Here is a 72,089-nt window from a genome sequence, read left to right as displayed (position 1 = left end):
TGGTTGCGTCAACACAAGTCAATGGATTTCATAAAATGATCAACAAAACCCTACAGGATTCATACTTTGCAGCGAATTTGATGTCAGAACACCAACGGACACCAATTACCCCCTCGGTGAGCTTCTTGTCTTTGAAATCGAGAGTTTAACATGTTTTTGAATGATTTTTCAAGGTGCCCACCCACATCCATTGTATGACCTAAACGGTGGTAGAGCAATTATCACCTTTCCAAAAGTGCTAGTTTTGTCACCGTTTCGATCGGAAACATTGTATATGATCATAAGTAACCTTAAAACAGGGCTAAACATGATTTTTCCCTTTACTACTCCTTTAACCTTTACTGGGGTATATCATGACCATATATCAACTTTTACTGACTGTGTATGACAGTATTGTATTAACCTTTACTGAAGTGTCTGACGTTATCATGACCATATATCAACCTTTACTGACCATGTATGACAGTATCATATTAACCTTTACTGAGGTGTCTGACAGTATAATGACCATATATCAACCTTTACTGACCGTGTATGACAGTATCATATTAACCTTTACTGAGGTGTCTGACAGTATCATGACCATATATCAACCTTTACTGGATGTGTCTGACAGTATCATGACCATACATCAACCTTTACTGGATGTGTCTGACAGTATCATGACCATACATCAACCTTTACTGGATGTGTCTGACAGTATCAGATCAACCTTTACTGAGGTGTCTAATAGTATCATCATGACCATATATCAACCTTTACTGACCATGTGTGGTGCACGACCATGTCTATAGGATGAACAGAGAAGCTGTTAAGCCCCTCTGCTGTCCCAGACCAGAGAGTCATGGAGCGGTCGACGTCTGGTGATGCTGTATGAGGGTGGTCTCTATTTCTCTCTCTCTCTCTCACTCGATGTCTCTTTATTTCTCCGGTGTGAAGGAATAGCTCCAGAGTGGGCCTGGGGGCTGGATTGATCTAGATGAAAAAGCTGGCAAAGGAGAGAGAGAGAAACATTAAGATGAAGAGAACAGAAGATGCATCAAATGTTCTGGACACCCGGATCTGCACACACACACACACCCACACCAAGCACACACACCCACACCATGCACACACACACACCATGCACACACACACACACACACACACACACACCATGCATGCACACACCCACACACACACACACACCATGCACACACACACCATGCACACACACACACACACAGACACACACACACACCATGCACACACACACCATGCACACACACACCATGCACACACACACACACACACACACACACACACACCATGCACATACTCCACACCATGCACACACAGACACACACCATGCACACACTCATACACCATGCACACACACCACACCATGCGCGCACACACCATGCTCACACACCACACCATGCACACACACCACACCATGCACACACACACCATGCACACACACCACACCATACACACACACACACCATGCACACACACCACACCATGCACACACACACCATGCACACACACACCATGCACACACACACACACCATGCACACACACCACATCATGCACACACACCACACCATGCACACACACACACCAGACCATGCACACACATCAGACCATGCACACACACCACACCATGCACACACACACACCATGCACACACACCATGCACACACCCCATGCACACACACAATGCACACACACCACACCATGCACACATACACACACCATGCACACACACACACACACACACACCATGCACCCACACCATGCACACACACCACACCATGCACACACACCACACCATGCACACACACACCATGCACACACACCACACCATACACACACACACCATGCACACACACCACACCATGCACACACACACACACACCATGCACACACACACACCATGCACACACACCACATCATGCACACACACCACACCATGCACACACACACACCAGACCATGCACACACATCAGATCATGCACACACACCACACCATGCACACACACACACCATGCACACACACCATGCACACACACAATGCACACACACCACACCATGCACACATACACACACCATGCACACACACACACACACACACACACACACACACCATGCACCCACACCATGCACATACACACACTATGCACACACACACACACCATGCACACACACTATGCACACACACCACACCATGCACACACACACCATGCACACACCACACCATGCACACACACACACGCATGCACACATTCTGTATACTAATGAACGCACACAAATTAAATGTAAATGAACACTTGAGCACGTGCCTCTAAAGGAGCATTAAAAAGGCACGGTAGCGCTCTGAATGTGGGTCGTGGGTCAACATTGTGGGTGGGCCTTTTCATATGTGATTCAGCTCAGAAGAAAAATACCAGTTTGAGATTTTTTAAGATTATCATGACTCACATCCATGTGAGCGGAAAGAGAAGAACACGGCCTTAGCAGAGCTGATAATCAACTTAACACTGCTGTTTAAAAAGTAATAGATAGTTGATCTCATTTAAGTTCAGTATGTCTTATTCTCAGACAGGCTATGCAGAGATAATGATAAAGAGATAAGAGATAAAGTACTTGGAATGTATTTTTTTGTTCACTGAGACTTCAGTGAAGCGACACCGCCAGTCCAGAGTTTCACTCTTGTAGACAGAAGAGTTCTCTAATAGTGCATATATAATATAAGAACATATTTCTAGTGTCATTGTCATGCCCTTATTACAGTAACATCGTCGTTCACTAGAAATGGTGCTCATGGAGCACAGACCTCCGTCCATGAATGCATGCCCTGTCTCTGTGCATGTGCACATGCATGCGCGCAGGACATGTTTGGTACTGCTGCATTAATTAGGTCGAGAGCTTTATGCGAATTCAAACCCTGTGTCTCTGTGACCTTCCCACACTGAGATATGGCCATTTAAAGCCCCCTATTGACAATGAAATTATTCTTTTTTTAGCTCCTGAGTCCAAATGAATAGAGGACAACGAGCAGCTTGTTGACCCTGGAATCAGCCGTAGTTTTCACGTAATCTTAGTCCAAAATATGAATGGAGGTGAATGGTCGGCTGTGTTTTGGCGGCTCATGGACCCAAACCATCAATCAATCAATCAATCAATCAATCAAAGCTTTATTTGTATAGCGCATTTCATACCCAGAGGCAACACAATGCGCTTTACAGAGAACAAGGGAGGTGGGCATACGACCCACCCCTACATATTCCAAAGGGAAGCAAAAAATCACAAAATTCTTCCCAGACCCCTCTCAACAAGGCGATCCTGGAGTATGTTTGTCTACCGGCTAAGAACATTTATAGAGCAATAAATTACATTAAATTACATTTTCAGAGTAAGAGAGGCTAAAAACATCATAGGAGAGACATGGAAAACACTGGTGTATGTCTGTGTGTGCGTGAGTGTGCCTGGGCCCAGATAGAGGCAGGGGTTGGGGTAGGGTGGGGGTAGGAAAAGGATACGGACCCGGGTTAGGGTGAGGGGATCCGAGCCCAGGACTGGTGTATGTCTGTGTGTGTGTGAGCGTGAGTGTGCCTGGGTCCAGGTAGAGGCAGCGGTCGGGGGTAGGGTGGGGGTGGGAAAAGGATACGGACCCGGGTTAGGGTGAGGGGAAGGGGGACTGAGCCCAGGTCCAGGCCTAAGCCGAATGTGGACTGATGTGTGTCTGTGTGTACGTGTGTGTGTGTTAAATAAATACTACGACATCCACAGCTGACACAGGGGTATCTATCGGATTCAGGGTGGTCTGCGGAAGACAGTGGGGCATCCACTGGACCTGGTTAGAAGGTAGGAGGGAGAGAGAGAGGCACTAGGGGAGGCAGAAAATGGTTAGTAGCATGCTGAGCCATTGAAGCAACACAGATATCAGAACAGAACAAGCCTGTTTCAGGGCAACCAGCTTCTGTACACAACTTGATATACATACAGTGCATAGCAGGATAAACACAGATGTATACAGAGAATTCAGAAAATCCGCGACTCATGCATGGGTGATATTGTTATTCCTCTACTGTCAGGCGATTGCTGCAGATCAAGAGGCCATGGGTGCGGATTGACGTGCACAGCCCGAATGCTCTCGGACTTACGGTGCGGCCTGGCCCGCTGATGACAGCGCCCACTCCACGCGCTGGGCCGGCTGCCTCTGGGTGGTGTAGCCGAACAACAGGACCGCTGTCCGGGCAGGTGAGAGCCTGTGTTGATGGGGTTGTCCCCAAGAACCTGCGCCCAGTAAGATGGGCTGCGACCAGTCTGACTCCGAACTTGATCTTTTCCATGGCTTTGATTAATGCCAGGTCATTGGCGAATAAGACGTTCCAACTAAATGACTTTTTCACTTCCCGTGGGCTTGATTTTATGTTCCTGACCGAGACTTGGTTACACATTGGTGAGTCTATACCATTCTCCGAACTCCTCCCTCCCGACTGTACGTATCTCAGCACCCCTCGGACCACTGGGAAAGGTGGTGGACTTGCGTGTGTTTTCAAGTCCAGCTTTCATTGTCGGCAGATTCCATCTGTCATTTACTCAAGCTTTGAGCTGCAACTCTTTGAACTAAACGCGTCTCCCCTTCTGCTGTGTGCGGTTGTATATCGCCCACCTAAATACAACAAGGATTTTATCCAGGAGTTTGAGAGTTTTCTGTCTGGAACCATGGTGGATTATGATCACGTTATGATTTCGGGTGATATGAACATCCATGTCTGCTGTGAATCCAGTCCTCTGGCCAAAGACTTCCTGGCTCTGACTGATTCCTTCAGCCTCATTCAGTGGGTCTCTGGACCGACGCATAATAAAGGCCACACGCTGGACCTGGTGTTATCGCATGGCCTTACTGTCTGTGTAAATTAAATTTGCGATAACGCCTGTATTTCTGACCACATGCCTGTTCTATTAACTGCTGTTGTCCCATGCGCTGTTGCCCCCTCACGTGCTCCTGTGCGCCGTTTTCGAGTGATAAACTCGGACATCTCAGCGCTTTTCTCGGCAGCTGTCGATGGCTCTACCCCATGGATGTATTAATAGAACTGGATACAGCCACTCCATTCACTGACCGCTATCAACAATGAAGCCCTATTGAACCGCGCCATCTTGGCAAATTTGTAGTCATTTGACCATTTCCGGTGACGTTTGTACTTGCGCAGTTGTGCTTTTCTGGCCTTCCGGTGACTTTTGTACTTGCGCAGTTGTGCTTTTCTGTCCTATGCGCGTCCACGTCCACGGTCAACATTGGTGTTGACCGCTTCTAGCTATCGAATGGCCGACTGGTGTAAGATGGATAGCCTAACGTTAGAGAGATAAATGTAGGCTATGGTTATGTTAATAAAGCTAACAATGATGTTGTAACGTGCATGCAGCACTGCCGATCTGAACGATTGATTCATTATTACCATGGATCGGTATTGGGATTGATCAAGGGCGAATGTGAAATAGCAGCCACGAACTCAGCGGGTTATCCGAGATGCGGTAGCAGCGGCCAAAGCTCCTGCTGGCGGGGAGTGAAGCTTTTCAACTCGCTTGTCACTGGCTCCCTGGAGGAATTTAGCCTGGCTGCAATAACGTTATCGCGAACGGAATGAATACCATCTACTAGCAAGCAAAACATCTTCAGCTATAATTAACCTGTTGAAACTAAGATGCCTGGATGAAAAAATAATTTCTCCAATGGATATATTTTACAAAAACAGGTTCATATGCAAGCCGGTTTTCATTGCTAAATCAAAGCGGAGAGAGCCGGGAACGTGCGTGGACGCGCGTAGGACAGAAAAGCACAACTGCGCAAGTACAAAAGTCACCGGAAATAGCAAAATGACTACAAATCTAGCCAAGATGGCGCGGTTCAATAGGCCTTCACTTTAGATTTCGAATCCTGGGGGCTTGCTCTACCCTCTCGAATGTGGATGGCCTTGGTGCGCTCAGTGTGGATGAGCTCGTGGCGCTGTTTAATTCCACTTGCACCTCTATACTGGACTCTGTCGCCCCCTTGAGGATCAGAAGTCCCAAGACACGTTCTGAACCGTGGATTACTGACTATCCGTGCGCTCAGACGCTCTTGTAGGCGTGCTGAGAGAAAGTGGAAAAAGGATCTCGTTCGGGATTCTGCAGGACTGTGTAATGGAGTTTCAGAGAGCTGTGAAGGCAGCCAAAACCGGATACATTTCCAACCTTGTCTCCAATAACATTGGGAGACCCAAGGTTCTCTTTGACACTCTGGACTCTCTCGTCAACCCTCGGGATATTGCCCCGGTTACCGTCATCTGCTCTCTGTAATGATTTTCTTAATTACTTTGTTGAGAAAATCGTGTATATTCGGTCCGCACCCCCCATTGCTGCCCCTGATCCCTCTGTCTCATCCTCGTGCCCAGCTAGTCTCAATGAATTTAAACTCATATTCCTGACATCACTGTCTGACGTTGTCCACGAGCTGCGGCCTACAAACTGCCCCTCCGACAGTGTTCCCTCTCGCCTTTTAAAAGATGCGTTTGATTCAGTGGGCTCTTTTATTCTTACTCTGGTCCATGCATGTTTTCGTTTTGGAGTCTTTCCAGCCTCCTTTAAACATGATATAGTGCAGCCACTAATCAAAAAGCCTAGTCTTGACCCAACTGTTCTCTCTAATTTTAGGCCCATCTCTAAACTTACTTTTTTGTCCAAAGTACTGGAAAAGATTGTTTCCATTCAGTTGCACTCTTTTTTAGCGATGAATGATGTGTATGAGAAGTTCCAGTCTGGTTTTAGAATTGCTCATAGCACTGAAACGGCTCTCTTAAGGATTTTTAATGATATTATTCTTACTGTCGACTTTGGGTGTGCTGCTATCCTGGTTACACTAGATCTGACCGCGGCCTTTGACACTGTGGACCACAAGACCCTTCTTACCCGCCTTGAACAGTGTGCTGGCATTAAAGGTGCTGCTCTCATGTTCCTACAGTCTTACCTGACTGATAGGAGCTTCTCTGTCCAGCTGGGTGAGTTCTCCTCTAGTGTGGCCCCCCTAACCTGCGGTGTCCCCCAAGGATCCATCTTAGGCCCTTTATTATTTTCTTTATATATGCTGCCCCTGGGTTCCATTCTACGGAAACACAATGTGTCTTTCCACTGCTATGCTGACGATGTCCAACTGTACCTCCCCCTGAAATTGAACTGTAAGAATTCCTTTAAGCCTGTAACATCTGCGCTAAATGACATCAAGACCTGGATGGACTTAAACTTCCTTAGTCTGAATGATGGGAAGACCGAGGTTATTTTGTTTGGTCATAAAGACAGCCATGTTAGCAACCTAGGGCCCCTCGCTGCCAAGAATCGCCCTTTTATTAAAAAGTTGTTTCGGCCCTTCGTAGGCACTCCAGCAGGGTGTTCCAGAGGTTGGGGGCATAGAAACTAAAAGCTGCCTCTCCGTGTTTCTTGGTCCTGGCTTTTGGAACTGTTAAGAGTTCAGTAGCTGAGGATCTGAGTGGTCTGTTGGGCATGTACCTGACAAGCATGTCAGAAATGTATTCTGGTGTGTGACTGTGGAGAGATTTATAGACTAGTAATAGTATTTTAAAGTCTATTCTAGAGTTGACAGGTAACCAGTGTAGTGATTTTAAGGCTGGTGTGATGTGTGCCCTTCGTCTAGTCTTAGTGAGGACTCGTGCTGCAGCATTCTGTATCATTTGTAGCTTAGAGATTGCTTTCTTTGGTAGGCCTGATAGCAGAGCATTGCAGTTACTGCTACTACTGTAGTCCAGCCTGCTTGTGATGAAAGCATGCATTAGTCTTTCGGTGTCAGCCTGAGAGAGAGGGTTGCACCTTGGCAATGTTCCTTAAGTGGTGAAAAGATGTCTTTGTAATATTCTTGATGTGGTTTTCGAAATTAAGATCTGAGTCAAGTATGACACCTAGGTTTTTAGCCTGGCATTTGGTGTCAATTTTCAGAGTTTTTAAATGTGCAGATAGTTTCTCTCTTTCAGCTTTTTCTCCAATGATCAGTACTTCTGTTTTGTCCTGGTTTAGTTGGAGGAAATTATGTGACATCCATACATGTATATCCGTAATACACTTGACAAGGCAGTAAATCAATATGTAGTTACTGGGTGTTACAGAAATATAGAGTTGGGTATCATCTGCCTAGCTATGGTAGCTAATGTTGTGCCTCCTGATGACACTGCCAAAGGGCAGCATGTATAGGCTGAAGAGTATAGGTCCTAGGATCGATCCTTGGGGCACCCCACAGGTCATAGGGATCTTTCCTGAGCTATGGTCACCGAGGGCAATGAAGAAATCACGACCGGTTAGATAGGTCCTAAGCCAATTAAGGACTGGACCGGAGAGGCCAACCCACTTCTCCAGTCTTTTGATGAGGATTGCATGATCTATAGTATCAAAGGCTTCACTCAGGTCCAGGAGGACGAGAACAGAGAGCTCTTTGGAGTCAGCATTAATTCTGAGGTCATTTACAACTTTGACTAATGCCGTCTCTGTGCTATGATGGGCGCGAAAGCCGGACTGGAAAAGGTCAAGGGTAGAACTTGTAGCTAGGAAATCATTAATCTGTTTGAAAACAATCTTTTCCAGAATTTTACTCAAAAAGGGAAGGTTGGAGATTGGTCTAAAATTGCAAAGAACTGAAGTGTCTAAGTTGTTTTTCTGCAGCACGGGTCTCACCAAAGCAGTTTTAAGTATTGGTGGGAAGACACCTGTAGATAGGGAGTCATTAACAATGGCTAAAATGTCATAGGATACAGAGTCAAAAATAGTTTTGAAAAAATCGGTGGGGATGGGACCCAGCAGGCATGTGGAGGATTTGAGTTTGGATACTACTTTTCTCAACATTTCTGTGTCCACCAGTGTAAACAAGCTCATATGTCCATTACATGGAGGAAGAGGATCTGTGAACGGGATGCATGGCCTTTCCTGGGTGATATTCCTCCTAATATTCATAATCTTATCTCTGAAGTAAGCTGCAAATTCCTCACATTTGGAGGTAGAGAGCAGGTTATCTGGTGTTTTTACGGCAGGGTTTATTAGGCTATCAATTGTTGAGAAGAGCACTCTTGAATTATTTCGGTTGATGGAAATAGAGAGATGTTCTTTGAGAATATCGTGGTGGACCTGTAGCTTGGTTTTTCGCCATATACGCTCAGATCTTCTGCAGGTTCTCTTTAGTTGATTTGTTTCCTCATTTCGCCATGGAGCTTTATGATTGGCTGTGATCCTTTTCAGTTTAATAGGTGCTACAGAATCCAAGGCTGCCCTTACTCTGGTGTTAAAGTTGGTTGCTAAGTCTTCAATAGTGCCTGACGGCCCCACTTCTGGAGTTGATAAATTGTTTGTGATCATTATTTCTCTAAAACTATCGGCTACTGCGGAGGTAAGATAACGTTTCTTGATGAAGCGCTCAGTACTACTTTTGACTTTAGGAACCAATGCAGTGAAGAAGATACAGAAATGGTCGGAGAGAGCGAGGTCACTAATAGAGGAGACAGTGATAGTCAGGCCCTTAGTAATCACTAGGTCAAGGGTGTGGCTGCGGTTGTGGGTTGGCTCAGTGATATTTTGGGTAAAATCAATGGAGTTTAGGAGGTTGATAAAGTCCCTGGCTTTTGAGTCCGCCTCAGTATCCACGTGTATGTTGAAATCTCCAATGATGATAATCTTATCATAATTTGTATGGATGATGGACAGGAGTTCTGAAAATTCTGTAGAGAAGGCAGGGCATTGTTTGGGAGGCCTATACACGGTTACTGCCAGAACTGGGGGCTGGCATTTTAAGACAATAGCGTGGTATTCAAAAGAGGTAAAATCATCAAAGGAGATGGTCCTGCAGCTGAGGGCATCTGTAGCTATGGTGGCTGTTCCTCCACCTTTTTTCCCGCTTCTGATAGATTGAAAAAAGCTGTAGTTTGGAGGAGAGGCTTCGATGAGGGCTGCTGGTCCATTTATATTTAGCTAGGTTTCAGTTAGGAACATACAGTCTAATTTACGTTCACATATAAGATCATTAATGAGAAAAGTTTTGCTTGGTAGGGACCTGACATTCAGGATCGCCGTTGAAATAGCTTCCGGAGAAAAGGGCTGGCTCGCCTGACTAGTAGGCCTGGATGGTATATTCACTGGAACGGATATCAGGTTTTTCATATTAGATCCACCTGACTGTTGGTAATAGGGGTGCGGTGGGAGATAATTCGCTGAATGGCATATTCAGGTGGGCAAAATTCGTTTATAGAAATATACCGCTGTACCAGGTCTCAGTGAGGGGCAGGGAATCCAGGTCTATGGTGATGGAGCGCCGGTGAGATGGAGCTGGTCTAGCAGTATCCCTTTAGCCAGATGTGGAGGCTGCGCATCCGGCTGTACTTAACATCACCATATCGAGGAGAGGAAAAGGGTCCTGAGATGACACAGGTCTTTCCAGTCACTGATACAGTGCCGTCACATGGCAGGTAGCTCAAGAGTTCAAGCCTAGGGGGATGCAGAATAAACATTCTAATGCATACTCAGGCTTTGTCTTTTGTTTTCCACTTGTTGAGTGTGTACCTTAATTCTGTTAAGTTTTTGGTTTAGTTTTTTTTTTACCCATTGTGGTGCCCTTAACAAACATTTTGTGGAAACTGATGAAACCTCCACATAGACCTGTGACATTTACTTGCAGCCCTTGTTTGCTTGTCAGTGTGAAACCATCCATGGCTTCTCACATGGCAGGTAGCTCAAGAGTTTAAGCACAGGTGTTTTTTTTTTATTAAAGGCTTAAATTATGGTCTGGGCAAATGCATGAGCACACCCTCATGTATGTGTCATTGTCTCCTCGTCTACTTACTCCTATTATACCTCATGCACACTTCCTCATAGTTTTGTATTGTGGCAACCCAGAGGACAGGGAAGACCACACATGCCAAAATAACATTGGCACACAGACGAGGGAAGCAAGTTCCAGAAAATAGCCAGAGGTTGTCCCTTTAATAAACTTAGTGTTACAAATGAAAGGTCTCACACAAAATCCACACATGACGATGAGCAGTGCTGTCTGCCTCACCCCTCTTCTCCCAGGCTGCTTCTGGCCTGGGTTTTCCAGTTTTTGCTGAAGGGACGTGGCTGATTGCTGAGGCAGGTGTGGACCAGCCCAGGTAGTCATTAAGCTCTCTAACCCACAACCTATGGGGTTCTGGGAACTGTAGTCACACAGCTAGTGGCCACTTTGGGTTGTGAGGGCCCCAGGTTTCCACAGTATTCTATCAAAATCCGATCATGTAAAACAAAATTTGTGCTTACGTACAGTACTTGGACTGAACCAATTATATGACATCCACCCTCAATCTTCAACTTTCAGCAACACACAGCTAAGATTCATTATTTGGCTAGTTAGCAACCGCATTGCATGTCTTGGCTGTTCATATTACATTAGTCATTTAGCTGAAACTTTCATCCAAAGTGACATAATTGCATTTAACATAGGAAGTTAGTGTTATTCACCAGAACTCACAAGTGCATCTCCTTTCTAAACAAGTGACTAAGAGTATAATCTAGTTCTTAAGGTAATGTGCAAAAGTAAATAACTAAAAAAAACAATAGGTGCTTAAGAGAGAAAATCCTGGTAGTACTTCTTGAAGAGGTGAGTTTTGAGCCTATGGCGAAATATGAGCAGCCCTGATGTCGGTGGGCAGTTCACTGTGTGGCCAGGACAGAATAGAGCTGTGACCATGTCACAACCTCAAACCTTGTTCCATCTCCTAACTGTAGCAGTTAACAGGAAAACATATGCCTGCACCAGTTTGTGTATATATGTGTCCACCTAGACCCTCATATATTTGCCATTTGTCTGCTTCCTCCTCTTACTCCACCCAGCCCTGACCCAGTGCATAGTTTCTCATGTATTTGGGAAGGTGGTCAAAAGTGGGCCTTAAGTCACTAAAGGTTGAGAACGCCTTGTGTAGTGTATGAGTCGGGGTGCTTAAGGGTGGGTGACGTGCAGGTTTGCCAGGAGTAGCAGGTAATGGGGAGTCCTGCCCCAGAGATGGAGATCCAGGTCGGGAGGGGGAGGTACGGCCCGGTCCTCCGTCCATTTTGGTTCTCTGTGTGGGCCCCAGAGGTGGACATCTAGGGAAGGTCCTGCCCTGGAGGTGTACCTCCAGATTTCAAGCCTGCCTGGTCCTCCATCCAAGTAACCAGACTTCCAGCCTGCCTGGTCCTCAATCCAGTCTGGTTCCAGAGATCCGGAGGTGGACTCATCCCTGGAGCTCTGGTTGTGTGGATCTCCCCAGAGTCGAGGCCAACCATGCAGTTCACTAGCAGCCTGTGGAGGCTATGTTCAGATCAATTCATTAAAAGTCAAAACAGCATGTGAGCTCTAGATCAGGATGGTCTAACCAGGCTAAGACTGTACATCGCTGCTCAATTTTTTATGAAACATTTGGGGTCGGGGATAAATAGTAGGGGATGAATAAATAGTAAATAGTAGGGGAGAGTGGGGTAGGTTGTCACACTTTTTACTCTAAGTTGAATTTCTCACCAAGTATGAGCCCAAAAGATTTCCTTTCAACATGTGATGGTAGCCTGGGATGTTAGGTAGAAATGGAACTAATTTGCTCTACCATAGCTTATTCTGATGAAAAGATATGAACTGTCTACGACCGTTGTAATTGTCAGAACAGCCGTTTACAGCCTGCGCTCTAGCCCAAAAAGTTCAACTTTTTTCAACTGCAAAAAAAAAGCCTAGAGCTCACGGCGCTACAGCGCTAAAACACAGCTCTCGTCTCTATAGCACCCTAGAGCTCATTACCCATTATAAGCAATGAGAAAACAGCGCCAGCTCTAAAATACAGCTCCCTGGTGGACACGCACCCTAGACTCTAAGATCACTTGGTTCTAAGTTCACTAAAAGTGAAAATATAGGGACTTCCTTATTTAGCATAAATTATGCAAATTATCTAGAAGCGAAATTATAGTCACTTCCAGTTTTTAGTGATTCATTAGCATATTATGGTAGCCTAATTATTCAAATTGCTCAACATGCAACTCTTAGCAACCAAGCTTAATCTGATAATCGTAGATTACATTTTAATAGGAAACAACAGTGTTTAATATAGGCTATATAGGAGTTTCCAGTAGATGAACGGCCCACACGTGACATCCTCAGCAGAGCCCTCTGCTCTCGCGCCCCTCCTCTCGTCTACTGGACTGATCACATGACAGTCTGCGGAGGGTCATGTGACCGAGGGAAAACTTCCGTTCAGATTGTGCAACGCGGCAGAGCGGAGGACGCACAGATCAGTACACCGCAGGTGCAAGCGAGGAAACGCACGTCTGCCACTTACAAGACTCGTAAATTTACCTTAGCTGAGCAAACGCGCCCTGCGCCATGAAGGTTTGCGGTGTGCTGGTGTGCGTGTTCCTGCTGTGGGTCGAAGGCACGGCGGGCGACACACCTGCCAACTGCACCTACGAAGACCTGCTCGGGACCTGGCTGTTCCAGGTGTCAAAGGGAGGCCGCGACCGGACCGTCAACTGCTCTCAGATGGGTAAGAGAGACGAGAGAAGCCGGTTAACCGAGCGTGGGCTGTTCGCGAGATCTGAAACACGGAAGAAGCAGCCTACAACAACTAAAGTCAATCGACAAATAGGCGTTATGTTAAGTCTGTATATTTGTCTTAATTTTAGGCAGCTTTTTAAGAGGAATGAATTGATAACTCTTAATTGCAGTAGGCCTACACCGTGGCATTCCTTCACTGCGAGTGTCGTGTTTGTGTTGTCGGAAAACAGACGCGTCTGTGAAGACGGTGACGGTGACTCTGGAGAAGCTCACGGTGGCCTCGGATGACCTGGGAAACACCGGCTTCTTCACCCTCATCTACAACCAGGGCTTCGAGGTGGTCCTCAACAACTACAAGTGGTTCGGCTTCTTCAAGGTACACAAACGCATCTTTAAGTTAATATAGTGCCAATGCATGTGCGTACGCACACACACACCCCTATTAAAGTAGGCTATACATGGGATTTCTTACACTACATTTAAGTCCAAAGCAATTTAAAATAATTGTATTTAACCAGGTAGTCAGTGTACTATACTTGCCAGAACTCACAAGTGCATCTCCTTTCTAAACACGTGACTAAGAGCATGATCTAGTGCTACAGTTAAAGTGCAAGAGTGGTTTCCTGTTTCCTGCTCGTCTAGTTGATCAGCTGTTATTTTTTGGTAGTAGTCAGTTCTTGCTGTTACATTCAAGGCTGTATTTCTATATTTATTTTCTCTTTCTGATTCCCCACCAGTCTCACATGACGGCCATGTGATGTTATTTGAGGAAGTGTCCAGTCTTGTCCTGCCTACATAATGTGACTCATTGACGCGTGCACACACACACACACTCACACTCACACACAGATAGCAGATACAGATGTGAGAACATAAGAATGTAACTTGACCCGCGGTATTCTAACAGGCGCTTTACGGCATTCCGCACCACCGCTCGCATGCCCATAGGGGCGCAGTAATACTACTCATTGACCCATTGCTGTAGCTCATCTCGCACATTAGATGAGCCTACCTTGTTCTCAAACTCCTTGTTCTGTCTGGTTGTAATTTAATTATTACGAACAAAGCCTATCTATCTATAGTTTCTATCTCTGTAACTGTCGCTAGGTCTATATCTGTTAACTCATGTGTCGGGACAAGTCGAAGTTTAATACAGTAGGCTAACTGAGTGTTCTCATATGGAACATGGCATCAAGACGAGTATGATGGCTAACGGAGCTGACCAGAGATGTGTTTGAAATGGTTCACTCACTCCCTATTCCCTATGTAGTGCTACTCATAGTGAACTACATAGGGAATGATTTAACAGTTTTGGGACACTACATGGAATGTCATTGCGTAGGATATTCATGACGCAAAGAATCAGACGCGCCGATCACTGATGGCAGCAGGTTGAAATATCAGGTAGTATTCAAGTTCCATGTTTAGTTGAATGATAAATCCCATATAAATGGTTGGAATTCTAATGATGTGCAAGTGTGATTTTGTCAACTTTAGTGCTGTCTGCTAATAGCAGGCTGTGAAGCTGCACGATAAGACCGTGATAGCAAGTTAGCTCACGACTGCAGCTTCCATAATATTAACGGTAGCTGTCAGTGGCTAAAAAGCAGATGGCTAACTTTACAACAATGATTCCTGTAGCTATTTTGATGCTAAACTTCTGTTTCTCGGGCAGGAACGGAGACAAACTCGCATTAGCAGCAAAGCAGCTACAGGAGTGATCTTAACATTAGCTAACTGCTTTAGCCACTGATAGCTACCGTCTTCTTCACTTACCCTTCGGTAAAACATGACACCGTTGTATTGTGGTATTGTGGAGTGCTTAGGCAGAAGTAGGAAGAGAAAACCGTCATGGGACCTTAAATCGGAAAAATATGGAATGGTAGTGAACGGCGTGAGAAGCTATTGTAAGCTAGACTGCAACGTAAACAAACAATTCACGTGACACAGGGGTCAGACGTCAGCTAGCTAGCTAACTACTGTACCAGTTAGCTAACAACTATGAACTCAAACTCCTTGTTCTCTGTCTGGTTGTAATTTAATTATTACGAACAAAGCCTATCCATCTATATTATCTATCTCTGTAACTGTCGTCAGGTCTATATCTGTTAACTCATATGGAACAAGGTATCGGGACAATTAGAGGTTTAATACAGTAGGCTAACTAGCTAGCTAGCTGTCTAGCAGTGTTCGCATATGGAACATAGCCATCAGGACGAGTAAGCTAGCTAACGGAGCGGACAGGACGAGTAAGCTAGCTAACGGAGCGGACAAGAGATGTTTGAAATGGTTCACTTACTCCCTACTCCCTATGCAGTGTTACTCATAGTGAACTACATAGGGAATGATTTAACAGTTTTAGGACACTACATGGAATGTCATTGTGTAGGATATTCATGACGAAAACAAGCAGACGCGCCGATCACTGATGGCAGCAGGTTGAAATATCAGGTAGTATTCGGGTTCCATGTTTAGTTGAATGATAAATCCCATATAAATGGTTGGAATTCTAATGATGTGCAAGTGTGATTTTGTCAACTTTAGTGCTGTCTGCTAATAGCAGGCTGTGAAGCTGCACGATAAGACCGTGATAGCAAGTTAGCTCACGACAGCAGCTTCCATAATATTAACGGTAGCTGTCGGTGGCTAAAAAGCAGATGGCTAATTTTAAAACGATGATTCCTGTAGCTATTTAGATTTTGATGCTATTAGTTCAACTTCTGTTTCTCGGGCAGGAATGGAGATGAACTCGCATTAGCAGCAAAGCAGCTACAGGAATGATCTTAACATTAGCTAACTGCTTTAGCCACTGATAGCTACCGTCTTCTTCACTTCTCCTTCGGTAAAACATGACACCGTGGTATTGTGGAGTGCTTAGGCAGAAGTAGGACGAGAAAACCACCATGGGACCTTAACTCAGAAAAAATGTGTAATGGTAGTGAACAGCGTGAGAAGCTATTGTAAGCTAGACTGCAATGTAAACAAACAATTCACGTGACACAGGGGTCAGACGTCAGCTAGCTAGCTAATTACTGTACCAGTTAGCTAACAACTATGAACTCAAACTCCTTGTTCTCTGTCTGGTTGTAATTTAATTATTACGAACAAAGCTATCTATCTATAGTATCTATCTCTGTAACTGTCATCGGGTCTATATCTGTTAACTCGTATGGAACAAGGTATCGGGACAAGTAGAGGTTTCATACAGTAGGCTAACTAGCTAGCTAGCAGAGTGTTCTCATATGGAACATGGCATCAGGACGAGTAAGCTAGCTAACGGAGCTGACCAGAGATGTGTTTGAAATGGTTCACTCACTCCCTATTCCCTATGTAGTGTTACCCATATAGTGAACTACATAGGGAATAATTGCTTCGGATATTCATGGAATGTACACACCAGTTAGCTAGCAACTACGTGGACACAGGCTGATCTACTATACGGAATTGGACCGAGGAGTGTTCTCATATGGAACTAGGCTAACACAGTTGTTTCAAGATCAGCAGTAACGTTTGTGGTTTAATTTTTGTCCTTCGCTTGGCTATTCTTGTTGGGGTGAACTGACCAGCTGTTTCAAATCGCCGGACGAGATGCCCGCTTCTATGTCTGGATCTACACAGCAAACAAGCATAACCGACGACTTTCTACATTAGGCTACCTCCTGGAATACCCCACTTAAAGGTCTTCCATATTGAAATTCTCTTGATGGTCTGGGGAGTTGCGAGACGTGATAAGGGAGTGCATCAGTCGTGATCCTTGACAGTAGGCTACCAGCCTGCGCTGCGCTCAGCACAAAGTTGGATGAATGGATGGACTTATTGGAACCCTGGAAAATGTTGATTGCGCTCTAAAATCATGAAAGCATAAATGTAAAAATGCAGCAACAGAAGTAGTCTAGGTGAGATGGTGGTTTAAATGAATGGCAACATGTAGCCTAGAGGAAAGCATCAATTGAGACTGGTGATAATGCTGATAATCTACAGTAGGGCCTACCTCTGGCTGAGTTCATGGTTACAACCATTCATCTCTTACACATGGGTCTATACAATACTTGCACAATACTTTGGACGTTAAATCCATCCATAAGTATGCTACACCACACCTGTGGAATGGCCGGTCATGGCAAAGCACCCGCTAACGTAGGCTATACCCCCTCCCCCACGATCCAGTGCTAAGAAACCGGTCCATCCAGTTTTTTTTAATTATAAAATAATTTATAGGGGGTGGGTTACAATAGTCTAGTCCAGGTTCGCTGGCGAGTGGCGAGCTAGTCAGATGGCGCATGCATGTGTGGACATTGTATAGCCTATTCTGTAAAACCTAAAGAATAAAAGTAGGCTACGTTCAACATTCATTGGAGTGGTCCAGTTGGATAGGCTAGTCTAATCTAAATAAATTCGTTTTCGTTTCATTGTTTGTGCTCTATGCACAAGATAGTTAATGTCCGGATATAATTGGCAGTAGGGCGGGAAAAAACCCTATCAAAGGCCAAGATTAGAAGGGATTTTAAGATGTAATTGGTCATTTTAAATGGGCCTACTTTATCTTTTGATGCCTATTTGAACGGACTGCATCGATCAATGCAATGACTCTTTCTATGTTTTTCAGTTTAACCCTTTTCATCAATAAAACAATTTTTACAACCACGTTTCATTGATTGGGAAGGCATGCTGCCGGTCTATAGCCTACTTATTCGGACTCAGAGGATGACATAACTGTTTATTGAGAAACAATTGATAGGCAGGCTGGGCTATATAAAGAAATACCACAATGCATGTAGTCTAGATATTACATTATGGTTAGGCTATACACTTTATGGTAGACTGCCCTCTCGCAGGCTACATTGTGTCTGTTTTGTTCATCGCAGAAGCCTATAGCCTAGGCTACACATTAAAAAAAAATAAAAAAACATATAGAAGGAATCAGAATGTGGAAATTTAATTTTAGCCTATTTTAATACAATTCAAATTGTGTTGAGGGAATTATTTTCAACGGACATTATGACCTGAGCATCTATAGATCATGCCAACACTAGCCTAACTGATGAAGTCGTGGCCTTCAACTTTGCATGATTTGCATTTGCATTGTTTTTAATGTTACTAAAAGCAACATATGATTTGTATGTGTCTGTAGGCCTATGACGCCTTTCTCATATTTTTTTGAATAAAGCCTAGGCCGCACTTTAACAAGAGAGAATATATTCACAAAAGGAGAAGAATCGATGAAACGGCTACAAGAACAGCATTTTGGCCAAAGATACAAATAAAACAGTAGTCTACTGTACAGATGCAGCATAGAACGTAGATACATAATACTTATCTAATTAATAATTATCTTAGTTAATATAGGCCTATGAGAACGCAACGCTTTTTACGGTAGGCTAGGCCTATGCGTCTGTAGGCTACAACTTAAGGCTTAGGCCCTATTGAATTCCTTTTATAGCCTACTAGGCTACTCATTATTATCGAATTATCTAGTTGATATATGAATAAAACAATAAGCCGTTTAAATGGCTATGGGCTACTAGTTGTAGGCTATACACGAGTTGATGCGCTCTGCTCTTACGCACGGTTGAGGCGGCAGCTCAAATACACTTCGCACATATCCTCTGCACCTTGGCAGTGCAACTGCCACAGACAGCTATGGTGCACTTCATGCATTGTTGACAGTTCTGTTCTTGCTGCAGCTTGTCTTCACCATGCAGGTGTTTTTGGGGGGTATTCTTCTGTGGACACTGCGAGGGGCGCCGCCGGTAGCTGTTTGGACGCCAGAGCGCGCAGCTCTTCAGCCAACTGGAGGATGTCGCGTCTGGGGAGGCTCTGTAGCCTGTGTCTACAGGCTCTGTAGACGCATGCGTCTCTCCACCAGTACCCAGCGAGTCCAAGCTCCCCCAATGAATAATACTAATTTATAATAGCCTACATAGCGCGAAACTGTGCATATATTAGGCGGTAGCCAGCGCGAAACTGCGCATTCCGATAGCCATTCATTGAACGTCTGGCGGCCGATATAGGTATAAATAAATAAAAACATACACAATATTTTGTTATTTCAATGATCTTGATTATATATATATATATATATATATATATATTCAAGATCATTCAAATAACAAAATATTGTGGGTTTTTTTATTTATAATTTAACAATAGGGGGTGCAACAGAACACAATTTTAGGGAAAGTCATTGACAGGCGGACTTCAATGTTTTATTAAAATATAGTTATGTGCAAATGAAAACCCACAATCGTCCAATGGACGTCTTTGGCGGTTCTAGTGTTAAGACCTTACCCCGATTTTGGAAATCAGATAAAGGCGTTCACAAGACCATTTCAATAATCGCATTATTACAATTATCGAGTTGTGACCGGCGTATAGTGTTCATGTGAACGCACTCACTGTCAAACCTGCCGCTCTATATGCACAAGATAGTTAATGTCCGGATATCATTGGCAATGAGTGATCTTTACTCGTGGCGGCTATGTCAATTTTGTATGGATCCACACCTCCGATCAAGCTTATTTTTTCTTTGTATCGTGCTGAAGCCATCTGCGCTCAGACTTGGCTACATTCGCTGGTGTCCCGTCTTCAAATGTACTTCCGGGGTTTACGAGTAGCCTACCACGAATGCGTTCCAGAAACAAAATGCAAAATCCTCACGTTCACCACATCTTTACTAACAAATATATTTACAATACTGTTATTTTGCGCATTTGACTTAACAGCCATCACGTCTTGACCAGATGTCAGTTACCGAGATAGATAGGCTACTGTAGGCCTAGATATATGTGTTCGTATCCAGATGGAGAAAACGTGTTTGAGAACAAGGTAATAATAACAATTAAACGTTATTTGTATAGCACCTTTCATACAGATAAATTCAGCTCAAAGTGCTTTACAACAGAGCATTTAAATTAAAGAATGTGAAATTTAATGATGCTTCATTCGTAGACTATAGGAGAAAAACACTGAGCCTAGCCTGCTAAATCTACTCAAAGACGCCACCTGGCGGTGGTGCATCACTAAAACGAAATAACACCCATCTGAAATCCCACAAGATTTCCAACGGGATTTCCCTGCCGAATACCGCAAAGGTGAAATGCTGCAGCGTGACATTTCTAACTTCCCACATCTGTTATTGCCGAACAGATGCTGTCTGATAAATCTTCACTGAGTTTGTTCCTAAACACATGTTAGTGAAAGGACATCAATAATAATACATTTTAATTGTAACACTTTTAATTAAAAATCTCAAAAGTGCTACAGGATTAAAAGCATAGCTTAACAAAACACAACTGAACAAAAAGAACACAATTTTAACAGTCAAGGGCATTTTTAAAAAGGTAGGTTTGGTGAGGGAGGAGGAGCAGCCTGTCTGAGGGTGTGAGGGTGAGGGAGGAGGAGCAGCCTGTGTGAGGGTGAGGGAGGAGGAGCCTGTCTGAGGGTGTGAGTGTGAGGGAGGAGGATTGTGGAGTGATGAGTTCTTGTAGACGGGGAGGTTTTGTAGTTGGTTTTGAGTATGAGACAAGGAGCCAGGGCAGTGAGTGCAGAATGAGGGTTATGTGCTCATATTGACGGACTCTCATCAGGACCCTGGCAGTTCTATTCTGAATGTATTGCAGCTTCTGGTTGCTCTTGCCAGGAATCCCGATGAAGAGCCCGTTGCAATAGTCCAGTCTTGAGGAGATAAAGGCATGGACGAGCTTCTCTGCATCTGGCAGGGTTAGGGAGGGATGGAGTCTGGAGATATTTCAGAGGTGATAGAACGAGGTCTTGCGCAGGTGTTTTATATGGTCGTTGGAGGTCAGGTGGGGGTCAAACCGAGTCCCCAGGTTTGTGACTGAGGGGGAGAGGGATGGCCTTGCCTGGCCGTCAAAGGGGAGTTGGGATATGGGTGAGGACTGAGTCTGGTGCGGGGTGCTGACCAAGTACCTCGGCTTTGCTGCTGTTCAACTGGAGGAAGTCAAGTATCAAGTACGGGCGAGGTCTCCTACCTTGATTACACTGATCTAGCGCTACCGTATCCAATGACAGATTGGGGTTGAAGCCAACACATGCAGTCTGAGGTGAATCATCACTGAGAAGATTCCTTGTACATCAGTGAAAGGACATCGGTTCAGGGGCTCGGCGTGAGTTCACAGGGTCGAGGTCGCCCACTTTGATCACCCTGTGACCACAGTTCTCTATCTTCCTAAGATACTCAACTATCAGGGCGGCCGTGTCATTTTACACTATTTTACTTGATTTCTTATCTTTTATTGTGTTTTATCTTCCACCTTATTTTCCAGCTTTTTGTATATTTTATGTGTATTTTATGTGAAGCTCATTCTCTGCTGTGAAGCACTTTGATCTGCATGTATTTGTATGACCCCACCTGTATGACCCACACCTAACTGTGTTGGTCCGTGTGTCCAGTACTCCCAACAGGGGTCGGAGGTCACCAGCTACTGCGACCAGACTCTCCCAGGCTGGGTCCATGACGTCCTGGGGAACAACTGGGCGTGCTTCGTAGGGAAGAGGGCTGTCCCAGTGCCCGCCCGCTCGGAGCACCCCCCCCAACTCAGCCAGGAGAACCGCCTGTGAGCCACCTCACCTGTTCTCTGTGTGCGTGCGTTGGTAAACTCAATCTCCAGCTCAGTTGTGTATCAGGTTTGACCCGTCACTCCTGATCTCAAGTGTCTTTCCTCAGTAGAGTTTGTTATATTTGTCAGGGACCATACAGAACACAGGGAGGAGAGACCTGGTACCAGATACATAAAACAGGGAGGAGAGACCTGGGACCAGATACAGAACACAGGGACTCCCAGCAGGAGAGGAGAGACATGGTACCAGATACAGAACACAGGGAGTCCCAGCAGTACAGGAGGGGTCTGGTACCAGATACAGAACACAGGGACTCCCAGCAGGAGAGGAGGGACCTGGTACCAGATTTAGTGACCAGCTGGTTTCCAGCTGCCGCCCCTGGGCAGGTCCTCACAACGTAACGTTACGACCACAAAGCACTTCTACTTCCTACATCTGTACTCCGGTCCTTGGATCGTGGGTGTGTGTGTGGTGTGTGAGTGGTGTGTGTGCTTGCGTGCGTGTGTGGTGTGTGTGTGCATGTGTCTGATGTGTTGTCTCTGCCCAGGCTGCTCCAGAGACCGTACCAGCCCGACCAGGGCCTCATCCAGGCCATCAACGCCGCCCAGAGCTCCTGGAGGGCGGCGGCCTACAGGGACCACCAGACCCTCACCCTGCAGGACATGCTCCTCAGAGCCGGGGGGCCCGCCTCGCACATCCCCCGGTACTCTCACACACACACACACACACACACACACACACACACACACACACACACACACACTCACTTACCTAGAGCAAACCATTGTATAAACCTCCAATATAGACAAGAAGGGAAGCCTTTCTTACAATTCTGATGAAGGGTTAGAGTTCTGATGAAGGGTTAGGGTTCTGATGAAGGGTTAGGGTTCTGATGAAGGATTAGGGTTCTAATGGAGGCTCTTGCTGATGTGCATTAGCCAAAAGTAGCTATGGTGTGAGAGAGAGAGAGAAATCTAATGTGAGTGCTGCCATTCCCATGGTTTTCCCCTCCGGTTGCTCTGGGGTCAGGGTCAGAGCACCCAGCCAGAAGGTAGACAGGCTTGTTCTAAACATACAGCATGCTCATCTACCAGACGGCCCCTGGTAAACGCTGTGACTAGTATGCACTTGAAGTAAGCAGTGTATACTAACAGATTTGCACACCTCCTGTGAGTCCCTGCCTTCCTTTAGTGTTCCTGCTGGAGAGAGACCCGGCAGGTCTCTCCTGCTCTTCTCCTGTAACGCTGGCTGATCTCTCTATGCCCCTCCTCCAGGCGTGTTCGCCCCGCCCCCGTCACCGCCGAGGTCGCCAAGCTGGCGGCGGCTCTGCCAGAGAACTGGGACTGGAGGAACGTTGACGGAGTCAACTACCTCAGCCCTGTCCGTAACCAAGGTAACTACCTCAGCCCTGTCCGTAACCAAGGTAACTACCCCATGTTGGTCCTGTCTCCTGGCCTCCGCACCACACCTCCCCCTCCCTGAGCCCCGGCCGGGTCACATGACTGGCCCAGAGCAGGGGGAGCTGTGATTGGTTGTCTCTTCTCTGGCCGGGTCACATGACTGGCCCAGAGCAGGGGGAGCTGTGATTGGTTGTCTCTTCTCTGGCCGGATGACATGACTGGCCCAGAGCAGGGGGAGCTGTGATTGGTTGTCTCTTCTCTGGCAGGGTCACATGACCGGCCCAGGGGGAGCTGTGATTGGTTGTTTCTTCTCTGGCAGGGTTACATGACCAGCCCGGTGCATGGGGAGCTGTGATTGGTTGTCTCTTCTCTGGCAGGGTCACATGACTGGCCCAGGGAGAGCTGTGATTGGTTGTCTCTTCTGTGGCAGGGTCACATGACCGGCCCGGTGCAGAGGGAGCTGTGATTGGTTGTCTCTTCTCTGGCAGGGTCACATGACTGGCCCAGGGGGAGCTGTAATTGGTTGTCTCTTCTCTTCTCTGGCAGGGTCGTGCGGCAGCTGCTACTCCTTTGCCACCATGGGCATGCTGGAGGCTCGCATCAGGATCCAAACCAACAACTCCCAGACCCCCATCTTCAGCCCCCAGCAGGTCGTGTCCTGCTCCCAGTACAGCCAAGGTACACACACACGCACACACACACACACACACACACACACACTAGGGTTGCTGAATTTCCCGGATTTATCTGATTATAAATCCCGTGATTTTTCAGACCATTTCCCGGGTTTCCCGTAGAAATTGGAAGTGCTTTTTAAAATTGGATTTATGCTATGTAGACAATAAATGCAACAGCATAATGATATTGTATAATAATGTATCACATTAAATGTTTTATTTATTAAAATCAACATGTGAAAATTAAATGGAGCTCAAATTCGCAATTTAAAAGTAGATCCCTTGCGCTTACATTGTAGGCTACACTAGGCCTAAGCCTAAACAGTTAAATGAACCAAATTCCTATCCCATCTCGATTAGGCTATTTCACATTCCTCTGTTTGATAAAGTGGGACTTGAGGAAGCAAAGAGCATTGATGGAGCAGTCGCTCAGCCGGTTTCTAAGCTTAGTGACGAACTGTCCGCACACTGAGAAGGCTCGCTTGGCTTCTACAAACGTTGGCTGCATAGTGCCAAGAGCCGCGTAGAACAGCTGCAGATTTTTGGGGCACACTTGTGTTGCCTCGAAGAGCGCAAATTCCTTTGACAGGATATTCTGCAGGTCATTCCCACACTTCTCCTTTGGCTCGGGACTTTTCATGCACGCATCGATTGCTTGCTGCAGTTCAGCCTGCAGGCTCAGGGTGGTCTGACTCTGTTCGGTTGATTCCGTTCCCTGATCTGGTGGTGGTTGGACTTGGGAATGCACAAAAGTCACTTGAACAGCACTGGGTTGTGGAGATACCTAGACAAATAAAGAATAGGCTATATAACGCGCTATCCAGATATTTATTAGCCTGTATTCATAAGCAGGCTATTGGTAGGCTATTATTGTTGTAATTTTAATATTAGATCATGGTTAATATGCTACAGCAATTATAATAGGCTAGCGTACATTATTATTATTATTATTATTATTATTATTATTATTAATAGCCTACGTGAGACAGTGACACACTGCACACTGTGCAGTGCATGTTTGCGGTTTGTTCGATGTAGGCCTCTGATCCATAGTTCATATGCCCACTTATCTAAGAAGAAAATAATACATTTCATACTATATATTGAGTGTTTATTCATTGTTTTAGGCTACTAATGCACAATGTTTAAATTTCCAGCCCAAAAAAACAGCGCCGGGAAGACTGGTCCCGATGTCCTTTCCCGGGATCCCGGTTTCCCAACCAGCAACCCTAACACACACACACACATACACACAAACGCACACACATGCGCAGACACACGCACACACATGCGCAGACACACGCACACACACACACGCATGCAGACACACATTTTCACACACACACACACACACACACATATACACACTCATACAGTACACGCACGCACACATGCAGAGTGGTGTGTGTCCTGTGTCCAGGGTGTGATGGCGGGTTCCCCTACCTGATTGAGTGGTGTGTGTCCTGTGTCCAGGGTGTGATGGCGGGTTCCTCTTCCTGATTGAGTGGTGTCTGTCCTCTGTCCAGGGTGTGATGGCGGGTTCCCCTACCTGATTGGGAAGTTCGTCCAGGACTTCGGCCTGGTGGACGAGGCGTGTTTCCCCTACATCGGGAAGGACTCCCCCTGTGGCGTCCCTCAGAACTGCCGGCACCACTACGCTGCCGACTACGGCTACGTGGGCGGCTTCTACGGCGGCTGCAGCGAGGCGGCCATGATGCTGGAGCTGGTGAAGAACGGGCCCATGGGCGTGGCCTTCGAGGTGGGACATCGCTCCATTATGACGCCGAGCACACACTCCATCAAGGCTGGGGACAGTTACACAGTTACACTTGTCCTAACCCCCCCCCCCCCCCCCCCCCTCGCTCTGCAGGTGTACCCTGACTTCATGCACTACAGCGAGGGCATCTACCACCACACCGGCCTGGGCGCCACTCCCAACCCGTTCGAGCTGACCAACCACGCGGTCCTGCTGGTGGGCTACGGCCGGAGCCAGGCGGGCCAGAAGTTCTGGGTGGTGAAGAACAGCTGGGGCGAGGGCTGGGGCGAGGGCGGCTTCTTCAGGATCCGCAGGGGCGCCGACGAGTGCGCCATCGAGAGCATCGCCGTAGCAGCCAAGCCCATCGCCCTGCTGTAGGGGGGAAGCGGGGGGGGCTGTACCACCGAGGACAACCGTGGGGGGGGGGGGGGAGGATCTGGCTGTGTGTCGCTAGTGTAGAGCTGCGTCCTCTTCATGCCTTTGGCCTGTCATGCTTGTGGAGGGAAGGAGAAGGTGAAGGAAGCTGCTCTGGACTTCTGAGATGCGGCCAGTGTGTGTCTGTCTCTTCCACGCTCCCGCTGTGCTGAGAGAGAGAGAGATTTTTATTTTTATTTCTGTCCCTGGCTGGGTTCCAAACGAGATATTTTGGCTTTGGAACCCAGCAGGGAACCGCATTTCTTCCTAGATTTTCAATGATCTCCAATCTTGGAGCTCTGGAGAGGTGATTGAGTTGCACCTGTCAGAGGCTGCTGCATATCTGTAGTTGTGCAACTCAATCAGTCTTAGTGAGCCAATGAGGTGCTCCATTGGGCCTGAAGGGAATCATCTTCATGTGCCGTTCTAATCTCAATCTATAATTTATATGGTGTGGTATGATCAACGAGTCCTCTGCTTATACTGCGTCACTCAGGGAAGCACCGAGGAGCGCTGCTCTGCCATCTGGTCCTGTCCGGGCACCGGCCTATGTCACAACTCCCTGGTGGCTGCTGGGAGTTGGAGTCCCAAGGGGAGGTATCAAAGGGACTCTTCTGTTTGATTTGTAAAGGGATACAAGTGTCATTCTTAGTGCCTTGACCACACCCCCTTTTAGAAGGGGAAACCTTTTATGTAAAAAATGAATGTGCTTGTTTTCAGAATTGATATCATGCATGCACAAATGATTTGCACTATTTCCAGTTTGTTTTACAATTTTGAGAAAAACAATAAACGTCTTATTTTTAAATGATTTGTTGACATTGCCATTAATACTTACATGTTGCTTATTTAGCAGATCCAAAGTAACAGTTCCAGCAAGTCAGGCGCCACAGTGCACGTGCATGTTCCTTTGTGGTTATGAACAACACGAGGAAACGTGATATTTTTCTTAATGAATATGTTAGAACTTATTAATTTTTTATTATTTATTCATTGTTATTCATATTTAATTCCCGGAGCTCTAAACTCCAGAAGACGGCACACACATGCAGCCCCTGTCCCGACCATTGGCTCGATCTGTCCTAGCGTACAATATTACAAGCATATTTTCGGCCAATGAACGTGGAACTTAAGAGCGTCCAGGACACAGAGCTGGGATTCAACTAATTGGGCGTATTAGATCCATTCATCTATGAATCAATGATCGCAGAACTAGACTCCCTGTTAAATATAACGACTACAATAAGTAGGCCTACTCCCATTCAGTTGGGAACGAGTCACATTCTTTTCAGGGACGTTGACCAAACGTCAAGAGGCATCGTTGGATTCGTATCTGCCCGCAGAATCCAGCAAACCCTACACGAGTTTAGTTGATTTTGTCTCGTTATTTTCAGCTCGGAGAATAACCGCCCCATTCAGTTGGGTATCTGTTCACAACACCAACTTTCACTATATGAAAAAAAAACAAAAAACGTTGTGCTCGCAGCACAATTGTAAGGTCTGCGATGGAGGCCAAAATAGCAACGCAGCCCTGTATTCAGGCGAGGAGAGAGCTGATATGTTCAGGTCAGAAGGAGCGGGCGCTGATGTGTTCAGGTCAGAAGGAGCGGGTGCTGATGTGTTCAGGTCAGAAGGAGACAGCGCTGCTGTGTTCAGGTCAGAAGGAGACAGCGCTGATGTGTTCAGGTCAGAAGGAGATAGCACTATTGTGTTCAGGTCAGAAGGAGACAGCGCTACTGTGTTCAGTTCAGAAGGAGACAGCGCTGATGTGTCCAGGTCAGAAGGAGCGGGCGCTGATGTGTTCAGGTCAGAAGGAGACAGCGCTGATGTGTCCAGGTCAGAAGGAGCGGGCGCTGATGTGTTCAGGTCAGAAGGAGCGGGCGCTGCTGTGTTCAGGTCATAAGGAGTGGGCACTGCTGTGTTCAGGTCAGAAGGAGACGGCGCTGATGTGTTCAGGTCAGAAGGAGACAGCGCTGATGTGTTCAGGTCAGAAGGAGCGGGCGCTGATGTGTTCAGGTCAGAAGGAGCGGGCGCTTATGTGTTCAGGTCAGAAGGCGACAGCGCTGATGTGTTCAGGTCAGAAGGAGACAGCGCTACTGTGTTCAGGTCAGAAGGAGCGGGCGCTGATGTGTTCAGGGCAGAAGGAGCAGGCGCTGATGTGTTCAGTTCAGAAGGAGCGGGCGCTGATGTGTTCAGGTCAGAAGGAGACAGCACTACTGTGTTCAGGTCAGAAGGAGACAGCGCTGCTGTGTTCAGGTCAGAAGGAGCGGGCGCTGATGTGTTCTCAGGATGTTGGAACGCGGCCCTCCTCCGCTGCCCGGTTCCCACGCGCTCCCAAGCCCATCATCTCCTCTGGAGCGCGCGGCGCTAAGTCACAAGGTTCAGTGTTGAGACCTAAGCAGGCAGTTCTCCGGTCCGGGGGTATAGCCTACCGTAAGTTGTCCGCATCTCTGAAGCCCACTGCCCCCTTCATCCCCCTTCCCCTCTCCTCTCCTCTTCTCCGTCTTCAGTCACGGTGTATTAATGCTCAGCCCTCGCCATGCATAACAGCCAGAAGGAGCGCCTGTATAAGATCCTGGTAATAGGAGACCTCGGCGTGGGAAAGACCAGCATCATCAAGCGCTACGTCCACCAGAACTTCAGCTCCAACTACCGGGCCACCATAGGAGTGGACTTCGCCCTCAAAGTGCTGAACTGGGACCAGGAGACGGTTCGGCTACAACTTTGGGACATCGCAGGTAGAGGAGATGCTTCTTATTCGTGACTCGGCTCAGAGCTGGTGATTACGTCGTGTAGTGTTTCGTTTTATTTGATTATATTTATAGGCTATTGTGTGCAGAATCAAAGTGGTTGTTTTACTAAGACCCGGCCGCAGTAGCAGCGGGGTGGTGAGTCGAGTTTCTCGTGAACCCAGTGAACTGATCTGGTGGTCTGTCTAAAACGCGTTATGGACAGGCTGAATGTAAATTCAGAAGCGATGTTTCACTATGGCTCCCGGTGATGCATCATAGCGGCAACATGAACTTTTATCAGTTATAGAGGTAGGATTTGAGCTATTGTGGACTTCACACTAGGGTATTTTATTTATTTATTTAATGATTTCACTTCAGTTATAACATACAACTTGTGAATGGAGGGTAACCCTACTGTTCTCCATGCTGAATGTATCGTTGCAGGGAGATCCTCTCGCGCCCCGCGGGCTCTCCGCGCGCTCGGTCTGGTGAGCGCACGCGGTCATGTGTCTCGCGCTCATGTGAGGGAGATTTGGGGTTCGGGCTCCTCCGGTACTGAAAGGTTTCATTGTGAATTAGAGCCGACAGGGTTCCTCTGGGAGAGTCATGTGGCCTTTACTCTTCTCACCTGCTGTTAGGGGGAATTTGAGTAGGCTGGTGTAACCGAGTAGGCTACCCTACTAACACAGTACGTAAAGCTGACGGGACACATTGGTGGTAGTTTGGTAAATTTGCGACGTTACCAACAGCGGACCTAGCTGACACCTAGCTGACACTTGCCTTTTCAGTCGCAAAATAACCAAAATAACCGACCTCAAGGAGACTGTAAGGGAACGTAGCCGTCACTGCTGCTTAAATCCGTAACTACGATGTAATTAAATGACGTGACAATGCTGTTACATTACAGTCCCACCCTGACTTTATTGGAAATGTGTCACAGTGGGTCAGAACATTTGTAAATTACTTAGGTTTTAAAATACATTTTGAAGTCATACAGTTACAGAATTGTAATAATGAGGAGAAATCCTGCATGTCTGTTTTGTGTGTAATTTCTCATTTACAGTTAATATTAACACTAAAGATTTGCAGTCTAGGCCTAATAAAAATAATGATAAAAAATATGGCAATGAATAAAGTCCTCATTTTGCAACCTAAATGTGAGCAGTGAACGCTGAGCAGTGAACGTAAAACAAAGAATGCAAGGCATTGGGTAGACCTGGTCCAGGGCAATATCCTACGTATAACGCCCTGTTACTCTCAATGCAATTTGCCTATGAAAGCGCTTCATCGGCCCGGCTGCCGAGTCTACAGACAAAACCGTTTCGTTACTCACCAAAGTAAACACATCGTTGGAAAGATGAAAGCCTTTTCTCCTAAGGCGCTACAGTTTGTAGTCCCCCACCTTTCAAATAAAGGGCAAATTTGTACACTTAAATGTTTTATATCCACAGCGCATCGACTGTCTTCTTCTACCGGAGAATCAGCGCTCTCCGCTTTGTTTAGCCTACTCATTGCTGCCGCCCATGTCGGGGATGATGCATTACATCTTAAATGGTGTTGAGAGACTTTAAGATGTAATGCATCATCCCCGACATGGGCGGCAGCAGTGAGTAGGCTAAACAAAGCGGAGAGCGCCGATTCGCCGGTAGAAGAAGACAGTCGATGCGCTGTGGATATAAAACATTTAAGTGTACAAATTTGCCCTTTATTTGAAAGGTGGGGGACTACAAACTGTAGCGCCTTAGGAGAAAAGGCTTTCATCTTTCGAACGATGTGTTTACTTTGGTGAGTAACGAAACGGTTTTGTCTGTAGACTCGGACGACCGGGCCGATGAAGCGCTTTCATAGGCCAATTGCATTGAGAGTAACATGGCGTTATACGTAGGATATCCCCCTGGACCAGGTCTAGGCATTGGGCTACTTTCTTAGGTGACACAATTGAAGAACTAGACAAACAAGTTACACACTCTGGTACAGTAGGTGGCTGTATGCACATTAAAGTTGTTTGCGATCCGCCACTAAACCCAGCGAAGAAGAAGAAGACGAAGACGGCGACGACGGGGTATACTTCCGTTCTGTTTGAAACAGAAACGATTGAGAAAGACCAACACGCCGGTCTTTGTCCCCGCGACAACACAGATCCTGTAAGTATCTCAATTTCAATGTATACATAGCTAGCTATGTATTTTGGTATCGTCCCAGATAAAACACCAACGTTATGTGCAAGCTACCCTTTTGTAATGATTATCTATATGCAGATGCTCTCTTTCCAATGTTAGCTAACTAGCTAGCCAGCTAACGTGATTAGCCTTTTTCTGTACATCATGGCTAGCTAAGTAGCCTACGTAAAATTACTCTGTCGCAATGATTGTTATAACTTTCGCTTTTGTGTAATTGTAGCTTAAATTATAATGTTGGCTTGGCAACTTGAGAATATTTCAGTTGTGTACACTATAACTTTTGTGAAGTGTTGTCGTGGGCCATTGTTTCCTAATTACGGGCAATGGTGGAGTCTTCTCGAGTCTAGCAGACTCGCGCGAGCTCCTGCACGTTCGTACTGTTTCATCGCTTGGAATAAAATGCGATAATAAGCTTACTCATTGATTTTGCATTAACCCACGACACCGTTAGTATGTGTTCGTTTTTAGGCATTCATTTTTCCGAAGTTAACGTTAACTGAATACTAGAAGCCCCAACAACGGAGCTAGGCTAGCTAGCAGGATTTGTTATAGCAGCCATCTTGGCTTTTTTGGTTACAGCAGCCATCTTGGTGGTTTTGGGATGTGATTTCATGTTACTCTTAACTGTTGAAATGGTTGCTCATGCTGTCAAACGGGTAAAGAATTGTGTACTACGTTTTCACTCATACAAATACAAATTTTGCATAATAGGTACTCATGATGTGGACTACTAATATAGTGTCTTGCAAAATCTATTTAATTACTGAGTGTGAAGGGTGGTAGACATGTTGCCCTGTTCCTCTAAACGTGTCAGAAATCACGTGGTCCTGTGGAGTGTGCATGTCAGCCAACGAGAGGGTCACCCACTCTCGCTCTCTCTCCCTCTCTCCCCTCCCATGCTCTCAGTTGCCAACCTCCCAGTTCTTGTTTGAACTGAGCAAGAAGCAGGTGAGCGGGACAGGAAGAGGCGCTAAGACGGGGACAGGCGTGGCCAGGGGTAGTCCTGGGACAGCACCACCGGCTCTGTGAGTCTTGTTCAGTTAAATGCCCTCATGAGTATTAACAGAAGAGCACCATATACATATGCACACATACACTCTAACATGTCGCTCTCTCCTCAGCTCAGCCCAATGGTCTCTGATGGTTCTGTCTGGCCAGCCCTTGGGTGGCGAAACACCTGATCATCCATATAGGCAGGCACACGTAAGTATAAATGCACATACGTTTCCATAGACGGGATAAACAAATGGGAATATTGATATTGAGTTAATGTTAGCGGTAGACATGTGAGATTCATAAGACACATCACTGACGCCAGTGACGCCACAATATCAGGGAAATTGAGCAATTGCTTCCCTGTAGTGCAAACTTGCAAGATTCACTCAGTTATTAACCCTTCTTGCCTTTTTTGTTGTTGGTTTTCTCTCTCCTCCTTCCTCTCTGTGCAGTTCTCCTGTGTGCTGAGCCGCTATCCCATGTATTGCCACTGCTGACAGGGTAGAGCTCAGCCCCATGCAGAAGTGAGTGATGAGGAGAGGGAAGAGGAAGATAATTTTCCCGTTTTTTTTTCCTCCAGTTTTAGGAACCGTCTCAAGAATGTGTTCCCCACTTTTATGCCTTTAAATCAGGGTTAGAGTATTCCAGGTGTGTGGCCATGGCCATGAACACCAGTAGAGGAGGGAACCAAGTGTCTCATTCTCTCTCCACAGTTGTGTGGTTGTTACCCCCCACTAGCTACATATTCATTCAATCTTTATTTAACCTTATGAATCAATTGAGAGTAAGCTCTCATTTACAATGACGTATAATCACTCTATATTTGAACTTGTACTACAGGTGAGAGAATCCTTTTTAATGGTCACTCTCATTCGCTCTCCTAGCTGTGATGTTAGAGTTGTGCAAGACTTGGGTGTTCTCCTGCTCTGAGTGCCCATTCTCCTACACCTCCCAGATCTACCTCCACAAGCACATCAAGAGGAGCCATGACAACCTCTGTCTCTGCTGAGGAACACACAGAGCATTATGAAGTAGCCAGTGCCTTGGCGAAGGTGTTTGAGCAGCAGTCGTCAATGGATTAACTCCCAAGACACAAGGAAGAGACAGCGCAACACGCGCTATGACTCCAGTGACGAAGGTAATATAATAAAGTGCATTCAACAGTCCCAAAAGAGTACTACTTGAGTTGACTAATCTGAACTAATTTACCTCTACTATATGTTCCAGTGCCCAGGCAGCCGGTCGGCAGAACTCAGACCAGACCAGCTATGCCAGGTGCCAGAGCCGGAAGGCCTGCTCTGCCAGTTATCAATGCAGGTATCCATGCATGTTTGTGTTGGTGAAATGTCTATGCATATTTGCACACTGACAGTAAACTCAGGACTTTTTGAAGACTAATTTACTAATCTCACAAATTTACTCCTCACTTTACTCAGCAGTAGATGTTCATCACCCAGGCCCTTCGAGCTAAGGCGCAGTGAGCGATGGCCCTGTGAGCCAGGCCCTTCAGCCCGTCTGAACTCCAGGCACAAGCAGCATCCATCGGAGATTAGCACCCTGGCCAGACCAGGTAAGGGTCTGACATGTCTACCTGTTTCATGACTAGTTGATTCTTCCCCTTATGCCAGACGCCGTACGCCGCCAGCACCTAGTTTCCTGCTAATCCCTTTATCCTTTTTGGTTTTCAGTTAGTCTGTGATGCCATCGCCCGTGAGACCAACAGCTCCAGCAGTATTGCCCTCCACGTCTTTCCGGAGCCCCCCGCTTACCCCTCTGCCATCAAGCTCTGCATGTGCTGGTATGCAGAATTTTGTGAACTACTTCATGTTGTATGCAGGGATATACTGAGTTAAATTTCCATTATGTGACAGTACAATTACTTATAGCCACATCTGTGTTAATATCCAGATTGCCAGAGGATGGTGTATCAGCAGTTGTCCAGCTTGACCAGCATGCTCGGTGAGGTCATGCAGAGTCTGAGGGAGCTAGCGCAGAGACTATCCGGGGAGTCTGATGGGGTTGCACGGGGAGCAGTATTGGATGCACTGGATCCTGCAAAAACGGAGGAGGTCTTGGAGGAGCAGCTGAAGGACAAGGAGCATCAAAGGAAGATGGTGAGTAACTTCAGGGCAGAACTTTGTTCCTTATTTTTGCAGGGAAGTGTTAAGGAAGTGTAAAAGTAAATGATTGTCTTTATGTTTTGCAGACACGATATCTAAGTTCCATTGGCGGCAAAGATCTGCCAGATGTGGTCCGGCGGGTGCTGTCAGCCATTGCCATACACAGTGTGGTGTGTCTACAGCATCCATGGGAAGAGGGGGAAGAAGCCTCTGAAGAATATGACCCTCTACAATGTCATATTACGTAAGGGATTGTTCATATTTTCGCAAAATAATACATTGTCTTTGCTTCATGCCATGTGCATTGAAACCATTCCCTTTTTGGTTAAAAGGTGCAGTTATGGCCTGTAAGCCAAGTACCACTGTGACGGAGGTGTCTGCCCAGCTGCAGGAGACGCTGAAACATGCCTCTGCTCGATGCAAAAAGGTATGTGATGTCAGTCAGTTAATTTTCTCGTATCCAGTGACATGGCATGCTTCCAATGAACGTATGCGACTTGCGTTTACAGCCATTTCTGTCCTTAGGCATCTGCTCCAGCCCAGCTGACCTCCCTAGCCCAGCCCCTGATGAGGATGACCTCTTCTGCCCAGACCCTCGATTCAGATGAGGGTGACCCCCAGCCCGTCTCCCTAGACCTCCCTTTCCAGCCCGCCAGGATGGATGCCTTTTTTGTAAATAGTTTTTTTTAATTTTAACCTTTTTTTTGTGGGATACAACGGTCTGTTCCCGGTCTGCCTGCCACAGAATGCGCACTTTGTTTCATTTTTGTTTTTAGAACTTTTGCAATTGTCAGATAATAGGTTGCTAGCCAGAGCTTGTACACTTTTTTTTTTTTTCTGGCTATGCGTAATGTGACAGACCGTAAACCTCATCCTTGTAAATATGTATACTTTTAATTTGTTTTTTGCAATGTACTTTGCCTAATAAAATGTTCTAAACTGTTAATGGTGTTCAGTCTCATCTTGGTTTGTATCATAATGCTTGCTGCTATATCCCCATATAGCATTAATTCGTTTTTGTACTGCAAATGCTAAATATAGCCAGTGGTACTGCAAATGCTAAATATAGCCAGTGGTCAGGGTTTAGTAAGTAAGTGACCATATCTGCACCGTGCAAAAAAGACGTGCAGACCAAGTCATATAAATACCTGTAAATTTAGTGTCAGCCAAGTCAGTCTACGACGGTACTTGCTGCTCACGTGTAGATCAAGTGTCAGCCAAGTGAGTTTATTACGGAAGTTCCTGCCCACGTGATCACGTGCGTTTTTTGCACGCGGCCGCAACTTATGAACGACGTGACGTTCTTACGTAGCGGCTACTAATCGGCAGATCTCACGTTTCCGTAAATGGCCGCGTAATTTCCGCACGTGGCGCAGATGAATCGTCACCTATAGCGGCCGTATGTAGAACGTTTGCGCAACCTGCGTGTGTTAGTAGGGATAAAACATGAAACTCACTCCTAAAGGAGCGCTGACAGCCTGTCCAAGAGGGACATTCCTTTACAGTTCATCCCTTTAGAGGCGGGGTCAGAGGGGAAGGTTGACCAGTTCATCCCTTTAGAGGCGGGGTCAAAGGGATGGGTTGACCAGTTCATCCCTTTAGAGGCGGGGTCAGAGGGGAGGGTTGACCAGTTCATCCCTTTAGAGGCGGGGTCAAAGGGATGGGTTGACCAGTTCATCCCTTTAGAGGCGGAGTCAGAGGGGAGGGATGACCAGTTCATCCCTTTAGAGGCGGGGTCAAAGGGATGGGTTGACCAGTTCATCCCTTTAGAGGCGGAGTCAGAGGGGAGGGATGACCAGTTCATCCCTTTAGAGGCGGTGTCAGAGGGGAGGGTGGACCAGTTCATCCCTTTAGAGGCGGGGTCAGAGGGGAGGGTTGACCAGTTCATCCTTTAGAGGCGGGGTCAGAGGGGAGGGTTGACCAGTTCATCCTTTAGAGGCGGGGTCAGAGGGGAGGGATGACCAGTTCATCCTTTAGAGGCGGGGTCAGAGGGGAGGGATGAGCCTGGGTTTAGAGGCGGGGTCAGAGGGGAGGGTTGAGCCTGGGTTTAGAGGCGGGTCAGAGGGGAGGGTTGAGCCTGGGTTTAGAGGCGGGGTCAGAGGGGAGGGTTGAACCTGGGTTTAGAGGCAGGGTCAGAGGGGAGGGTTGAACCTGGGTTTAGTGGCGGGGTCAGAGGCGAGGGTTGGACCTGGGTTCCCATGTCTCAGGTCTAGTAAATCACTCATGTTTTGTAACGACCTCCCAGTACGAATGATTGCAGCTGGAGTGCAGCGCGGCCTGTGATGTAGGGCTGTTCCAGGGTCCCTCCCTCCCTCCTCCCTCTCTCAGGGTGATGTAGGGTGAGGGTAGTTTCCCTCACTCAGGGTGATGTAGGGTGAGGGTAGTTTCCCTCTCTCAGGGTGATGTAGGGTGAGGGTAGTTTACCTCTCTCAGGGTGATGTAGGGCAGTTTCCACACCGCCCGGTTTCCGAGCAGCACATTCTGAGTGTGACACCGTCGATAGGTTTGACTCTCCACTCTCCTAACGGTGAGGGGCCCTGAGGTTTGACTCTCCACTCTCCTAACGGTGAGGGGCCCTCAGGTTTGACTCTCCTAACCGTGAGGGGCCCTCAGGTTTGACTCTCCTAACGGTGAGGGGCCCTCAGGTTTGACTCTCCTAACGGTGAGGGGCCCTCAGGTTTGACTCTCCTAACGGTGAGGGGCCCTCAGGTTTGACTCTTCTAACGGTGAGGGGCCCTCAGGTTTGACTCCCCTAACGGTGAGGGGCCCTCAGGTTTGACTCTCCTATCGGTGAGGGGCCCTCAGGTTTGACTCTCCTAACGGTGAGGGGCCCTCAGGTTTGACTCTTCTAACGGTGAGGGGCCCTCAGGTTTGACTCCCCTAACGGTGAGGGGCCCTCAGGTTTGACTCTCCTAACGGTGAGAGGCCCTCAGGTTTTCAGTAGAAGTTTCCCACAACCCGACTTTCAACTGAATGTATATCCCAGGGGCTGGTCGCTATCGTTGACATAAACAAAACCTACAGTAAATGGCAAATAATAAACAGGGCGAGGGGGGATGCCTAGGGGGCAAGGGGCCCACACAAGAACCAGGGTTCTCACAGTTTAATACACACTGGTAGGCTAGGAGAACCAGGGTTATCACAGTTTAGTACACACTGGTAGGCTAGAAGAACCAGGGTTCTCACAGTTTAATACACACTGGTAGGCTAGGAGAACCAGGGCTCTCACAGTTTAATACACACTGATGGGCTGGAGGAACCAGGGTTCTCACAGTTTAATACACACTGGTAGGCTAGGAGAACCAGGGTTCTCAGTTTAGTACACACTGGTAGGCTAGGGAACCAGAGTTCTCACAGTTTAATACACACTGATGGGCTAGGGAACCAGGGTTCTCACAGTTTAGTACACACTGGTAGGCTAGGGAACCAGGGTTCTCACAGTTTAATACACACTGGTAGGCTAGGGAACCAGGGTTCTCACAGTTTAATACACACTGGTAGGCTAGGGAACCAGGGTTCTCACAGTTTAATACACACTGGTTTGCTAGGAGAACCAGGGTTCTCACAGTTGAATACACACTAGTAGGCTAGGGAACCAGGGTTCTCACAGTTTAATACACACTGCTAGGCTAGGGAACCAGGGTTGCGCTGGTAGGTTTGCTTGACTCAGACGGTCAAACCCAAGTCTACAGACTTCCCACTGTGTGACAGCACAGAGCACATGATGACACATCTGACTGGACTCATTCACTCTGACTGAACTCATTCACTCTGACTGGACTTATTCACTCTGACTGGACTCATTCACTCTGACTGGACTTATTCACTCTGACTGGACTCATTCACTCTGACTGGACTCATTCACTCTGACTGGACTCATTCACTCACACCTAGTTGCACAATGTTGAGAGACAACGCCCAGAGTCATAGCTGGATCTGGGACTAACTCCTGCTGAAGAAACGGAGCTGCTACAGCTGAGCAAAGATCACACGCTGAAAATAAGATATGAATGCATGACATCATCTTCATTCTGGATCAGCATCACAGCAAAGTGAAAGAATAGCCAACCACCAACTATTGGTCTGACTGTATATATGATTTAGCTAAGATCGATAGAAGATAAGATTTGTCTGTTCAAAATGCACCAGTCATGGCAGAGTTGTGCTCCCCTTCCATTATAACTGAGATACAGTAGCCTATTGAAACAGCAGACATAGAGAAAGAATAGAAAAATGAATTTTATCAACTGAATGCTTAGAACAACACCAATTCAATTCCAAACGGCGCCAAAGCAGATGGCTACATTCTGCAGGCAAAGGCCGAAGCCAGTGATGTCTACCTCTTCACATGGGGGTGATTTTACTGACCGCTAGATGACGGGAACACCACCAATTTAATGCAACGGCTGTTCATGATGACACACGCGTTCATATCTGTCTGTCCTCTGCTACCATGCTAGAGGAAGCAGATATAGCACAGGGTGGCTGTAGCTCAGTTGGTAGAGCGGGTCGTTCAGTGATCGAAGGGTCAGCGGTTCGAGTCCCAGCTCCGACTGTCCACATGTCGAAGTGTCCTTGAGCAAGACACCTAACCCCAAATTGCTCCCAATGAGCAGGTTAGCACCTTGCATGGCAGCTACCACCATTGGTGTGTGAATGTGTGTGTGAATGGGTGAATGAATGTGTGTGTGAATGGGTGAATGAGAGGCCATTGTAAAGCGCTTTGAGTGCCGCTAAGGTGGAAAAGCGCTATATAAGTGCAGTCCGTTTACCATATAGGGCCTGTCCATGCCGGATATCCAGCATAATGTGTTTGTAAGGTAACTTTATTTTGAACTTCCTTTAGTCCTACAGTAATCTAGAATGCTGATGTCAGGCTGATTCATACGTCGGCCGGTCGGTTGTCCAGATCGTGGGGGACGCCGGCCTGTCTTGGGTGCGCTAGATCTGAATGCCAGAGCAGCGCGTTTGTGGGGCAGCCCACAGCGCCCTCTGGGGGCTAGGCCCGGTTGTGGAGGTTGTCCCGACCCGTACCCGGCCTTGTTTAATATCATTCTTATGTGTGTGTGTGTGTCTATCAATCAATCAATCACTCAAAGCTTTATTTGTATAGCGCATTTCATACATAAAGGCAACACAATGCGCTTTACAGAGAACAAGGGAGGTGGACATACATCCCACCCCTACATATTCCAGAGGGAAGCAAAAAAACAGTTTCACCCGGGGGCCAGAAAAGTGAGCTGTAAAAATGATTCCCTGACCTCTTAACAAGGTGATCCTGGAGTATGTTTGTCTAACGGCTAAGAACATTTACAAAGCAATAAATTACATGAAATTACATTTTCAGAGTAAGAGAGGCTAAAAACATCAATGTATGTGTGTACATGTATGTGTGTGTGTGTATGTGTGTGTCTGTGTGTGTGTGTGTGTGTGTGTGTGTATGTGTGTGTGTGTGTGCGTGTGTGGTGTGTGTGTGTGTGTGTGTGTGCGCGTGCGGGCGGGCGTGTGTGTGTGGTTCCAGGGCAGGAGCGGTTTGGTAACATGACGCGTGTGTACTACCGCGAGGCCATGGGGGCGTTCATCGTGTTCGACATCACGCGACCCTCCTCCTTCGAGGCCGTCACCAAGTGGAAGGAGGACCTGGACTCCAAGATCTCACTAGCCAATGGGAAGCAGGTGGCCACCGTGCTATTGGCCAATAAGTGTGACCAGGGGCAGGAAGCACTGACCAATAACGGGATGGAGATGGAGCAGTTCTGTCAGGACAACGGCTTCGTGGGATGGTACGAGACCTCCGCCAAGGTGAGATCACACACACACACACATACACACACACACACACTCACACACACACACACACACTCACACACACACACACAGGGACGTGCTGGGATGAAAAAAAGGCCCTGGAGTCTGAGCCGGCCGCTTCATATGAAAATGTTTTCATTTTGTTGACGGGGGGGAGGGGGTGCTGAGCGATTTAACAAAACAAAAAAAGACACTAGAGGAGGAGGGGGGGGGGGTATCAGCATAAAAGAGGGATATCAGGGGCTAAATCCATCCAGGTACCACTTTACATTACGGTAATAACATAGTAATACCCTGGTAGTATTTACATTATTACTAGGGAATTAACAACAAATTCCTAGTAGTTACCAGGAGTAGTTACCATTTAGTTACCAACTTATAAACCCTCTAATATCTACATAATTTCTAGGAAATTACCAAATAATTACCATTAGTTATCGGTAATTACTAGTAGTAGTTACCATATAGTTACCCACTAGTAAACCCTGTATTATCTACATTATTACTAGGAAATTACTAAGATATTACGATTAGTTATCGGTAATTACTGGTATTAGCTACCATATAGTTACCCCCCACCCCAAAATCCCTATTTAAGGTGTGATTTGTTACCTGGAAACAGAGATTGTAGTTTCAATGTAATGATGTGGAAACTGAGCTGGAAAATGCAACTCTACCTGTTTATGTCTAGGTCTATGTCACCACATGGTCCAGCTTCAGTGTTATTTGTAGGATATTCTTTGTGTTTGTCTCTCTCTCTCTCTCCCTCTCTCTCTCTCTCTCTCTCCCCAGGATAATATCAACATAGATGAAGCTAACTCTCTTTCTCTCTCCCCCTCTCCCCCCCTCTATGATAATATCAACATAGATGAAACTAACTTTCTCCCTCTCCAGGATAATATCAACATAGATGAAGCTAACTCTCTCTCTCTCTTTCTCCCTCTCCCCAGGATAATATCAACATAGATGAAGCTAACTCTCTCTCTCTCTCTCTCTCCAGGATAATATCAACATAGATGAAGCTAACTCTCTCTCTCTCTCTCTCTCTCTCTCCAGGATAATATCAACATAGATGAAGCAGCTAATTGCCTGGTGAAGCACATCATCGCCAGTGAGAATGATATCCTCCAATCAGAAGTGCCCGACACCGTCTCCCCTCTATCGGACTCCGGGAAGGGCGGGACCTGCTCCTCCTGCTTTAGATCATAGGAACAACAAGCGGCCACATCATCACACGCCTGCTTTGTGTGTGTGTGTGTGTGTGTGTGTGTCTGTGTGTGTGTGTGTGTGTGTGTGAGGGAGAGAGAAAGAGAGAGAGAAAGATCATTCTGCTCGTTTTTTGTTATTGATGTTGGAAGAAATCCAGTGCCCCCCTCCCCTCCATCAGACTGGCTATTTCTGACTTGTTTATTTGATCAGTGCTTTCTCATACTGTACATGAGGATAAGATGTGTGTGTTTACGAGGATATGTGTGTGTGTGTGTGTCTGTCCATTTTCAGTGCTTTTGCGCTTGCTTGCTTGCTTGCTTGCTTGGGTGTGTGTTTCTGTGTTTGGGAGGCAGTCTTGTGTCGGTATGTTGTCAGAGGCAAGGTCATCCTCAAGGCCACCTAGAACCTTTGTGCTGTGTCTCAGTAACCATGGAGACTGACTTAACGAACACACACACACACACACACACACACACACACACACAGAAAGAGAAACTCAGAAAGTTCCCTTCAATGCTCTGCTCAAAGATCAGTCTCCCTGTCTCTCTCTTCTCTTCATCTCTCTCTCTCCTACTATTTTGTCTTTCATCCAGCTCATCGTTCTCTCTCTTCTCTCTCCACACATCCCTGTCTCCTAATTCCTACCTGCTTCCGTGTCTCCTAATTCCTACCTCCCTTCCTTACACTAAGTCCTTACACTTACATCTGGACCAATCCCTGTTCAGACGTCTGTGCTCTAGCCAATCAGAAGGCTGGTGTGTACCAGCCTGGTCGGTGCTGGTGATCAGAACATCACTTCCTGTGACTGTGTTGTTGTGTTGATGGGGCCCAGGGTGTTGAGTTTCCTGTGACTGTGTTGTTGTGTTGATGGGGCCCAGGGTGTTGAGTTTCCTGTGACTGTGTTGTTGTGTTGATGGGGCCCAGGGTGTTGAGTTTCCTGTGACTGTGTTGTTGTGTTGATAGGGCCCAGGGTGTTGAGTTTCCTGTGACTGGGTTGTTGTGTTGATGGGGCCCAGGGTGTTGAGTTTCCTGTGACTGTGTTGTTGTGTTGATGGGGCCCAGGGTGTTGAGTTTCCTGTGACTGTGTTGTTGTGTTGATGGGGCACAGGGGGTTGAGTTTCCTGCTCTAGCAACATGTGCAAGAGTGTCTCCATGTGTGCATGTGTGTGCATTTGTATGTGTGTTCATAATTATGTGTGAGTGTGTGTGTGTGTGAGAGAGAGAGAGAGAGAGAGAGAGAGAGAGAGAGAGATAGGTCTTTCCGTTGGAACATAATATTGTTTGTTTTCTTCAGATTTCAACGACCCGCTCTCGACAGGCTGGAGGCTGCCCTCACAACCAGAGATTAGATCCCTGTCGGCACAGCCCACACTGTGTGTGTGTGTGTGTGTGTGTGTGTGTGTGTGTGTGTGTGTGTGTGTGTGTGTGTGTGTGTGTGCGCGTGTGCGCGTGTGCGTGTGTGTTTTCAATAGGGAATTACAAATGAGCATTGTTGAGCAGCTGGGATCCCTGTTATCGGATCCTCAGAGAAATGGTTCTGTGCTGAAATCCCTTCCCAGCATTTCTCAGCTCCTCTCTCTGCTGCAGAATCAGGACCTCCCACTACCGTACGGCCTCCCCCCACGCTCTCCTTCTACACCTCCTAACCCCTCCTCCTCTCTCTGCTGAGAGTCAGGACCTCCCTCTACCGTACGCCCCCCCCCCCCCCCCACGCTCTCCTTCTACACCTCCTAACCCCTCCTCCTCCTCTCTCTGCTGAGAGTCAGGACCTCCCACTACCGTACGGCCTCCTCCCCACGCTCTCCTTCTGCACCTCATTACCACTCCTCCTCCTCTCTCTCACCTACAGCACACACTTGTCTGAAAAAGAAAGTATGCAGACCCTCCTCTCTCTCTGTCTCTCTCTCTACCTGTAAGGAAGCATGGATACCGTGTTGTACTTGAATTTAATTTGTACTTCAAATTATAACTAAACTAAGTAACAATCTGTCAGATTATTGTTTGTGTTGTGATTATTTCTGTAAAACAAAATATGTCTGTATGACATTTTCATAATATAGTGATACATTGTATTCACCTTTTTTGCAATGGACATATACAATGTTTGTAATGATAATCTAATGATTGCTAATTACTATGTGTGCAGACATGTTTGTTGTCATTGCATCATTCATTCTGGGTACAACTTCCAATCAAAGATGTTAAGATAAAGTGTTTTAACTTGAGCAAACTTTTTTCAGTCTCTAGTTGATTTTTATTGTTTTAATACATATTTTTCCGCTCACTGTCAACAACTGCATGGTCATTTTTAGACAGCTTGTTTGCACCACTGAATGGTAGCTGACGAGAAACAGCTTGTCGTTAGCCAGCTAGCATCCAGTTTTTGCAATGAAAAGTGTATTATGGAAACAGTAACAGTGATATATGTCATCAATGACACTAAATACTGTATATCAGAAAGATATGAAACCCTCAAAAAAGACACCAATATTTTCCAACATAACACATTCCCCAAAGTCTCCGAACCCCATCGTGAGTGAAGCAGCCATCTTGTAATGTCCTAAAATCTTGTTGGTGTTAAAACTAAGATGGTGGCGTGTATAAACAACAGCAACTGTCAGATGATATTCAACTTTTACAAAGTGTCAATTATTCCAACCATTCAGCAATTTACTTGTGATATAAAACATTGTAAATTGTAGTATGTTTTCTGTCATGTGAAAGCTGGACACATCCAGAGGTAGGATGACGTAGCATAGCAACATAGCATAACAACGTAGCATAGCCTATAGGCAGGATTGACTTGGCTGAGATTGAACTGTTATGCTTTTCCTGCAAATGTGAAATGTCTGACCGTTTGCACCTACAATAAACTGCTCATATTGAGGACACAAGAACAGCTGTAAAGACTAATTTGTGCAAAATGTTTGTGGATAAGAGTACTGTGTGCAAATGCTAATTGTTGCGTCATTCGTGAATAGACGTAATCAGTGTTCACACCCGTTCAACGCTACTCTTCAGGGACCACTCTGGCGAAAGCACATCGGTCTGTTCGTCAAAGGGTCCTACATGTATCTAGGCTTTGCTTTTGGGTCTAGATTAATATATTTCATTTGTAACCTTTATTTATACTTGTAAAGCACTGAGCTTTCCCTCATTTACAGTGTTGAGTTCACACAGAGACACACATGTCAACAGAACAAATACAAAATACTGTACAATAATAGTAGTAGTAATAATAATAATAATAATAATAATAATAATAACTAAAAACAGTTACAGGTCAAAGTACAAATGTCTAGAGCCAAGGATTTAAACTCTGTGAAAGGAGGAAGGACCTCAAGCTTTAGAGTCTGTTGTAATGTATTGCAAGTATAAGGAGCATCAGAGAATCAAAAGCAGCCCTCGAGGAACCCTGAAAACAAGCTGATCGTTTGATCAAGTCTGGTAAGTGCCAAGGCTCCAGTCCAATTTATTATTCATATTTATATGATATTGTTTAGTCAGGATCTGATGAGCAGCTGTGGAGAGGAGCAGGACCAGGAATTCCAATACCGGGACTTGTATTTGTTGACAAATCAAATCTCCTGAACTTGAATTTGATCCTGATTGGGTCTTCTCTTTCAATCTGTCATTTCTCTTCCAACCTTTCCCTGGGGATGGAGGGATAGAGGAGTATGTAAGATGGAGGGATGGAGAGAGGAATGCTTGAAGGAGCCTCTACAGTGAGCTAATGGTAAATAAACCACACTTATATAGCACCTTTCTACCTTAGTGGCTTTACAATGGCCTCTCATTCACCCATTCACACATACATTCACACACGAGTGGCTGCTAGCAGGCACCTATCTGGGCTCTATGAGGAGTCTCTGCCTTAGGGAGCTTTTACTGGCGCAGCCCACAGTCATGTGTGTGTGTGTGTTTGTGTTGTAGCAAGGCAGTGCACTGTCGCTTTAAGAAGGCCAGATATTGCAATGCAGAGATTTAAGTCGTATGCCGGTAATCATGAAAAGGTTTCACACTTTGGAGTACTGCATCTTGTGAATACTGCATCCTGGGAGTACTGCATCATGTGAATACTGCATCCTGTGAGTACTGCATCCTGGGAGTACTGCATCCTGGGAATACTGCATCCTGTGAATACTGCATCCTGTGAGTACTGCATCCTGGGAGTACTGCATCCTGGGAATACTGCATCCTGTGAGTACTGCATCCTGTGAGTACTGCATCCTGGGAGTACTGCATCCTGGGAATACTGCATCCTGTGAGTACTGCATCCTGTGAGTACTGCATCCTGGGAATACTGCATCCTGGGAATACTGCATCCTGTGAGTACTGCATCCTGTGAGTACTGCATCCTGTGAGTACTGCATCCTGTGAGTACTGCATCCTGGGAGTACTGCATCCAGGGAGTACTGCATCCTCAGTCTGACACACGATTTGGTTTGGTTTTATTCCTTCATGCTGTAGCTGAACATCCCTCTCTGTAGGAACCAGGATGGTGTTGATGTTATTGCTGGATAGTGATAAACCTCTCTGTAGGAACCAGGGGCCTCATTTATCATTGAGGTACGCCTTCTTTTACACGGTCTTTTTCGCGATTTCAGGCGTACGCCATTTTCCCCCCCCACATTGCGATTTATCAAGCCGAAAGGGCGGAAATTTAGTCGCCTTTCTCCGCGCTTTTGTACGACACCTCTCAAGTTGTCGTACCGATTTACACGGTGTTCTACGCCCTTTTTGAACACAGGGGGAACTGGCGACGCAGGTGGTGCGTCGGTGAATTACTATGTTTGACGGAGAGAATAAGAGCGACAGTTCATGAACGCACAATCATGTAGGCTAATAGCCCAATTCAGCACCAATATATATCGCAATGCAAGATTAGACGTGTCCTCTAACCGGCTCATTAATGGTCCGATATGGATTTGTTCCCCAAACTGAACCTATGCGCTGTCCCAAACCTTTCCGCGCTATATGTCACACACCTAATGCAGGCACTCCATCAAACGGCAATAATTGACCAATTAGATTGTCATTAATATGTGATCATGTGGACCTGTTTGCTCTTTGGTAAGCATATAAATGACAGTCCTCCTGTGCGTAATGCGAGCCTAAATGAATCCGGCGCTACTCGGCCTACTGGCCGAGATAGAACTCCAAAGAGGTGACGGCGATGGCGACTGCACCCACATAAGGGCACCATCAGTGAATGAATACGTCTATGTGAATCGCTAAAATGTGCACACTAGAAATACCCAAATCATATGTGACGCCGACATGCTCATCACAAGTGTAGTGGCACGGTGGCCTGGCTCCACGCATGACTCATTCATCCTGGCGCACAGCAGGGTAGGGGCTAGACTGGAGGCAGGCGCTGCGCGTGACGGCTGGCTTGTTGGTGTGTCCATAGCCAAGATACATATTCTTTGTCTTATTTACTTTAATCTTTATTAGCATTTTCCATCCATACAACGACAATACAATAAAACATAAAAACTTACAATAACAGCTTATGGGTACTTCCATCCATGCAGCTTTTTTTTCTTACTCAAATATGACAATTTTAATATTAGTGGTATCATCACACTTCCTTCTATAATCCATCCATTTTTCCCATCTCCCTTCAAACTTTCCTTCCTGCATCCTCAATGCATAAATAAATCTCATAAATCTCCTCCACAACACCCACCACTGCTCCTTGGTTGAGGGTTCCACCTTATATCAAGCCCTCATTATTGTCTTTTTACTAGCAACCAATAGTACTTTCACTAGGTATCTGTCCCCTCCTTGTACATCATTCTGTTATGTTTGCCAAGATGTATATTCAAAGCTGATAAGAATGAGAACCAGTCAAGACCCCACCACAAAATGAGGACCCAAGCCCTCAGCCCCCTCCCCGTCATGAGGTTTACCAGCGGGGCCAAAGGGCCCACACTGAGGTCATGCGCCAGCTATGAAGACATAAACAAGTAAGGTTCACATTTCTACCATTTTATTGTCTGTTGGTGGGTGACTGTGTGAGGTGTGTGAGTGCGTTTGTGAGTGAATGTGTGAGGTCCGTGAGTGTGGTAGTGAGTGACTGTGTGAGGTCCTTGAGTGTGGTAGTGAGTGACTGTGTGAGGTCCGTGAGTGTGGTAGTGAGTGACTGTGTGAGGTCCGTGAGTGTGGTAGTGAGTGACTGTGTGAGGTCCGTGAGTGTGGTAGTGAGTGACAGTGTGAGGTCCGTGACAGCATGTGTGAGGGAATGAAGTGCAGTGAGGATGTCCTGTTGGCTCTGGTGGTGTAGTGTGGTGACCTCCACCAACTGCTGAACAACTGCCCCAATCCCTTCTGCCATTTCCCTCTGGGCCTCTAGGGTCATGAGCCTCCAGCACAGCGTCTGATAGGAAGCCCAGCCCTCAGGGACCCTTGAGGCAGGGACGCTGGCAGCCGGAGGCGTGGGCGGTGGAGACGGAGGCGCTGGAGATGGCACTGGAGGTGGAGGCCGGTGCGCTGGAGGTGGAGGCACTGGAGGTCGTGGCACTGGATGTAGAGGCTGCAACCGGCGGGGGCACGACCGTCAGGTCAAGGACCACTGCAGACTCCCCCTCCTCTGAGTCCCACCCCACGTCAGAGTCTGGAGAAACAATTTCAGTCATTTTCTTTGAGTTTGTCTGTTAACTTGATTATGCATTAAACATTTTATTGTGTAGCCATATTCAATTGATATGTTTTTCTGTTGGCAGCCAAATAAATGCTTAAGTGTGATTTACCGGGTGATTTAGATGAGTCTTAATAATGTGGTCTAACATTATGAAGTGGTCATCTGTGTTATCGTTCCCTGTTTTTGGTCCTGAATCAATCATAGCCTACCACAGAATGTGTGGAATGTTTGTTTTCCTCACAGCCATATAATACAGCATGTCCGTGTAGCCTACGCCACATACAGGATGCACGAAACGTACAGTAGGCTACTAAACTGTAGGAGCAATCAGACAAATGTAGGCTCGTACAAATAGCTTACCTTCCGAAGATGATTTTCTTTCCTCGCGTGGACCTCACCAACAAGCACATGCACCTCCGTCTCCGAAAAGTTTCTCTTCTTTCCGCGTTTTTCCATAAACGTCTTTGTCTGTCCTAATGCTCCACGCTATATTATGTCGGTTCCTTCCGGGGTATCCACGTTGTGCCCTGTCATAGTTTTGACCATATATGGTTGAATTTGGGCGTGGAGAGGGCGGAACACGAGGCGCGTGCGCGTACGCTCTCTTCTCCGCCAGTCTCGGATTTCGTGGCGTACGACATTTTTGATAGATCCGAAAAGCGTGTAAATATTCTCGTCGTACGCTACATTTCGCATTTTCCGCGTTTTCGTCGTACGCCCTCTTTTACACCAGAATTTACACGCTCTTTGATAAATGAGGCCCCAGGATGGTGTTGATGTTATTGCTGGATATTGATAAACCTCTCTGTAGGAACCAGGATGGTGTTGATGTTATTGCTGGATAGTGATAAACCTCTCTGTAGGAACCAGGATGGTGTTGATGTTATTGCTGGATAGTGATAAACCTCTCTGTAGGAACCAGGGGCCTCATTTATCAAAGAGCGTGTAAATTCAGGTGTAAAAGAGGGCGTACGACGAAAACGCGGAAAATGCACAATGTAGCGTACGACGAGAATATTTACACGCTTTTCGGATCTATCAAAAAAGTCGTATGCCCTTTTCTGCACGAGAAATCCGAGACGGGCGGGGAAGAGAGCGTACGCGCACGCGCCCCGTGTTCCGCCCTCTCCACGCCCAAATCCAACCATATATGGTCAAAACTATGACGGCACAACGGGGATACCCCGGAAGGAACCGACATAATATAGCGTGGAGCATAGGGACAGATAAATACGTTTATGGAAAAACGCGGAAAGAAGAGAAACTTTTCGGAGACGGAGGTGCATGTGCTTGTTGGTGAGGTCCACGCGAGGAAAGAAAATCATCTTCGGAAGGTAAGCTATTTGTACGAGCCTACATTTGTCTGATTGCTCCTAGTTTAGGTAGCCTACTGTATGTTTGGTGCATCCTGTATTTGGCGTAGGCTACACGGACATGCTGTATTATGTGTGAGGAAAGCAAACATTCCACACATTCTGTGGTAGGCTATGAATGATTTAGGACCAAAAACAGGGAACGATAACACAGATGACCACTTCATAATGTTAGACCACATGAAACATTTTCCCCTCTGGGAAATTTAGACTCTCATCTAAATCACCCGGGAAATCACACTTAAGCATTTATTTGGCTGCCAACAGAAAAACATATCAATTGAATATGGCTACACAATAAAATGTTTAATGCATAATCAAGTTAACAGACAAACTCAAAGAAAATGACTGAAATTGTTTCTCCAGACTCTGACGTGGGGTGGGACTCAGAGGAGGGGGAGTCTGCAGTGGTCCTTGACCTGACGGTCGTGCCCCCGCCGGTTGCAGCCTCTACATCCAGCGCACCAGCCTCCACCTCCAGTGCCATCTCCAGCGCCTCCGTCTCCGTCTCCACCGCCCACGCCTCCACCTCCGGCTGCCAGCGTCCCTGCCTCAAGGTTCCCTGAGGGCTGGGCTTCCTATCAGACGCTGTGCTGGAGGCTCATGACCCTAGAGGCCCAGAGGGAAATGGCAGAAGGGATTGGGGCAGTTGTGGGGCAGTTGTGCAGCAGTTGGTGGAGGTCACCACACTACACCACCAGAGCCAACAGGACATCCTCACTGCACTTCATTCCCTCACACATGCTGTCACGGACCTCACACTGTCACTCACTACCACACTCACGGACCTCACACATTCACTCACAAACGCACTCACACACCTCACACAGTCACCCACCAACAGACAATAAAATGGTAGAAATGTGAACCTTACTTGTTTGTGTCTTCATAGCTGGCGCATGACCTCAGTGTGGGCCCTTTGGCCCCGCTGGTAAACCTCATGACGGGGAGGGGGCTGAGGGCTTGGGTCCTCATTTTGTGGTGGGGTCTTGACTGGTTCTCATTCTTATCAGCTTTGAATATACATCTTGGCAAACATAACAGAATGATGTACAAGGAGGGGACAGATACCTAGTGAAATTACTATTGGTTGCTAGTAAAAAGACAATAATGAGGGCTTGGTATAAGGTGGAACCCCCAACCAAGGAGCAGTGGTGGGTGTTGTGGAGGAGATTTATGAGATTTATTTATGCATTGAGGATGCAGGAAGGAAAGTTTGAAGGGAGATGGGAAAAATGGATGGATTATAGAAGGAAGTGTGATGATACCACTAGTATTAACATTGTCATATTTGAGTAAGAAAAAAAAGCTGCATGGATGGAAGTACCCATAAGCTGTTATTGTAAGTTTTTATGTTTTATGGTATTGTCGTTGTATGGATGGAAAATGCTAATAAAGATTAAAGTAAAAAAGACAAAGAATATGTATCTTGGCTATGCACACACCAAGCCAGCCGTCACGCGCAGCGCCTGCCTCCAGTCTAGCCCTACCCTGCTGTGCGCCAGGATGAATGAGTCATGCGTGGACCCTACTAACACAGTGGGTTGCAGCAACGTTGCACATAAGTTGTACTTAGGTAAGTTGCAACGTTACCATCAGGCGATGTTGTGACAACGTCCATCTAAGGTCGAAAATAACTTTACCATCCTAAGTCTAATTAGACTTTTCTGCAACGTTGCAGAAACATTTGCAATATGGGTCCCTGCAACGTCATTAAATAAACGTTGCAGTGACGTTGGATTAAAGTCCTATTAGGCTAGCATTAGGATTGCTATCGGGCTATCCCGTGACGTCACTGCTTGCTGGTTCACAGTTAAAGTAAGCAGGATTCTTTGCCAAACTGCTCCTGTCTTTTTAAATTTTTTTAAATTTTCGCTTATATCCTTCATATTGTACTGTATGTTGAGGTTAATAACGCATCTTAGAAATGTTATTGATTGTATATTTCCCTGTTTGTTATAAATTGAATGCTTTTTCATTAATTAAAAAAAAGTCTAACTTTTCGGTGTCGACCAAGATATCATTTTTCAAAAGACGTGTCGAGAAAACCCATTCATTCTCTCGGCATTATGGAACGCTACCACTAGGGGGCGATGAGATCACTTTCCCTCCCTATAGATGGGTTCGCCGCCTACGTCACAGCAGAGCGAGCACGCAGCCTCGGTAAAAAGGAACGAGCGAACGAGGAACGAACTCGCTAGCCACAGTAGCTCCGTTTCGTGTAGCTAATTATGCCTCAAAGCTGCTGTGCTGTGAACTGTACAAACAGAAAAGAACAAGATGATGGCCTCAGATTCTTCAGCATCCCCTCGAGATGTCCCCCTTTTCAGAGGAACCACCGAAAGCTGTGGTTTAAAGCCATAAAGAGAGCAGATTGGGGACCAACAACACCACAGTGTGGTCCGCACTTCAGATCTGGTAAGTTATACCAGTTACCTCGGGGGTTTTTTCCTCATCAAATTACATTGATTTGACTGTTGGTTTAGCTATTTATTTGTTTACTTACCGGTAATAATTTAAGTAAACAGAAGTAACTCATAACCTGCACGCTAAACTAAGTTCAGGAATTGGAAGCCTAATGATAGCTAGCTAACGTTAGCTAACGCTAGCTAGCACGCTAGCACGCTACCACGCTAGCACGCTACCACGCTAGCACGCTACCACGCTAGCACGCTACCACGCTAGCACGCTAGCACGCTACCACGCTAGCACGCTACCACGCTAGCACGCTAGCACGCTACCACGCAATCTAAAATGGCCGCTGGACTGAGGGAAATGTTTGTTTGCCACATTAGTAGTATCGGTGTGTATTGTTGGAGTTCGAGTCAAAAACAGGCGTTCCTGTTAAAACTGCGAGTAGTAACGCGTGATTCACGGGCCTTATACATTTATTCTGTGCACTGCAGTGGCTAATGCCTAAACTAGCTTCATGTTTCCCACACGATTGATTGATGATTGACCGCCATTGACCGCATCTGTCCTGGGCCGGCAGAGAATCAAAAAAAAAGAATAGAATAGTGGCGTGTCACTAATTACTTATCGGCTGTAATGACTTGTTGAATTGTTGTTTTAGTCGCTTCTTCCCCTCTGCCTACTTTCCCATAGGGTCCTTGTGTGTTTATAAACTTAATATTTTTTTGTTTATTGGGCAGACTATTGCAGTGTGGAGTTTCTGGGGGAGGACACTGTCGGTTGTCCCAGTATCCTGGCTCTCCAAAAATGATGGGGTAAGAACATGTTTGTGTGATTGGTGTGCTACTTTTCAATTGTACAGGGAAGCGGCTACTAATGGTTTCACTCACAGTTGCAGATGTGTTCCTGGCCAATGAATGAGTCAGCCAACGGATAAAGAGCTGTGTGGAACCTAACCCTGGCTGGGCGCTCCACAGAGTCCGGGTTTTCCCAAAGTCCACAACTGGTACTGTTTGCATTTTAAGCTATTAAAAAATACTGATGGGGTGGGGGGAAGATCATGACTCATTATTCTGAGGAAAAAAGGATGGCTGAAATGTATTGATTATGGTACTTTATGCACACAGATCATTACGAAGGTGCCAGGCTCATGGCAAAAGTCTTTGAGCAGCAGTCGTCAATGGACGAGTGCCAAGACGTTCGAAAGAGACGGCGCAACACACGCTATCACTCCAGTGACGAAGGTAATATGCTAAAGTGCATTCAACAGTCCCAAAAGAGTAGTACTTTTGAAATCGAGTAATCTGAGCTAATTTACTGATATTCCACTACATATTCCAAGCCCCGGGCAGCCATTGGTCCCCACTATGCAGGCCAAAGACCAGGTGCCAGGTGCCGGAGTTGAAAGGCATCTGCCAGCGGTCCAGTACAATCCACGTGTGCTGTACAATCCAGGTATGCATGTTTGTGTTGAAATGAAATGTCTATGCCTACTGCACACTGATAGTTGGACTATTTTTTATTTATTTTGAATACCATTTTACTCATCTTGCAGATTTTCCAAGCTTGTCCCATATGGGCGAGCGGAGCCCAGGCCCCATGTATAGCACCCCAGCCAGATCATACAGCACCCCAGCCAGACCAGGTAAGAGTGGCATGTACTGCTGTGGTGTCTACCTGTCTTGTCTTTATTTAGTTTCCCTCCAAATGCCAGAAGCCAAAGCCAACACCATAAAGTTTCCTGCTAATCCCTTTAGGTTTTCAGTTAGCTCTGTGATTGGCTTTTTTAGATTGAATACCATTTACTCATCTTGCAGATTTTCCGAGCTCATCCCCTGTGAGCGAAAACCATGCGAGCCCAGGCTTCATGTATAGCACCCCAGCCAGACTAGGTAAGAGTGGCATGTACTGCTGTGGTGTTTTGATGTCTACCTGTTAATGTCTTAATTTATTTTCCTTCAAATGCCAGAAGCCAAGGCATGCTGCCAACACCATACAGTTTCCTGCTAATCCCTTTCCTTTATCCCTTTTGTTTTTCAGTTAGGTCTGTGAGGCCAGGTTGAAGGACCGGGAACATCAGAGGAAGATGGTGAGTGTCTGCAGGGCAGAACTTTGTCTTATTTTTGCAGTGCAGGGAAGGGTACAGTAAATGACTGTCTTTGTTTTGCAGACACAATACCTAGGTGCCATTGGTGGCAGAGACTTGGCGGACACAGTCCGGCGGGTGCTGTCAGCTGTAGCCACACATGCGGTGTGGAGCGCCTACAGTGTGCACGGGAAGAAGGGGAAGAAGCCACTGAAGAGTATGACACTGTGATAGTATTTTAGACTGGTCTAGTCCAAAGATTTACCAAGATACGTTCAAAAGGTTGAGTCTGGTTTATTGTGGAAAACATTACGTGCGCAAGGACTTCCTGACAAACGCAGCAAAGGTGGTTCAGTCAGAGAAGTGAAGTCAGTCCCTTCTGCCCTGGCTTATATTCAGTCCATGCGTCATCGTGAGGGGACGGATATCACACAGTGAAAGAAAGGAATGTGGGATGAAACTCACTTTGAATATGGCTTTGAATAGAGACAAAGGTCTGAGTCAGGGCAGGAAGGACAAGGTGTGGCCTTTCTGACTTAAACAAAGAGATAAGGAAGAGCTATGCAGAGTGTGTTTACAATTACAAAGGGGGGAGAGTTGGTGTTTTACATTAGACTGAAACTGGGGTTTGCAGGGGACTTGGGGGAAGGTGATGAATTACCAGGACAAAAGGTTTAAGGTGTTTGGATGTAAATTCCTGGACAATCCCTCATTTGTGCCTGAACAGGCACACAAAAATAAAATATAAAATCCAAACACAGTGTAAACAGTCAGCTATGCTATACATGTGGAAAGGAAATAATCTCTCCACTAGGTGGAGCAAAAAAAAAAAAAAAAAAAAAAATTTTTTTATTTTTTATTTTTTATTTTCTTTCCACGTGCAAAATCACGCACCAAAACCCCTTGTTTCAGAAATTTGACAGGAAACAAGATAAAAAAAAAATGACATGATTATATACTATTTATAGTCTAAGAGTGGACAACCATTCACCAAAAAAACTTGATTTTACAAGGCAAAAAAGATAAAATGGTTACCAGTGTAAGAGGGGCAAAAAACCTCTTGGTCAATTTAGAGGAAAAACCCAAACTTATTTATCAACTCATGTTTCAATCATTGCAACTCTTGTAAACAAATATGATATTTTTCAGATTATTTCAAAGTTCATTCACTCTTGTGAGGAGGTGACCGGCAAGGTCAGTCTCCGATTGCTCATCAGAGGAGGGGAGAGTGTGGCGGTGACTGTCAAGGTCACTCTTGTTCACAGTGTATCCCAACAGTCATTTAGGTGGCACTTCTCTTTTGGGCAATAGAATGTCATTGGGGAATGCAAGGCGTCTTCTCTTCTAGTTCGCAACTTCAATGTCGCGTTGTTTGAAATCAGTTATGTTCAATGTTAGTTGCAGTGTGTGCAGGTGTGTGTGCGTGTGTGGTGCATCTTGTGAGGAGGTGACCAGCAAGGTCATTTTTCCTCCGATTCCTCGTCAGAGGAGAGGACAGTGTGATGGCCCATGGTTTTGGCCTCTGAGTCCTCTGGTTCAGCTGCATTCTGATCTCCTGGTGTTTGCGATCCCCTGGTGGACCGTCCTCTGCTGCTTGGACCCGTCGGCAATGGCTTGCATGGATCCACTGCGTGGTGAGTAGAACCTGGTACGGCCCCAGCCACCTCGGCGAGTTCCAGCTCCTTCGTCTGTGGTCGCGGACCAGGACCCAATCCCCAGGAGAGATGTGATGCAGGAACCCCTCCTTAGCCTCAGGAAGGCGGTCCTCACTCTGTTGAAGACATCCCTGGCTTCTCTTCCATGTTTTCTGGCCTGTTCTCAGGCTGCTTATCTGCTCCTGGTAGTCTCTTCTCTCCCCACTGGGCAGGTCCACATAGAGCGGTCAGCCAGCGAGCTCTCGGAAGGTGAGGAGGGAGTCCCTGTCCTGGTTCAGCAGAGTGAAGGTGCGGTGGGACACCACACAGCCAGGGCGCCAGCAGCACGTACAGGCTCTTGAACTGAACCCGGTCCATCCCTGTACTGCTCCACGTAGGGCCGGCCCGGGTCGTGCTGCTGGAGGGCTCATCTCGGCGCTCCCCGCTCCCCCAGCACAGGCTGATGAAGTGCTCCGTCTGTGGATCCACAGATGAGAGAGACAAACAGAGACAAAACAGAAGAGCAAAAGGAGAGTCCTCTGGTCTGGTCTCCCTGTTCCCTTCTTTGGTCAGGAACGGTTATTCAAAATCTGTTGGAGATTCTCAGAAATATGGTTAAGCGCAAGCTCCTGCTTTGGGGAAAAAATGTTGTTATTCTGTCAGGAAAACTTAAACAGGGTGACTGTTCAAGTGTCATTTAGAGCCAGTCTGCAGTAGCCTATAGTGACATCAAGGGCAGTGTTAGAATGACTTCAACACGCCCAGTCCCCAGTCATGATCAAGGCAATTGGATTTGGCTCTAGCAGTTCTCTTGCGATTTTATGAAAATAAAATAACCATATTCTCGTCTCAACAAAACAACACCCCCTAAGGGTGAAAGCAAAAATTTCCTGAAGTCAGGATAAAAATAGAGATGGGGCAAAGAAAATGACACTAAAATGAACTGGCTTCATTTACAATTAACTAATCAAAAAACTCCATCAAAGCTTCATTTGTATAGCTAAAATTTGTATATCTAAAACCTCCCTCTTCTGCATTTGAGGACAGAGTATTTGGGCACTGCTCCTGTTTCATACTTATCTGTCGCTCACAGTGAGTTGGTGACATGGCGTTGGTCTGCATCCCACGAACCCCAGATCGCCCATCTGTAGGGAAACAGGCCAGTAACCTCCGGTGTACGTGCCCGTCTCCTGGTTCGGCATTCACCCATCACTCCCGGAACGACAGTTGTCTGTAAAAAACCACTCAGAAAAAACACTCAGGCCCGATGAATGTGCCTCAAACTATAAACATGAGATATTTAACATAACCATTTAAAAAATATAATTGGGTTATGAGATGCTGCATTCAGATTAAGACACTAGCAACCCTTATCTATTCCCCCCACTATTATGCACAAACCTTATGTCTTAAGCTACATATCAGAAAGAGAGACAAAACAAACAACAGTTAAACAGACCAACAGCAGGTTCCAATGTCCCCAGGAAGGCATGATCCAGGCTCCTCAAAGACCTGCCGCCCAGGGTCCATAGCACCTGAAAATTAAGACTCAAAACACAGACTGGGTTCAATAGCAGAGGAGAAGGCCTAATGCCAACTCCTCAAAAAACACATTATCATTATATGAATGAAAATTCATACAGTAGAAATGCATAAAACGAACAGCTTATGGCCATTCATTGACTATTGAAACAAAACTCCTGAATCAAAACCTATTCAAAACCCTGTCAGACTTTTGAGTTCGCTCTACATCTATTTTATCCTGTTTATTTACCTTAAAAATTAAAACTCTCTATCTTGGCTAGTTTAAAATCTCCCTTATGGGTTGTTCAAGGGAACTCCAGCAGGTGGCGCTCGACCCCAAAATCGGAGGCTCTTCCTTCCGGCCCTGTTCGGACAAATACCTCGTAGAAAGGGGTGGCTTAACTCGTAGAGAGAAGGGGCGTGGCTAATGGCGCAACAAGTCGAGGGGGGAATCTAATTTTAAAACAGAGTTATTCTGCTGGGGAAATGGCGGAGAGACTGTTTGCTGAATCTCCTTATCTTTCCTTCCTGACCTAAAAAAAAACTCTCGTTCTACTCTCCCAAATCTTAAAAACAGACCAGTCTAGAGAATCAACAGGCTTCTCCCCCAACCCTCTAGCTGAGCCCGAATCTTAGAATTTAACACTAAAATGTCAGATGTGGATGTAAGAAATCGAAAATGCTTTAGCACATAACGAAATTCTGCCAACAAACGCTCGCAGAGTAATGCTTCAGCGCAACAATCTCCTCAGGCTAGCAGTAGAATCCTGTGACCTCCTCTAGCCCTATGTTATTAGCCGGGGTTACATTGACACCTAGTGGTGCTCCCAAAATGTTGCATGTATGACCCGGAAGTTGTCTTTGGCAGCGCGGGGAAATTTAAAGAAACAAATCCCAAAACCACAACGCAGCCTAAAAACCCCAAAACAGCAATGAAAGGAAACCTTATGGTTAACTCACGGCGGGAAAGAATACAATTTCGAAAGAACACACATTAAGACACATTAAATTCGCTCTACTCACCCAGTCAGCGAAGTGCTTTGTTCTTTCTGGCTCAATGGCGGAACACCGCGATAGCGGAGTTTTCCTGCGTCTCCTAGGCAACCAGTTAGCTAGCCTACTGGGAATCTAGCAGAATTTTAACAGTCTAAAAGTGTACAAAACAATACTTTACCTGGATCCATGGCGCGCATAACAAACAATAATCAAGAGCCGAGGCTCAAACAGTGAACACATAAGACGACCAACCCCCCGTGCACATGCAAGAGAGAACGTAGCAGACACACGGGAACGCAAACAAAGGACGACCAAACGACGACCAAAAACGACTAATATACGACTTAACACACAAACATGAAACAAAAGCCCACGTTTACAACAAATCATTCTCGGCTGCACTAGCAATTTGGTCCAGGCTAAACCTTCCGTCTAGATCCTACCAAATTGTACAGCCCCTTGGTCAAATCTCTACCAGAAACGCGGATTGCAAAACTCTCAATCACGCGCTGTAGCTACATCTCCATTGAGCAAAACTCTCTCAACGTGCTCGCGGTTAAAACTCTCCCGCGACCGGCCAAAAGGAAACCTGTTCTGTGCCAAACTCTCACTTGAACAGCTGATACCCTCGTAACGAAACAAGGACGAAGTCAAAAGACAATACGATATAAATATGTATATTGCTGTTCACATCTCCTTGGATAGTTACTTACTTAATACCCACGCTGGGGTTTCCTGTTTTCAACCAATCCAGACCAACACAACTGAACCAAATCAAGGCAAATACAACTCAACCCATAAGAGGGTTCGTTTAAACGTACCTGTGAGCTTCAAGAATCCAGTGGCAGAACTGAGGAAATAATCTCGGCTAGCGCTCTGGCGCAAGAGAGAAAATTGATTTTCCAAGCCCATATGGACCGACACGTCTGCCGATCAGTCCTATCCACTGGAATCCCGAAGCAAACGCAGGCAGTGATCCCATCCCCGTCGCCAAACTGTGATAGTATTTTAGACTGGTCTAGTCCAAAGATTTACCAAGATACGTTCAAAAGGTTGAGTCTGGTTTATTGTGGAAAACATTACGTGCGCAAGGACTTCCTGACAAACGCAGCAAAGGTGGTTCAGTCAGAGAAGTGAAGTCAGTCCCTTCTGCCCTGGCTTATATTCAGTCCATGCGTCATCGTGAGGGGACGGATATCACACAGTGAAAGAAAGGAATGTGGGATGAAACTCACTTTGAATATGGCTTTGAATAGAGACAAAGGTCTGAGTCAGGGCAGGAAGGACAAGGTGTGGCCTTTCTGACTTAAACAAAGAGATAAGGAAGAGCTATGCAGAGTGTGTTTACAATTACAAAGGGGGGAGAGTTGGTGTTTTACATTAGACTGAAACTGGGGTTTGCAGGGGACTTGGGGGAAGGTGATGAATTACCAGGACAAAAGGTTTAAGGTGTTTGGATGTAAATTCCTGGACAACACTCTTCAATGTTCTAACACGTAAGAAATGGTTCATATTTTGAATATTTTTTAATACATTGTCTTTGTTCCATGACCGATGTGAATTGAAACCATTACCTTTCTTGATAACTTAAAGGTGCAGTGATGGTCTCCATGCCAAAGGCTACGATGGCGGAGGTGGCCGCCCAGCTGCAGGAGACATTGAAACATGCCCCTGCTAAATGCAGAAGGGTAAGTGATGTCTTTTTTTTTGGTTTCTCCTACCCAGTGACACTGCATGGTTCCAAAGATTGTGTACCACTTTTTTGTGCATGTATGTGCGTTGTGTATTTACGGCCATTTCATTGTGTCTTTAGGTATCTGCAGAAGTCCGCCTGAGCACAGCCCATCGAAGAACAGTCCATCTGAGCACTCCCCAGCATACTGATGAGGAAGACTTCCCTTCCTAGCTGCCCCCCAACCCATCTGACACCCACCCGCAGCCCATCTGAGCACAGCAACCCACCCCCCCCCCAGCCTATCTGAGCACAGCCTGCCATTTTTTGTAAATACTTTTTTTTTTTTTTTTTTAAATACTTTTTGTTAATTGTTTATCATTTGTAGGCTAGATATTGTGTACTTTTTTTAATAAAATAAATTGTTCTTGACTGAATGGTGTTGTGTCATAACTTTTGTCCCATAATTTTGCTTGCTGCATTGACTATGACATTAATAGGCTCTTTGCACAAGCTCCACTACTTCCTGACACTCTACAGGCGTATTTCTTTCCTGGCCTATACTAGTGGATGGAAGTGATTGATCAGGTGTGCTGCACACCGGATTCATGGCAATTGCTATCCAATAGTATAGGACGGTAAAGAAATATGCCTGTAGAGTTTCAGGAAGTAGTGGCGCTTGTGCAAGGAGCAGATTTGTTTTGTAATGCAAATTATAAATGTAGCCAACGGAAGTGTAGACCACGTTGCAGCAACGTAACAAAGTAATATATAAACGTGTATACAACGTTGCAGCAATATACATCGAAATCATCGCGGAAATCACAACGTTGTGTGGACATTGCAGGCACGTTGCAGACACGTTGGACCTGCACGTTGCAGCAACTTGTGTGCAGATACCGCGTTTGCGTTGCATGCACGTTTAACTTGACGTTGAGTGGACCATACCAAAGTCTAAATTGCACGTTTCTGCAACATTGCTGCAACCTGATTGTGTTAGTAGGGGAGCCAGGCCACCGTGCCACTACACTTGTGATGAGCATGTCGGCGTCACATATGATTTGGGTATTTATAGTGTGCACATTTTTGCGATTCACATAGACGTATTCATTCACTGATGGTGCCCTTATGTGGGTGCAGTCGCCATCGCCGTCACCTCTTTGGAGTTCTCTCGGCCAGTAGGCCGAGTAGCGCCGGATTCATTTAGGCTCACATTACGCACAGGAGGACTGTCATTTATATGCTTACCAAACAGCAAACAGGTCCACATGATCACATATTAATGACAATCTAATTGGTCAATGATTTGCGTTTGATGGAGTGCCTGCATTATAGGTGTGTGACATATAGCGCGGAAAGGTTTGGGACAGCGCATAGGTACAGTTTGGGGAACAAATCCATATCGAACCATGAATGAGCCGGTTAGAGGACACGTCTAATCTTGCATTGCGATATATGTTTGTGCTGAATTGGCCTAGTAGCCTACATGATTGTGCGTTCATGAACTGTCGCTCTTATTCTCTCCGTCAAACATAGTAATTCACCGACGCACCACCTGCGTCGCCAGTTCCCCCTGTGTTCAAGAAGGGCGTAGAACACCGTGTAAATCGGTACGACAACTTGAGAGGTGTCCTACAAAAGCGCGGAGAAAGGCGACTAAATTTTCGCCCTTACGGCTTGATAAATCGCAATGTGGGGGGGGCAAATGGCGTACGCCTGAACTCGCGAAAAAGACCGTGTAAAAGAAGGCGTACCTCAATGATAAATGAGGCCCCAGGGTGGTGTTCATGCTGTGACTGAATATACATCATATGGACACGTATTCAGGAATTTAAAGTTCTCCGTCGCTACGACGGATTTCCGTCAATTTGATTCCAAGTCGTGACGGATTTTCCGTCAATTGGCTACCTGGTGTAATATGATTTGTAGAGGCATACAATCTATTTTGATGTCGGTATTAGTATATAAATTATATATAATAGCCTATATAGCCTACATATAGGCCTTTATTGGCTACAACTATGCGACAGTAACTTGCGCATAACGCATTGCACAGACACCCCAGCTGGCACACGACCGACCTTCAATGTTGAAATATAGTTGGATTAATGTCAGTCGTCGTTTCAACCTTGAAAGAACATTGGATGCTCAATGGTTGAAAAAGGTTGATAAAATACTTGAAATACATTGAAATTATGTTGAAGATCTGTACGTTGATGTAGGTTCAACAACGTCAACATGATGTCTTCAACCTGCCTTATAGCCCTTTAATGCACAATATGGGTAAAAAGTGTCCCGACAAAGGTTTTGCTTTATATATCTTTGCAATAAATTAATTTTATTGGCCACAAATCCTTATTTTGCACAGAATGAGATTAGAATTTCCTTTCGTGGACATCCGAGGATGTCCTATTATGGACACCCTAGTTTCTTTGAAAATTTTGGTGCGGTGCATTGTGTGTAATGTTTGTCTCGCACTAGCTGGACGTAGCTAGTATCTACATATATACAAGCTGAGCAATGTGCCAGTCATTCACTCTTTGTCCAACTTTCACTCTTTGTCCAACTTTTGCAGCTACTTGTAGATTGTAAGGTTAATATATTGTTTAGCTTGCTAGCTGAGATGGTTTTGCTTTCGCGTTTTAACATAGGCTACATCCTGGGTCGTATTGTACTGCAGAGGTTGTATGTTTAGGAACCTAAAAGCTGTTACCATCCGGCAGATTGACTGTGAATGCCTTTTTCTGTAGCATTGCTGTATAGAAGTATGTCTGCTGTATAGAAGTATGTCACAAAATGTGTTTGTGTGTGTGTGCAGGCCAGTGCCACAAACACTTATTTTTCACATTATTGTTGGATTGATGTTGTTGCTATTTGCACAGTTGTCAGAGTTGTTGGGACCGCGCATCGCTCCAAGCCTCGACCAGGATCATACTCATACCCGTTTAGTACAACTTACCTATCAGAAACGGCCTTCAGCACACTTGTTATAGGTGTAGCAAGCCTCAGCTTGCGCCGCACAGTAACAAAAGAGAAAGATGAGCAATATTTAAAAAGTGCCAAGGTTTATTGTGGATGCAGACCGAGGGAACCTTCTGACTGGGTATGACAAGAGAAATGTAAGATTTAGTTCACCGCACACCACTCCAAACTGTTTCATACTTGTCACACGTGAGCAATCCACACTGGAACAAAACACGCTGGTAATCAGATGCACAGCTCACCCTGGATGGCTCCGGGGGAAGTGGTGACTAACAACACAAAAACAAACAACAACAAAAATAAAGAAAATAAACTAGTCCGCCCACAGAGGCAAGCCCAGATATTTTGCCTCAATACCAGCCACAAATGCCAGGCGGACTAGAACACAATATACCGGAAAATAAACTTTAATGCTTAATAAATAAGGGACTCAACAGTAAGAGCAGCAGAAGGAATCTGTAGCTTCCTTAAAACATACAAAACATCTCTTTAATAGGCTACTTAAAATACATAAAATCCTAACATTCATGTTTCATTATTCATTATTAAAGAAGTAGTAAATGGAAAATGCATGTTAAGCCCTGTTTTAAGGTTACTTATGATCATATACAATGGTTCAGATCAAAACGTTAACAAAACTAGCACTTTTGAGAAAGTCTGATAATTGCTCTACCACCGTTTCGGTCATACAATGGATGTGGGTGGGCACCTTGAAAAATCTTTCAAAAACATGTTCAACTCTCGATTTCAAAGACAATAAGCTCACCGAGGGGGTAATTGGTGTCCGTTGGTGTTCTGACATCAAATTCGCCACAAAGTATGAATCCTGTAGGGTTTTATTGATCATTTTATGAAATCCATTGACTTGTATTGAAGCGACTGTTGTAGATGTGTAGATTAATCCGCAGAGGGGATTCAGGAAGCGGAACTACTTACGGTAGCTTTTGTTATTGTTTGTGTTGCTAGGCTACCTAGTTTGCGGAAGTTTACACATGTATGTGCTGCGACTAAATAGTTCTATGCTAAATATTTGAAAAAGCCTTTCCAGATGAACTAGAATCTTACTTTATGACAAATTATATGTCAGAACGCCAACTAACACATTGGTGAGTTTCTTGTCTTTGAAATTGAGAGTTTAACATATTTTTTGAATGATTTTTCATGGTGCCCACCCACATCCATTGTATGACCAAAACGGTGGTAGAGCAATTATCAGACTTTCTCAAAAGTGCTAGTTTTGTCAACGTTTTTATCTGAACCATTGTATATGATCATAAGTAACCTTAAAACAGGGCTAAACATGCATTTTCCCTTTAGCTTACTACTCCTTTAAAACATGCATACCTGATAATGCTGGACTCAACTGTATACAAGACCAATCCTAATCGGGCGTCAAACAGACTCCAGAACGACGCCGTAGAACAGCTTCAACTAAGTACAAAACAGAACACCTTATTGCATGGCTGAGATGATTTGCCAACCATTTAATATTGTGGATTAAGATATATTGTCTTACCAAACATTTCCGCCATTCCATAGGAATGAAAGAAATAGGCTATGATAAATATGTTTTTTTTCTCTATTAGCCAGTGGCGATTGCTCCTATAAGCCAGGGTAAGACTGGCTTACCCATACAAATCCGAAAAAAAACGTGATTTCAGACTGTTTTTGACTTAAATGTCTATATCGCTTCATTTTCATCCGTGTTTAGCATTTTGGTAGTGCTCCGTCACCCCCTACAGGCCTCGTGAAAATACAGTCCACGTTACGGTCCGTTGACAACTGTCTAACTAGCTCGTCATTCACTTAACATTGTAGGCCAGGTAAAAGGATTCTGGCTTACGGGAATCGAGACCAAGTGAAAAAAATCAACCAATCAAATTAGCCCACACATACAAAACCGCGAAAAATGTCGTCATCAGTCGATATGTAGCCTAATCTGTAATATGTCAAAATGCTTAAAAGTGTCCGTAGGGTAAACCAGCTCTCAAAGTGCTTACATTGGAATTCCCATTGACATTTTAACATTGGGACGGTTTATCCAATCAAAACTTGTCATGACTGTCCCGTCATTCACATCGCCTGTCAATCACGTTACCCACTTTAGCTATCTAGCTACTGGCAGCATCAATGAACATGGAGAACGGAGATCAAAGGAATCAATCAGGTGCTCAGCAGGAAGTAAAAAAGTAGTCATCGTGGTGCTCTAGGATCGCAAGGAAAATCAATATCAGAAAAGAAGGATGATCCTGGCACTCGAGGAGGGTAGATGATAAAAAGCCTTTATTAATACATGGCTACTAGGTTAAAAAGCCTTTATTAATACATGACTAATAGGTTAAAAAGCCTTTATTAATACATGGCTAATAGGTTAAAAAGCCTTTATTAATACATGGCTAATAGGTTAAAAAGCCTTTATTAATACATGGCTTATACTGTAGGTTAACCTATTAGCCATGTATGTGTATTGTAAAAGCCAAAACTAGGATAATCCAACCATGTACCACAACCTGCTCCATAGAGACAGGATGGATGAGATGAAGACATGAGAGGATGAGGGAGGAGAGAGGATGATGGAGAGAGGATGAGGGAGGAGAGAGGATGAGGGAGGAGAGGGGATGAGGGAGGAGAGGGGATGAGGGAGGGGAGAGGATGAGGGAGGAGAGAGGATGAGAGATGAGAGGGGATGAGGGAGGAGAGAGGATGAGAGAGGATGAGGGGATGAGGGAGGAGAGAGGATGAGAGAGGAGAGAGGATGAGGGAGAGAGGTGATGAGGGAGGAGAGAGGATAAGGGAGGAGGAGAGAGGATGAGGGAGGGGAGGAGACACCAAGGACAGGAGGAGGTGTAGAGCAGTGGGCTGAGGCCTGGGGGAGGGAGGATGTGTAGAGGAGGGGGGAGCTGTAGAGGAGGGAGGAGGGGGAGGTGTAGAGGAGGGGGGAGGTGTAGAGGAGGTGTAGAGGAGGGAGGAGCTGTAGAGGAGGGGGAGGTGTAGAGGAAGGGGGAGGTGTAGAGAAGAAGGTGTAGAGGAGGGAGGAGGTGTAGAGGAGGGAGGAGGTGTAGAGCAGGGAGGAGGTGTAGAGGAGGGGGGAGGTGTAGAGGAGGGGGAGGTGTAGAGGAGGTGTAGAGGATGAAGGAGGTGTAGAGGAGGGGGAGGTGTAGAGGAGGAAGGAGGTGTAGAGGAGGAGGTGTAGAGGATGGAGGAGGTGTAGAGGATGGAGGAGGTGTAGAGGAGAGGGAGGTGTAGAGGAGGTGTAGAGGATGGAGGAGGTGTAGAGGAGGTGTAGAGGAGGAGGTGTAGAGGATGGAGGAGGTGTAGAGGAGGGAGGAGGTGTAGAGGATGGAGGAGGTGTAGAGGAGGGAGGAGGTGCAGAGGAGGTGTAGAGGAGGGAGGAGGTGTAGAGGAGGAGGTGTAGAGGAGGGAGGAGGTGTAGAGGAGGTGTAGAGGATGGAGGAGGTGTAGAGGAGGGAGGAGGTGCAGAGGAGGAGTAGAGGAGGGGGAGGTGTAGAGGAGGTGTAGAGGAGGGGAGGTGTAGAGGAGGAGGTGTAGAGGAGGTGTAGAGGAGGGAGGAGGTGTAGAGGAGGGAGGAGGTGTAGGGGAGGGAGGAGGTGTATAGAAGGGGGGAAGGGTAGATGAGGAGGTCTAGAGGAGGAGGTGTAGAGGAGAGAGGAGGAGGTGTAGAGGAGGGAGGAGGTGTAGGGGGAAGGAGAGGAGAGGAGGGGATAGTACACTTCAGGACAGGAGAGAAGAGGGGAGGGCATCGTGCTGTGTGGGAATTTGGATGGTGTGTGTGTGTGTGTGTGTGTGTGTGTGTGTGTGTGTGTGTGTGTGTGTGTGTGTGTGTGTGTAGCGCAATTTGTGAATCTGTGATTTGTAATGTGGAGAAAGTGGTTGTCATGGCAACAGAGCATTCTGGTATATCGCCTGCTTGCCCAAGATCTCAGTGGTCCCAGAATCCCAAAGATATCCCCCTTCTTCTCTCTCCCTCCTCTCTCTATCTCCCTATCTCATTCTCTCTCTCTCTATCTCCTCTCTCTCTCTATTTCTCTCCCTCTCTATCTCTCTCATTCTCTCTCTCCCTCTCTCCCCTCTCCGCTCTCTCTCCTCTCTCTTTCTCTCTCTCCCTCTGTCTCTCTCTCTCTCCCTCTGTCTCGCTCTCCCTCTCTCCTCTCTCCCTCTGTCTCTCTCTCCCTCTCTCTCTCTCTCTCTCCCTCTGTCTCTCTCTCTCTCTCTCTTTGTTATGTATTTCTCATGTCTCCCCAGCGCCTCCCCACAGGGTGACACATCACAGCGCTCTGCGTCACCATGCTGTAGGAGAGAGTTACAGTAGATCTCTCTATGGCAGGGTGTTACAGTATCTCTCTCTATAGCAGGGTGCTGTGTTATGGTATCTCTCTATGGCAGGGTGCTGTGTTATGGTATCTCTATGGCAGGGTGCTGTGTTATGGTATCTCTCTATGGCAGGGTGCTGTGTTATGGTATCTCTATAGCAGGGTGCTGTGTTATGGTATCTCTCTATGGCAGGGTGCTGTGTTATGGTATCTCTATGGCAGGGTGCTGTGTTATGGTAGATCTCTCAATAGCAGGGTACTGTGTTATAGTATCTCCATGGCAGGGTGCTGTGTTATGGTAGATCTTTCTCTATGGCAGGGTGCTGTGTTATGGTTGATCTCTCTATGGCAGGGTGCTGTGTTATGGTAGATCTCTCTATGGCAGGGTGCTGTGTTATGGTAGATCTCTCTATGGCAGGGTGCTATGTTATGGTAGATCTCTCTCTATGGCAGGGTGCTGTGTTATGGTAGATCTCTCTATGGCAGGGTGCTGTGTTATGGTAGATCTCTCTATGGCAGGGTGCTGTGTTATGGTAGACCTCTCTATGGCAGGGTGCTGTGCTAGGGTAGATCTCTCTATGGCAGGGTGCTGTGTTATGGTAGATCTCTCTATGGCATATATATATATATATATATATATATATATATATATATATATATTAGGACTGTCAATTTAACGTGTTCATTAATTCATTATGCAAACATTACACAGTTAGGGTTGAATCAGGTTTCAGATACAGGAGGTCAGGGGTCAGTTAGGGGTCAGTCTGCAAAGTAATGTGGGTGTATGTCTGTGCGTGTTTGTTTTTATGTGTGTGTGTCTGTGGATGAATACGGGTTCAGTATAGGACCCATTATTGTGCTTCCTGCTGTCTTGTTTAAAGGAGAATGCCTGTTAAGTCTGAAGGTGAGGATGTAGAGGTTGATGTTCCAGGCCTGCACCCAGTGGGGAACAACCCACAATGCATCACTTCAGTGCTTCACTTTACCCAGGGTGGCAGGGCCTGCTCTCCAGATCTGATGATATCGTCTAGTACTTCAAGCAGCTCTTCTCGGAAGACATTCTGGAAGTTATCGTATAGCAGTCTGTAAGGTGTATAGACACCTGATCAGACACCTCGCCTTACTATGCCGGTCTGTGTGGCTGCCTGTTCTCCATCCGTCCATCCATCCATCCATCCATCCATCCATCCATCCATCCATCCATCCATCCATCCATCCATCCATCCATCCATCCATCCATCCATCCATCCATCCATCCATCCATCCATCCATCCATCCATCCATCCATCCATCCATCCATCCATCCATCCATCCATCCATCCATCCATCCATCCATCCATCCATCCATCCATCCATCCATCCATCCATCCATCCATCCATCCATCCATCCATCCATCCATCCATCCATCCATCCATCATCCACCCACCCACCCACCCACCCACCCACCCATCCCTCCCTCCCTCCCTCCCTCCCTCCCTCCCTCCCTCCCTCCCTCCCTCCCTCCCTCCCTCCATCCATCATCCATCCATCATTCTATCCGTGTGTCTTGTTCGGCCTCAGAGACGACTGGGCTGAGGAAGTTTGTGTTTGTGTCTGACCAATCAGTGGTGCCCCGGAGGCAGCCTGGCCAGACACGGGCTGATTCATCACATCATCAGAGTGAGTTATGCTTTCTGAGAACCAGCTGAGGCCATACACAACACAACTAAACACGCACCTGTCTGGGTTAGGAGGCGAGGAGGGAGGGAGGGAGAGAGGGGGAGAGGGAGGGAGAGAGAGAGAGAGAGAGGGAGGGAGAGAGGGAGGGAGAGAGAGGGAGGGAGGGAGAGAGGGAGGTAGAGAGGGAGGGAGAGAGGGATGGAGGGAGGGAGAGAGGAGGAGAGGGAGGGAGGTAGAGAGGGAGGGAGGGAGGTAGAGAGGGAGAGAGGGAGGGAGGGAGAGAGCCAGGAAAAGAGAGAATGAGAGCAAGAGAAGGAGACACACAGGCGGTGAGTATTTAAAGAGACAGCTCATGCACAAACACACACACACACACACAAATTCTTCCACAGACACTCATGTAGCATTCTAAGAGTTAGAGAACTATGGAAACACACTATATGACTAGGTCTAATTTATTATTATACTGTACTTATCACAAATATGAAGGAATATGTATTTCATACATTAGATCAACTCGTATACGAGGCACCACCCTGTTCTGTACAGGGAAACATAACCTTTCCATCCATCCATCTTCATCCGCTTATCCGGGGTCGGGTCGCGGAGGCAGCAGCTCCAGCAGGGGGCCCCAGACATCCCTTTCCCTAGCAGCATCAACCAGCTCTGCCTGGGGAATCTTTAGCCGCTCACAGGCCAGTGCGGAGATGTAGTCCCGCCACCTAGTCCTGGGTATACCCCGCGGCCTCCTCCCAGCCGGACACGCCTGGAACACCTCCCTAGGGAGGCGCCCAGGAGGCATCCTCACTAGATGCCCGAACCACCTCAACTGGCTCCTTTCGACGCAAAGGAGCAGCGGCTCTACTCCGAGTCTCTCCCGGATGACTGAACTTCTCACCCGATCTCTCAGGGAGACCCCAGCCACCCTCCGGAGAAAACTCATTTCGGCCGCTTGTATCCGTGATCTCGTTCTTTCGGACATGACCCATCCTTCATGACCATAGGTGAGGGTGGGGATGAAGATAGACCGGTAGATCGAGAGCTTTGCCTTTTGGCTCAGCTCTCTTTTCGTCACAACAGTGCGGTAAAGCGACTGCAGAACCGCACCAGCTGCTCCGATTCTCCGGCCAAACTCCCTCTCCATGGTTCCCTCACTCGTGAACAAGACCCCCAGATACTTGAACTCCTTCACTTGGGGTAAGGACTCATTTCCTACTCGGAGCGGACAGGCCACCGGTTTCCTGCTGAGAACCATGGCCTCAGATTTAGAAGTGCTTACTCTCATCCCAGCCGCTTCACACTCAGTTGCGAACCTATCCAGAGAGTGCTGGAGGTCGCAGGCAGTTGATGCCATCAGGACCACATCATCTGCAAAAAGCAGCGACGTGATCCCCAGCTCACCGAACTGCAAACCCACCTCCCCACGGCTACGCCTCGATATCCTGTCCATGAAAATCACAAACAGGATTGGTGACAAAGCGCAGCCCTGGCGGAGGCCAACCCCCACCGGAAAGGAAGACGACTTACTGCTGAGGACCCGGACACAGCTCTCGCTCTGGGTGTACAGGGATTGGATTGCCCTAAGTAGGGACCCCCTCACCCCATACTCCCGCATAACCCTCCACAAGACCTCTCGAGGGACCCGGTCGTAAGCCTTCTCCAAGTCCACAAAACACATGTAGACAGGTTGGGCAAACTCCCTCCAAGATCCTTGCGAGAGTGAAGAGCTGGTCGGTAGTTCCACGACCAGGACGAAATCCGCATTGTTCCTCTTCGATCTGAGGGTCGACTATCGGCCGGACCCTCCTTTCCAGCACCTTGGAGTAAACTTTCCCTTGGAGGCTGAGTAATGTGATGCCTCTATAATTCGCACACACCCTCTGGTCCCCTTTTTTGAATATTGGGACCACCACCCCAGACTGCCACTCTTTCGGCACTGACCCAGACTTCCACGCAATGTTACAGAGGCGTGTCAACCAAGACAGCCCCTCTACACCCAGCGCCTTCAGCATTTCTGGACGGATCTCATCAGTCCCTGGGGCTCTGCTACTGTGGAGTTGTTTGACTACCTCAGTGACCTCCTCCAAGGAAATTGACGACCCCCCATCATCTTCCGGCTCTGCCTCGATCGTAGAGGGTGGATTAGTCGGGTACAGGAGTTCCTCAAAGTGCTCCTTCCAACGTTAACAACCTCCTCAGTTGAGGTCAGCAGTGTCCTCTCCTTGCTGTATACAGCTTGGATGGTCCCAGAGCTTAAAGGAGAATTCCACCCCAGAACAACATTGGGCTCAACAACTAGACACCCACAAAACAATCAAGAAAATGTGGTTTTCTTGACTATAGTTGCTCCATGTAAACAAAGCATGTTCACAAATCTGCACTACCGGGGATTTGCCTCGTCGAAACGCGTCGACAAATCCCCGGAAGCAAAATAACGAGGACTACAACAACAAAACGTCTAGGAGGACGGGGACTCGAGGTGGGTGCACCATGCTAACCCTCTAGCTCTAGCCATGCTAACCCTCTAGCTCTAGCCATGCTAACCATCTAGCTCTAGCCATGCTAACCCTCTAGCTCTAGCCATGCTAACCCTCTAGCTCCAGTCTACCCTATAAAACGAAAAATATGCGATCCCACAAACTCTCACAAAAGATGACAACCGATGCACAGATGTTTCATTTACCTGACTTCTTTGGACTTTTTGTGGTGTTCTGGCAACCGATGGAAACTCACTCCCGCCGGTGCAGGGAAATCCTTGATTCCACAAATTGCAAATAGCAATCAATCAATAGCAATCAATAGCAAATATAGCTACATACAAGGTCTGACAAATGTTCTAAGTGACAAATGTTCGCTCGAGATAATGATGGCGACCGCTGTTGTGCCAAATTCCGACACCTTTCGCCTCCTCCCGAAAGCTCAATTTTGCGCAATGCATGCTGGTGAAATAACTATAAATATTAAAATAAATAATAAGTGTCTGAAACCACCACATTCAGTTTATTGAACGAATTACTAAAAATTATGACATTTTCTGTTTTGGGTTAACTTCATTGTAAACAAGACACATAGCCTATTACATGTGTTTAGAGGCTACACAATCATAGAATTGAATTATCCGTTAATAATATTTATTGAAGCTATACTAATCAATTATAACATGAAATAAATGGGTTAGTTACTAATAAAAATAATATGAAAACAATTCAATAATAGATGGAAAAACAAATGTGGCAATTTGAAAACAGCAGAAATTAAATGAATGATGTCATAGATTATCAGAGCCTATCCTAAATCCTCTAAGCTTAAAACAACACTTGCATCAACATC

The 72,089-nt window shown here is 46.3% G+C and overlaps 2 protein-coding genes and 1 pseudogene across 3 annotated transcripts; all 3 read left to right on the top strand.

The window, feature by feature from the left end:
• Positions 1 to 1,361: 1,361 nt before the first annotated feature.
• On the top strand, positions 1,362 to 6,331 carry LOC311329966 (annotated as a pseudogene). The gene is made up of 2 exons: positions 1,362 to 1,904; positions 6,120 to 6,331. The product of its transcript is annotated as an uncharacterized misc_RNA (transcript).
• Positions 6,332 to 13,287: 6,956 nt separating this feature from the next.
• Positions 13,288 to 26,359, top strand: ctsc (cathepsin C; the record flags this gene model as incomplete). Its single annotated transcript, XM_084438038.1, has 8 exons — positions 13,288 to 13,557; positions 13,799 to 13,944; positions 21,981 to 22,144; positions 22,696 to 22,851; positions 23,423 to 23,541; positions 24,095 to 24,226; positions 25,752 to 25,984; positions 26,096 to 26,359. Exons 1-8 carry the CDS (start codon positions 13,398 to 13,400, stop codon positions 26,357 to 26,359), a joined length of 1,374 nt encoding a protein of 457 aa, XP_084294164.1. The 5' UTR covers positions 13,288 to 13,397.
• Positions 26,360 to 28,934: 2,575 nt separating this feature from the next.
• On the top strand, positions 28,935 to 41,440 carry rab38a (RAB38a, member RAS oncogene family; the record flags this gene model as incomplete). Its single annotated transcript, XM_084442466.1, has 3 exons — positions 28,935 to 29,133; positions 39,945 to 40,225; positions 41,288 to 41,440. The coding sequence occupies 3 exons, from the start codon at positions 28,935 to 28,937 to the stop codon at positions 41,438 to 41,440; spliced, it is 633 nt and encodes a 210-aa protein (XP_084298592.1).
• Between the last annotated feature and the right edge of the window lie 30,649 nt (positions 41,441 to 72,089).

The sequence above is a fragment of the Borostomias antarcticus genome (genome assembly GCF_949987555.1).
Source record: "Borostomias antarcticus genome assembly, chromosome: 1".
In the NCBI taxonomy this organism is placed as follows: domain Eukaryota; kingdom Metazoa; phylum Chordata; class Actinopteri; order Stomiiformes; family Stomiidae; genus Borostomias; species Borostomias antarcticus.
The sequence above is the reverse complement of the archived record's forward strand: the minus strand, read 5'-3'. Positions and strand labels throughout refer to the sequence as shown.